Raw genomic sequence first — 68138 nt, forward strand, 5'->3', positions numbered from 1 at the left:
TTTTTCTTCTTTCAAATATAGTGCAACTCGGCTGTAGTGGCCTTCTCAACCCGTCTCAATCCCAACAGGTCCTAAACGAGTTTCGGGAGCCCAATTCCCATTACGAAACTACGTAAAAGGTTTGGTGCCGAGTGAAATTTACCTAATAGGTGAAATTAAGGTAAGTTAATAATCCAATTACATAATTACCATATATGCTTTAGAGTTACCTATCTAAAAACTCTATCAACTTTTTTACCCGAAAAGTCAATTACAATCCCAATGTTCTCTTACATCAACCATCATTTCAACTTTAACTTCTCATTTTATGATTATAGTTAGTTCTCCAGCTAATGTTAGCTGGCTTGTCAGCTAAAATTTGAGCCTCATTCCTCGCGTGATGTACTTTCCAAAAACTGATCACTTCCTCGGATGCCCGATTTGTTTTCCCTGGACTGATAGCTGGACGGCAGTAAACGAGATTGGATTTTGGGGCAAATTCTTGAATAGTCATTGCCACGAAATACTGACAATGTCAAGATCCCCATCCACAGAGCAGGCAATTTTTTAATCCTGTGAGTTCGAGAGAAGTGATGCTCGTGATGATGAGGTGATGTCACAAGACCTTGGTGGATGACTCATGGCCTTAAATTTTACCTTCTAAACACTGATTGAGAGAGTCTGTCGCAAATTAGACCTTGAAGAAAGAGTGGCCAAACTCATCTGGCTATATCCCAAAACTGACCCAGAAGGCAAGACATGCCATTGCAAACGATGTTTTGGAAAAACATACTGAGCTGGTTGATTCAACCAAATTCATCTGGATCCCACTCCGGTTCTTTGGCCGGTATTTTCTGGGTCAGTTCGATCTTGGCCGTTTCAACTCGATTTAACCATGTGCCGATTCAGCAGTCCAGGTCGGTGGCCTAGTCGCCGTTGCCAACTAAATGAACCAGTCACTGGAAGAGTTCTACCCTTGACATACTGCAATGATGTTTCTGATTGCTAACTAGTGTTGTACCAGCATTTTCATTTTGAGCTATATATGACTTGAAGAGTCTAATCTAGCGCAGAGTAGAAATGAAAACAAGACCGGTTTCCACGCGTACCAGCAAAATGATCTAATCTGCACGAGTCTATTTGCTTTCACTTCGTTCCAAGTATTCAGCTCTTCGGAAGCCCACAGGAGAAAGATGACTTTCCTTTTAGGCCTAAATCCATATGCAGCACTCCCATCAACAGCGACAGGAAATATACCTAAGATCACTATGCTAAGTTTGCACTTGAGCTGAAGAGCTGAACAATCATGGCTTTTGATTCCAGAAAAATCACCAGATCTATGATGACCCACGATGGCATAATTCTAAAGTCTCCGCAAATGAGTTTCAGAAATGAGAAGGCTTTCCTTTGCAAGCTTCTTACAACAACTTAAAAACCGGATGGCAGCAAGCAGATAGGCAGAGATAGCCATTGTATCAGCAACTCTAATGATGAGCACTTTAGACGTTTAAGAGCACGGGGGAAAACTTCTCACCTCAACCACAACAGTCGAAGGCTGAAGTGATTTGCAAAGCACAACTATGGAGCCCGAGGATTTGGCCCATATTTTCGTCAATGAATTCTGATCATCACCTAAACACAACAGATATGCAGGAGCTTTTTCCTAATGAAACAGCACGAAGCCATGTCTATACTTGCTTGACAAGAAGGAAGCACAGTGGAGAACAATTTAAAGAGAACAATATTACCCGGAAAGGGGAGGAGAAGCAATTCAGACGCCACTTTGTGAATTGACGAGCAGCTCAAAGGAAACGTTCCTAACAAAATGAGTCCACAAGTGCCTCCTCAATCAGAATTAATCAGCTAACAAGTCTTAGAACAGCCTTCTCAGGTCAGGTCCCAAAAGACGAACCAGAGGGCTACACACTGTGGGGAGCAGCCCCAACACGGGATACCAGGGTCACAATTAGTAACCACAATGATACAAACGATAGTGGGCACTTTCCTTGTGCCGATACGTTAAATGAATCAGCTTCATGTTCTTTAGTTATGCAGATCATACTTCACAAAATCTCAAGAAGGATGCAGACTTTGTATAAGACAAACAAGGTACAGACAGGCCAGCATGAAGAACTTGGAAGCCAAGGAACACAGATTTAACCATCAAGAAAGAATCAGTCTCGAGAATTAGCTTAAGCTCCTCCATCTCAAAATACTGCGGTCCCAAGAACTAGAACTGAAGATGTTGGCTCTATGAATGAAACAGAGGAATAGACACTAAAGAAAGCAGCAGAAATGTTCGGGATACAGATTGCTTCCTGTCTCTTGCCACACAATCTAGTATGAACGCAAATCGACAGGAAAGAAAGCAAATAATGCAGCACGAGTGAGGTACAACAGACAAAAAAGAAGGGTATCTCATGTGCATCAGCTTAAAAAACTTAAACTTTCACTGCAGTGCTGGATATCATTATAGACCTAATAAAAAGTTTGAATCACCAACAGAGCAAACAATCTTCTTTCTTAACAATATATGTATAGCATAGCATGTGCGTCGACTATACAGAAGAAAAAGGCGGAAATGGCTCGGATAGACCCAACGGAAATACCTAAAGGAGCGATTGTGCATCATCTGTATACGATGCAACTCCTTACAGGAAAAGAAGGGTGATTGCTACTTATTCCCCACGAGCGAACCATGAAGACGCAACCCGAATAACCAGAAAACATCTACCCAATTCAATAACCAAAAAGAACATTATTCTAAACCCATTTACAATAGACACTTCCCGGGAAATTGAAATGCTAAAAGCCAATTCATAGAAATCTCCAAAAAGAACAAAAATCCTGAAAACTGTAGATATATAATCACTCAGCCTATCGTCTTCCATGCCAGCCATAAGGCGCCTTGCGCTAATGTCGACGAATTCAAGCGCCAGAAGCTCCCTTGAAGGACTTCTTCAACTCCTCACCCACGTCCGCTTCCATTGATTTCCCAGAATAAGCACTTGAATCCATCGATGGTTTCTTACCATTGCCTCTACTATCCACTTTAGCACTGGAATGCCTGTTTCCATTCCTCTCAAATTCCCTGTACTTGCTCGAATCCGTCCCAACCACTGGCGAATTCGACTTCCTAGCCGAGAACTCCTGCCGGAGATCCTCTATCGCCTTCTTCAGGGACCCGTTCTCGGCTTGCAACACCTCCAGCTGATGCTTCATCGAGAAGCAAGCCTCTGCCACATCAACCCCGCCGGCAAATTTCGGCTCCGGGGCCACCTTAGCAGCCGCCTTCGAATTCGTACTCTCCACATGCTCAATCCCGATCTTATTCATCACCAGGAACGGAATCTTCGTCAGCTTAATACCCGACCCCCCCACGCCCTCCATTTCCACAGGAACCCTAACTCCCCAACGGAAGCTGACAGCGGCGTTCCTCCTCACCGGCACCGCAGTCCTGGCCGCCACCTCCATTCCAGACAGCATGCCCGATAGGATCCCCGCCGGGGAGTCCGGCGTCGGAGCCGTTATCCTCTTCCCGAAGAACGTGACGTTCTCCGGCAAGAACCCGCCATTCGTCGCGGCCGGCGCCTCCACGACCTCGATCGTGGGATCCTCCTCCGCGACGGCGACGGCGACGGCGCCGACGCCGTTCCCCCCGAACCCCGGCCTCGCGGCCTTCTCCGAGGAGGAGGACGACGACGACGACTGCAGCTTCTTGATGGAGAAGTCCCCGAAGGCGGGGCGGAAGTGGAGCATGAACCGGGGGCTCCCGCGGCGGACGAGGTCGAACTCGGCGGACATGGACACGGAGCCGGCGGCGGGGGAGCCGAGCGGGCCGGTGCCGGTCCTGACGGCGAGGGAGAAGGGGCTGGCGGAGTCGTTGGGGCGGTAGGAGAGGCGGAGGGAAGGGCCGGAGCCGAAGGAGGTGCCGAGGTGGAGGGCGAGCTCCCGGGGCTCGCCGGCGACGACGCCGGACTGGAAGGGGAGGCCGAGGATGCTGAGGGGGACCTTGGCGCGGATGAGGGGCTTCCGGTCCTCGCGGAACTTGAGGGAGGCCTTCATCCTCCGCAAGGGTTTCTGGGGAAGGAGGATGGAAAATGGGTGGGGTGGGGGTGGGGGGGATTTGGGGAGATGGGAATTCGATCTCGGGAGCGTCGAAAGGGGTTCGAGGTTTCGAAATTCGAATGGAGAAAAGATTTGATTTTTTTTTTTTGGTGGGGTGGTTTTGAATTCGGGATGAAGAAGAAGAAGAAGATGAAGAAGGAGAAGGAGAAAGGAGAGAGGGATTCGCGCAGAGGAGAATCCGCCAAGTTTCGGAAGCTGACTGACTGTGAGCGAAACTCAGCTCAGCTCACAGACAGCGGGGAGAGAGCTTACGTGGCTGCTCGTGGCCCCGTTGTCGGGTCGGGTGTTTGCTGTTTTGCTGCTGCTGCTGTTCGGCTTCGGCTGCGGTTTGTGTTCGGAGACGGAGGGGGGAGGAACGGCCGGATGAGGGGGGGGCGGGACACGTGGCGCGTTCTCATCCGTTTGAAATTTTTTTAGAAATTTTTTATGGAGGCCTCGTACGGTGGGATACGAGAGATTTTCTTTCCCTTCCCTTTTTTCTCTTCCTAAAAATGTAACTCTCGATCTTTGCATCTTTTTTTTTTTTTTTCAAAATGTGCTTTTGGTGCATTTGAATATCTAACAAGGAAACTCTCATTTGAAATCAATTTGTTTCGCTTTCGGAATATTTCGGGAAATTATCTAAAAAGTCATTACACTTTTGCGTATTTAGTCCTAAACCCTTTTTAATTTTACAAATTGAGCCGTAAACATTTTCGCATTTTGCTAATTGAGTCCATCCAGCCAAAATTGATCGGAAATTGCTGACGTGAACGCCGACCGTCTTATGTGACACGATCAGTGCTAACGTTGGGCCCTCATCTAGGCTGGGCGAGGGTCACTAACCCTCGTTTGTGGTTGGCGATGGTTGGTCGACGAGTTCGTCGACCATAGTTGGGAAAAAGAAAAATAAGTATAAAATTAATAAAAAATTAAAGTATTATTAAAAATTATTCACGTTAGCATCGACCGTGCCACATAGGACGGCCAGTGTCTATGTCGGCATTTTTTTACCAAAATAGGCCGGATGGACTCAATTGGGAAAACGTGAAACGATTTATGACTCAATTAGCACGATTAAAAGGTTTAAAACTGAATTGACAAAAGTGCAATGGATTTATGACTTTTTGAACTTTTCTCAAACATTTCAAAGGGTAAAAGCCACCAAAAATCCCAAACTATGCCCATTATGATACATTTACCTTAAACATTTTTCTGTGACACAAAAAATCTCAAATTTGTACTTGTGTGACACATTTACCCTCCATAAATGAGTACCGTTAAAATCTACATACATGAATGCCGAAATGCAAACGGTATTGACATGATACCCACGTGACTTAAGTGAGATAAAAACATTATTTTGGCTGAAAAATCATGTGATAGACCCTTAATGGAGGGAAAATGTGTCACATAGGTACAAGTTTGGAGTTTTTTGTGTCACAAGAAAATATTTAGGGTAAATATGTCGCAATGGGTATAATTTGTGATTTTTGATGTCACACAAAAAAAAGTTCATGGCAAAGCTCACAAATGTATGTACCCATCGTTTGCAACAACACATACTTAGTGCTCAAGAGACAATAGAAGTGGAAGTGGCGACTATAGTGTTCATGCGTATATGATCTTCACAAATCTACCTGATGGATAAAGAATCGATTTTTACATGCGTGAAGAACACTCATCATTGCATTCTCTAATTTCAGCTCACATTTGTTAGAAAAGTGTTAGTGAAATATTACTTGCCACAGCTGTTATCAATGCCCACCAGATCCAAGCACGACGAAGAAGCCATGGTTTTTCATACTGATCCTGTTCTTCTCATTGGAAGTGCATTACACTTCAAGCTCAAAATGTACTTACTTTCATGGTTGCATTAAAACTTAGAAGCACATGAAACCCTGCTTCCAAACCCTGTGTTCGAGCAGATGCTCCGACTAAACTTGACTGTCGAAATCATGATATCCGAGTAAGGTCTAGCAAAGCTTGACCCTACAAGCGTTTGCTACGAGCAATCAAGGACAATCAATGTAACATGCAGCAGTGTGGCTACCAGCACCACCTTGATGGTGGTGGTGCTAGTTTCCTCGTCCACATGCTTTGTTACGTGTTTCCCGTCTCACCCAGGACCACACTATTTTAACTGCTTGCCCACTAGAGCACGTAGTTGGCTTATACTTCCACGAAAGTAACAAATGCCCGATGACTACAGAGCAGTCTCGCTCAGACTGATCACAAGCGGCCCGTATCAACCAAAACTTGAACAGCAAACTATGAGACAAATGGATGACTCCATTCCAAAAGAAAGAGCCAAAGGTTGCAATGATACATGTCCGAAGAAAAGGGTCTTAAAACATTCTCTCTCAAATGATATTTTCTTGGTTTTAGCATGTTAAAACCAACCACAACAGAATGAACCAAGCGAAACAGGCAGATAATCCTGTTCTGGAGAACTGGTGCCAGAATTGGAGCCGCAGGAGGGGACAGCATGAAAGGAAAATGAACTAGAAGCACTTATTTTTGCTACTCCAAAATTTTCTGCAGAACCCACCAAACAATGCACGTTTCAAACACCGGCCTTACTTAGATCTTGGAATATCAAGATTCTCAAATATTGGGCTGTCAACTCCGACGCCCATTGCGTTGAGACCATTATCGACATATAGGACAGTGCCGGTGATGGCAGACGCCAAAGGCGATGCCAGGAATGCAGCAGCATTTCCAACCTCCTCTGTGTTCATTGAAAAGAAGCCGAGGAACAGGAATTAGAAATGGCAGTCGACTGGATTTCTAGACCACACTTGCACTTAACCAATTTTCATTACAAATGGCTAAAATGCTTGATTGCTTCATGAACATTGTTAAAACAAAAGGATAACAACTGCGGTAGCAGTGGATGACTCACCAGCTGATAGTTCTTTCTGCAAGGGTGCATTTTCCAGAGAGTAGTCGATCATCATGTCAATAAAGCCAATTGCTTTTGCAGCACGACTTCTCAATGGACCTGTTGATATTTCGCATCGCGACATCATTGAGATAACATTAAAAGGAACAAAGAAAGTGAGATCTGCTAGAAAAGCTCCAAACTGTACCTGCAGATATTGTGTTCACTCTTACTTTATGTTTTCTCCCGGCTTCAAATGCCAGCACCTGCAGTAATCAAGCAGGAAAAGAAGCAGGCATCAGGGTCATATGATAAGCTATTGATCTAAATCGGCAGATCCCAGTATAGATCCATTGAGGAGGGTGAGGAGAAGAAGCACGTCATGTGGGAAAAGGACAAAAGGAGAAGAAAAACCTACTCGTGTGTCACTCTCTAGAGCAGCTTTTGCTGAACTCATCCCTCCTCCATACCTGCAATATTAGATAAGTCAGCTAGAAATCTCATTTACAGGACTGCACCTAAATAAAGCAAATGAACAAATACCCAGGAATGATCCTCTCAGATGCAATGTATGTCAAAGAGATGGAAGCACCACCTGTAAGACAAACCTACCGTTAGCAAGACTGACTGGTGCATTTCTAGGACTTCTTGTCAAGATATGAACATAACAGCGCCGACTGATGGTCGTATCAGGAAAGCAGGCCCAAAATTTAAAGGAGTAAAACAGGACAAAAGAAAACAAGGTAAGAAAGTTGCCTGGATTCATAATTGGAACAAAGTGCTTGAGCAAAGATACAAAAGAATAGCTTGATGCAGAAATAGCAGCAAGATAACCATGTCTTGATGTTTCCAGCAGAGGTTTACTGACCTGCAACAGAGAACGTAGCATTTAACCAGTCATTAGTAAGCAGTAGCGTGGAATAGGGAAAAATGAGATTAAAAATGCTTAACCTCTGGCCCATTCGCAAGTGAGTGCACAAGGATGTCAATACTTCCAAAATCCTGCTTGACAGATTCAGCAACTTCCTGAAAGACCGTTACCAAATGAGTTGGAATGGGTAATGCCGGAATGCAACTCCATGGATCTGAGTTTAATAGGAAAGACGTTCCCTTTTGCTTGATAGGTGAACAGGAAAGATGTTCATAAGAGTACTAAAATCAAGATAAGCCTCCTATTAATTTCAAAACGAAGGTCCATAACCCTGAAAAATTAGATAAATCAATATATAGCTAGACGCTTAGAGATAAGCCTCAACATGGTCATCAGATGGGTTAATTGGGAAAAGTACCTGTTTACCTAGAAAGCCATTAACAGTTCAGTCTCCAAGAAGTTCCCCGCAAACGAATCACTCGATTTTTAAAATACTGATGAAACATGAGATAAAAATTAAGGGAGACATTCTACTCTTTAGGAGAGAAGAGAAGGTCAGAATCTAACTCGTTCCTGGAATTATCTCCGGACGCTGTTATCGGTTAGAGCAGTTCATTTCTTCCCTATCTCAAAGCACTAGAATTATTTTTTTCAAATAGCATGTCAACAAGCAGAAAAATACTTTACAGCTTTATGTTACAGATTCCAACAAGAACTGGAATTTGGACAAAGGATATACCTGGACAGTCCATTTTGCAGAACCTGCATAGCGCTTATTTGCCTTAATCTGGAGATCGCCACAAAAAAGAGCATAATTAATGGCACTATTTCACATATGGAGTAGTTTGTGGAAACTTCAAATAAGCAATTACATCTTCAGGAACATCCTCAGGATTGTCAAAAACAGCATCCAGTGGATAAACTTTGGTGATTTTCATTAAGGAACCATCTGGCAATCTGAAAAGTCACAATACAATACAATAAACTTAATCAGATACGACTGAAGACAAAATAATGCTGAAAGCACAAAAGGTTCGCTTACGCTCGTGATTCATCAAATTTCCCGCGCCTTAGGCTGCTCTCGAAAATATTTAGTGCCTGCAAATACACATCACTGAGTTCGGGTACTCTCAAGAGTTTGGAACAAAATAGGGACTGATGGCATGGAAACTTGATCTACGTATAAAATCCACATACCGGAACCCATGTACCAACAAGAATTTCGGCACCAGCAGCGGCAAGAGATTTCGCTATTGCCCAACCATATCCATTGTCATCGGCAACACCAGCAATAAAAGCTCTCTTGCCTGCAAATGTCATGATGCCATTAGGAAAGCCTCTTGTACCCTACACTCCTTTTTTTCATTTGTTTTTTGTGGCCAGAAGCCAAGCACTCGATGGTTGTCTCTTCATACTAAGCCAATAATTCAGCTGGTCTCACGCTTACTTTCACATAAGAACGAAAAAGAGCGGAGAAAAAGATGCAATACCTCTCAAGTCAACAGGCAACCCGGGCAAAGGGGTGCTTTCATTTGCACTGGACATAGCTCTAGTGACGACATTCCTGAAGGTTACCACCTTGGACGCGTGTTTCTGCGAGAACAAGTCCCTGGAGGAGATGTGAGAAGAGCTCGCGAGCTTCGCCCAACACGCTTCTCTCTGCTCCGCACCCAAAAAAGCTACGCACGGCCTGACTGCTGCTGATCTACGTAGAGCGACGCCCGGCTTCAGCGCAGCCATGTGCGTCCCAGGAGTCGCGGTCGCGGCCATATCCCCGGCAAATCAAACCCACGACAAATCGAGCAAAATTTCCTGCACATTTCCCGCGAGATTCATTAAAAACGACATCTTTTCAACCAGCTACCAGCGTCAAAAACGCAAGCACCTGGCATGCAGCGCGGAAATTCCAACACCCTCAAGACCAACACGAGACACGCGCACACCACACAACGCCCTAAGGCTCCCGACACGAAATGCCGCGCGATGACGACCGCATTTCGCCGGCACCGGCGCCGCGGCGGCGGGGATCAGACCCCCGGAAATGAGCGAACCGGCGAGAGTTCTCTTGATTGGGAGACACGGGGGGGGGGAGGACACTCACCTGTGGGATCGCCGAGGTTAGAGCCGGAGAGAACAATGTCCGAGAGAGAGAGAGATGGTGTATGGAGAAGGCGCCTGGGTCGGCCTGCGACGGGGGGAGTAAGAAATAGAGGAGGGGAGAGGGAAGAGGTTTTCGATGAAATCGAAGGTGGGTGCTTTGGCCCGTGGTGGTTCGTGTCTGTTGGGAAAACTTTGTAATCGCCGAAGGGCAATGAGAAAACCAGAGTCCTCTATTAAAAAAAAAAAAAAAACTGGTAAATTATTAAGTACCGAGCCTTGTTTGGTTGTCTGTTGGTTTGGGCATTCAATATACCACATAGAATTTACAATAAATTATACAGCGATTGACACGTGTTCATATCGGGCCCACCTGTCAGAAAATTGTCTCTCTCTCTCTCCTCTCTAAATCCTTCGCTCATCCCCGGTTCTCTCTCTCTAAAACCTTCGCTCATGCCCGACTCGCGACTAGCTCTGCTCTCTAGTCCAACGAGCCGCGCCACCGCCACCGCCACCGCCTCCGATCCATCTCCGGCGACAACTTCCGAGGTATTCAACCTCTGGGGACTCCGGAATCATGGGACTTATCGTACACGACGTAGAACCTGTCATCCTCGCCGACGACGCGAGAGTACCAATCGTCGACGCCGAAAGCCGGGGTCGAGCTCGTCTTCGGCTTGAAGACCAACCGCAGCAGCTTCTAGATCGACCGTGAGATTTGGGAGTGCTTCTTCGCCGTCGTCGAGGTCGCCGGTTGCGGCTGCTTAGGCGGAGGAGGAGGGGGAAGCCGCGGCGGTCATGGCAATGAGCATGGATAGGGTGCAGGCATAGATGGCGGAGTCGAGCTTGAAGGACTTGAGCTTGAAGAACTGTTTCGAGCGAAGGTTAGAGAGAAAGATGGGGGGTTGGGCTTGGGGCTGCAGAGAAGGAGAGCAAAGCGCATGAGAGAGATGGGAGAGAGAGACAATTTCCTGACGGGTGGGCCCGATATAGACACGTGTCGATCACTGTATGGTTTATTGCAAATCCTACGTGGTATATTGAATGCCCCTAATATTTTCTGGGTTTGGAGGGGAAAATAAAAGGAAAAGCAAAGAGGGTGAATTTTCAAAGTCTCGCTCACAGCTCGACCCGCCAAGTTTGGTAATTTGGTTAACCCCCCTCCCTCTTCATTGAGCCTAATGAGTCCACTCCTGTCTGTAGGTCATGTCGGCAGTGTGCAGCGAAATCCTAATACCTTCACCCAGGAGATCGCCAAGAGAGAGCCCATTGTTAGAATAATTAAATATTGCAATGGTCCCGCAAAATCTTATATGGAGCAGGAGGTCATGAGTTCAAATCTTTCCAGGCATCATTTGCCTCCCTAATTAAATATGTCAATGCTTAGTACTGGGCAAAAAGACCAGAATAAGCGTGAAACTCACACTGATCAACAAATTCAATTTGATCCACTTTCACTTAAAAGCTTAAGTCAATGAATTATGGGCCAACTTGATTATATTAACCGCTCCACATCGCATTAGTTTTCCGATGGGAGTGAGACTTCTCTCATACAACTCATACGTGCATTTCAACAGATCGAACCCGACAAACATGAACATAATGTTTAGCAGGAATTCGTAAAAATTTAGTCGAAGAAGAGGTTCGGAATCCGAGTCATCGAAATCGACTCGAGCCTCTCTCTTTCTTGATGGGGGGTTCTTCTTCCATAGATTGAGATGGCTTGTGAGAACGGATTTGTTCGCTGGCTCGACATTGCACTTTTGTTTAGATGTGCAGGTTGTTCGATGGATGCGGTTCGCTCTTCGGTTCAGCCCAACCAATTGGGCCTGGGCCTGGAGATTTGATAAGGCCTGATTTGAGCCCCTTAGGGCCCACTGGTGAGTCTACTTCGCAGCCCGTTTATACTTTCCTTGTAGATTCCGTATGCTTTGCAATGATCTGGATTCCCTTCATAATTTTATAGAGCGCAACGACATTTCTTCATCTTGTGATAGTTGGAGTAACTTTATCTTATTCTTTTCCTAGTGTCTAATGATCTGAGACTGAATAATTATGACCACGAGAATCGCATATTATGATGGGCTTCCTTCACCGATGCACGGCGATGATGCCCGATTTCTCCCGAGCTCTTCCGAGTCGGCTCGAGCCTTCCGGTGGACTGCGGCGAATTACGCGTTACAATAAAAGGAAGAGGCTGCCTTTTTGGGCTTGACTTCGGGAGGATTTTCCAATACTTAGGTCAATGAACAAGGGACGAGTGATCCAGGACAAAAAACTCGCATTCGCTTTTTCAGGATTTAGAGAAAGCAAGTGGATGCAAGTGGATTAAAGTGTTTGTCCAGAAAGCGATGCTATAACATGTCAAGCACCCAAGTAGTGCTTGCTTGACGAATAACCTTTGTTTTGGCTGTGTTTGATTTAGCTTTTGAAGAAAATCTTTGAGAAAATGCAAAGGACATTAGGTTAAAGGAGTTTTTTCGAAGTGCAAGTAGTATTTCATAAATTGTAATTTATAGGTGAATCGGAAAACGACTTTGATTTAAATGGTGTTTGAAAAATCACACTTTGTAAAGTACTTTTACTTTAAAAAAAAAACTCAAAACCAATGAAGGACTACAAGACTCCGGCGAGGCCAAATATGGTTGCCGGCGAGGCCAGATCTAGCGCCGTCAGCCTTGCTTGAGGTCGCCTGGAGTAGCACGACCTCAAGCGAGGCTGCTGACTTTAGGAACTAGCGCCGGTAGCCACATTTGGCCTTGTTGGAGTCTCGTCGGCAACCTGAACCCTCGCAGGTGATGTCGCTTGAGGTAGGGACATTTCTGGAATCATGAAAGTTTAGTGAGGGTAAAGTTAGAAGAAGAAAATATATTTGCATTCCGAAAATACTCAAAGTACCTTCAGACCTACCTTGAGTTAAAGGCATTTAGAGAACTTTGAAAATGCAATTGGATCTTCCTAAAGCTCTCCAAAAAAATTGTCAAACCATATTTGCCTTTGTCCAAAAGATTTTGGAGCCTAAAGCCTCTTAAGAAAGCAGTTCCCAAAGCTCCCTAGAAAAGTCGTTCCCAAAGGCCTTCATCCTTTAAGGGTTTTTCTCTGCACATAAGATGATTTTTACGAAACACCAGATTTGAGATTCTTGTTCCAAAGCATGATCGTTTCTATTCAAGCTTTATCCAGAAAGAACCTTGCTCCGCATGCTCTTTATATCCACAACTTTAGCCCGAACTGTTACTTCTCCTTTTGGGAGCTTTTTGTCCACTTTACATTTGATCTTCATGCTTTAAGATGAACGGCCAGTTCTGATCTGTTCAAGAGACAGATTCTCGAATCATAACAGGTTGTAACTCATTGTATTTTCGTACTTCGCAAGTAAAATACTGTAACACACCAAAACTAAAAGACCTTACAATCAACGAGTAAGATTTTTCGCTCGGACGGTTATCGAGGATTAGGAATCTGTTCTCCAAGATCCTTAGAAATGCACTAAGATTTTACCCACCCATGGATAGCTCAGTTGATTAGGGCGTACTTGGGATTGTGTGGTTAAGCGCACTGGTCCCAAGTTCGATTCCCCAGCTGAGCACTTGTGATTTAAGTGGGGGCCATGGGGGTGGGTTGCTGTGCAAGTCTCCCCCGATGAATAGTCGAGATGCGCGCAAGCTGGCCCGGACATCTCGGTTACAAAAAAAAAAAAAAAAAACCTTCCATAGAAGAGTGTATGATGCTATTTGTAGAGTAAATTCCTACGCGAGTACTTTCTTTGGCAACATAAAATGCTTTATAGGTGACACATATAATAATGTGTCAGAAGTTTAGTTTGAGCATAAATGAAGAAGAACAACTTACCTTCTTTCTATGGCGAGGAAAACCGTTTTAGGTAAGTATATTTCGGGCCCACGAAAGGCGGTGCTAGCTAACTTCATGTATTGGGTAATACTTGAGCCATAGTCCGTGTTAATAACAAGTTAAACATGAGATTGTTAGAACTTCAAAATAGCGAAAATCAGATATATGTTGTCCGCCTAATCGATACACGCATACATCATGCATGTGTTACCGGTCGATTGCTTGGGATCGGACCCGTATAGCGACTTAGACTTACTTGGATCATTGGAGCGCCTAAACCAAGCTTTTTCTCAATGGGTCAATCGCTCACTTGCTTAGCCAAATTGTAGAGAAAAGCTCCGGGAGAGAATGAAAAATGCTTTGATTCTTTGGATGATTCAAATGAGGCTGAGAACACCCTACTTATACAAAAACTCGACTGATTACATCCATTGATTGACTGTCGATGTAGCGGAGGAGATCGCATCTCCCCGTCCACCAACCATTGGCATTTATGTCGAGAATTCTCTAGAATATGGCACAATTACCGCATCGCTCATCCCTAGGAATGTTACAGAAGCTCTTGTATATTTGGTCCATTCTTTCTTGATCGTGTCACAGTTCTTGGCACATGGACACCTCGGGTCCGTGACACATGTATAGTAGGGAAACATGATAGGCATGCTCCGCCGAACCATGAAAATCCTCAATGTCAAATGTATTTTTTTTTTATTTCTTACTTGCATTGTTTACATATGTTCCATGATGCCGCCGTTCTGCATAACGCAAACTTTTGGACCTTTCCATAATCAGAATTGCCGCTTTGACCTCTCCTTAATTATTTGATGCTTGGGATATGCCTAAAACGTGGGATCCAAATTGTGAAAGGATTCGTCCTTCGAGATCTGTTTAAGATAAATCCAAACATAATGGCTAGAATAAAGAATTTTTCGTCTCCAGAAAATGGCGAAATCCCAAAATAATTCGTCAAATAATTGTTCTTTATTAAATAATATTGCCGTCTCGAGTTGTTAATACGAAACCGCTTGGCGTACGTAAAAATTTTACAAGATGATTTCCGAACCGTTCTTGAAAGTCTGAGCCGTGTGCAGCGAAGACGCGACTTAACATTTCTACGCTGTGACGCTCTCCCTCATTTGCATGTTAGGACTTGGTCTAAGACTAAAGCGCAAAAATTGACAATGAAAAGGGCAAATAAGGAACGCGGCAAGATCTAAACTCAAGACTTCTTACTCTAAAATGATATAAGATTTTAAGGGATTAACATCGTGCGATGGTTCTTCAAAGAGCTGCAACTTTTCAATGCAATGAAGAAACGAACGAACGAACGAACTTTTTTGACCAAAAAAAAATTGCAATAATGTGTGGTGGACTAAGTACGCTCCTCGTGGGCACCTATGTCAAAGATGACCATTAAATATATGGTCGACAACCACGCCGTACCTAGTTGCATAGGTCAGCTTGATTTGTCTTTTCAAGCCCGAATACGACCATTAATTTCTACGACCCATAAATGAAAAAAAGAAAAAAAAACTCCATTTAGTCGGGTCGAATTTTATATTTCCTTCATCAAATATTTCTTCATCGATTCTATTGAGCTACTAATAATTTATTGTACAAAATTTTCGCAGCCTCTTTTAAGACGGGAGATTTTGATTTTTGCCCCTCCAAGGAGTCACGATAAATTAATCAATAATGTTAGGCTGAAGAGGTCAGGGGGAACGCTAAGGAAAGTGGCGGACTTTCTATTCAATTACGTGACTCGACAGATTACGAGTTAATAATTTAATAATCATTATATATTATTTTTTACTTTTATTTTTTGCCTCGGGAAGTGATCGCAGGTTCCACGTGCTTTCAGAATGGCGGCGATTAATTCTTTGACCAGCTTGCGAGTAGCCGAGCGGAACTTGTCGTTCGATCGATATTATTGCACGAAATCATAGGCAAAAATTCAATCCCTGTCCCAATTGGAGTTATGTCCTCCTGTCCATTGGCTCTAATTCGCACCTAAACCGCGATTACCCGCGTGGTTACGCTAAGATTAATTGCACGCGAAGTTCAAGGGCGATGTAATCTCTATCCGCGTCGGCGTCGAATAAGAATCGTCTCGAATCGATCCGGAAGTCTTCGTGGCGCAATCAATTTATTAGGTGGTTTGAATTCGTGGCATGCCGGTGCACGACGGTTGTGCTGACAGTTGTACTCCGATTGGCCAATTCGACACGGCATGATCAAACTCTCGTTGCCCGAAAAAACGAGGGCGACCCGAAACAGTGGTTTGGTTTGGTTAGGTCCGTGTACATGCACGAACCAGCTTTTGACTCTTCGTTCATACCGTACAAAGCGTCTCGCCTTTGCGGAAATTAAGGGAAAACGCGTGCGAACATGACACAAGTCGGATCGATTGCTCTTTCCTTTTTCTTTACTTTGCTCTCGTGCCAAAAACGAGAGCTTGTAAAGCAAAAGAAAGCGCATGTCATGACCCCCCAACCCAATATGGTATATCCCCTTTTTGATGCTTTTAAAAGGATTTTGGATGCTAGGCATCTATCGTGGAATTATGGAAAATATAGTGTATTTTCCGTCGTTATCGATAACCATATATGCAATAAAAAAAAGGGTCTTCATTGGATGGAATTACGATAGCCAAAAGTTTGATTGTGCACGTCGTTTTCAAATTATTAGATCGCACGAGCGCATCAAAGGAGTGCATTCCCGTTTACATAAAAAAATGACCAATTTTTTGTAATTATCGACATGCGATAGACTTGGTCGATAAGAGCGAAGTTTGGTAATTTATTATATACAATGTGAAGAATCGACAACTTGATGAATCGACGGCTTGAAGGAATCGACAAAAAGTTGAGTCGACAATATGGGATGCAACCGTCAAAGAAATAACCGCCAACGTAGTGGAATAAAGCAACCGTCAACGTAGTAAAGTTGAAAAAACCATCAAGATAGTTGAGATAACATAACCGTTGATAATCGTTCTTTGTAACCTCTATTTGTAACCTTCCTTTGTAACCTCTATTTGTAACCTCCCTTTGTAACTTCCTCTTGCAACCTTTGTTTGTGATCGCTATTTGTATCATATATTGATAACCGTTGATTATAGGCTTTAAGTAGCCACATCGTACTCTTCGAAGACCCCTCAATAAATCAATGAAAATGTTATCTTTCAATTATCTTTACTTCTTGTATTGCATTTTTTCTTCCTTAGATGTAGCTTTCCAATTCGCATCGTCGATTGAATTCCAGTGTATATCTCTATCATAGGTGTCGCATCATCGATTAAATTCCGGCATTACATCTTTGCATGTTCACAAGTTTTGCCAGCATAGTTTGTGTACGTGTGTTCCTGTGGCTATATATTCACGCTTTGTCGTCGATTAAATTTTGGCACGATTTATATGTACAATTAAGTTCAAAGTAAAAAGTTTGCTAATTTTTTGTTTGCCTGGATTTTTCTTGTCCCCAACTTGCCACAAAACCTGTCTCCTCTCACTAAAAGCTGAAGAACGACTTATATTTCGTAGGAAGAGCAATTCCGACAAAACAATTCCTATATTTTGGATTCACGCGTTCAGGTATTGTTGAACATCAAGCTCAATTAAGTGCAAGAAAATATCGTATTCTTTTCGTTGCATTTGCTCAATTTACATCCAAACTTTACCTAACAAAAAGAAAGGAATATCCATGCGGTTAATTGCGTGATTTTGGAGTTTCTTGCTGAAATTTTTGAAAGTGAAATCCAAAAGTGTTGCGGGTTTGATAAAAGCTGAGGATCACTTCAAATTATTGGTTCACGTGAGCGCATCAAAAGAGTGCATTCCTATATTTTGGATTTACACATTCAGGTATCGTCAAACATCAAGCTCAATTAAGTTCAAGAAAATGTTGTATTCTTTGCGTTGCATTTGCACGTTTGACATGCAAACTTTACCCAACAAAAAGAAAGGACTCATGTTTATTATTAGACATTGCGATCCTGTTCACACAAAAAGCAATCGAGTCTGAGAAGCACATGCTTAGCACATGAGTATGGACAATCACGTAATTGACACGTGAACATTATTACGCATGTGATACTTTGTTGACAATGTCAGAGATTGACATTCATCAATGGACATCAATACGCATCCGTGGTACGTATTCGGTTGTTGATATACGACGACGAACATCTAGTAAGCATCGATATAGATGTTAGTGATGGGCGAACAACAGAATGTAGATTTTGTTCTTTGAAAAATGAAAGACACACGAGTATAGTCATCGGTTGAGACGAAGAAACCAGGATGATAGAGTCTCCAACAAAGATCTACTTGGAGAACATTGAAACACGACCACGAAGTTCAAAATCAGCAAAGTAGTTGAGCGCGAGAAAACGTCGTATTCTTTTTTCGTTGCATTTTCACGTTTGACATCCAAACTTCACCTAACAAAAAGAAACAACTCGTGCTTATTATTAGACATCGCGAATCCCTACAATAACCGCGGGAAGATGAGGCCAATCGCGTGGATTTGGAGTTCCTTGCCGAAATTTTCGAAAGCGAAATCCAAAAGCGTTGCGTGTTCAGGCAAAAGCCGAGGATGACTTCAAATTAATGGATCACGCGAGCTCACTGAAAGAGTGCATTCCTATATCTTGGATTCACGCGTTCAGGTACCGTCCAACATCAAAGCTCGGCTAAGCTCAGGAAAACGTCGCGTGCTTTTTCGTTCCATATGCACGCTCGACACATCCAAACTTTACCCAACAAGAAGAAAGAACCCGCGTTTTATTATTAGACAATTGCGATCCTTACAATAATCGTGGGAAGATGAAGTCAAATCGCGTGCATCCGGAGTTCCTTGCCGAAATTTTTGAAAGCGAAATCCTAAAAGCGTGGCGTGTTTAGGCAAGAGCCGAGGGAGGACGACTTCGATCAGGAAAAGATTCATTATGAAAAAAGTGCAACAAAAATATCTCAGCAGAGGCGCCCGTCCAAAGTTAAATTAAAAGTCCTCGTTTGACCAAAAAAAATGGAAAAGTTAATTTAAAGCCTTGGGATTAAATTAAATGTTTTTTTTTTTGCTGTGAATGGGAGTAGGCATCCGTTTCATACAATCACACCTACCAACCGCCTATATAAAAATCGCTCGTAACCCCTTCTCTAGATTGGTCAAAGTAGATGTGCTCGTGCGACCCCCTTGATCCGACACTGAACCGGTTCGGGGGCCGTCCTTGGACCGTGCGCATTGCCCCTGTTCGCGGTCCACCTACATTTTGGTCGCCCGTTGTCTACTGTTTTCGATCGTCATGCCTGTTATTATATTAGGAAGGCAAAAAATAATTTAGAAAGAGATAGATCGCGGCGTCTGACGGCATCGCACGGATGAACATGCGAACGGCGTACGCGATGCTTCAATCGCTTAGAGTCGGATCCTGTCTAGGACGGTTTTTTTTGTTTTTATTTTGTTTTTGAGCTCTCCAAACTTTCGGTTAAAATGTTTTTCTCGCTGTCGATTTCTTTTTTACGATAATGAAAAAAAAAATCTAAAATGCCTAAGATTCCATTTCCACTGGCATTGCGGCTACGAGCTGCAATTAGAGGTAAACGGTTCTAGGTTTCGCTCGGATTTCACTTGAAATCTGGTACCTATTCGTTAGAACAAATTTATCATTTTTTGGAACTTGAAACCTACCGTGCATACCTTGCAACCTACCTTGTCACAGGTTCTAAGGTTAATTTCAGGATCAATCCAGTATCTGCCTGTATTATTAATCGAACGATTACAGTGAATCATCATCTTTAATGACCACTGCTAATCACAAAATATATCTAGACACACGAAGAATATAAAACGTTAATAAGGTAAAAGTTTCACTCATAAAATAAAAGCTCAAACTAGTGATTTTAAATCATTGGACACCATGGAATTGACAGAAATCAAGAAAAACACAAAAACTTGTTTCAGATTTCACTTATCTAGAACCTCAAATCTATCCGTCGAAATAGATTTTTTAATTTTGAAATCTGAAATCTACCGTGCATGTTCTAAGACCAGGAGTCGGATAGGTTCTCGCTGGTCCGATATCCTGCACCGCTCACCCGCAGGCTACGGGCCGTGGCTGCAACCCAACCGCACAGCACACCATGCTTTGACCCGACCGTTGACAAACCTGGACCGGGTAGACCCGACCCACGCGAATCCCGCAAGGGGGGGCGTCTCTCCGTCCCTCGCGCCGCCCGAGGGCATTTGCGTCAGATCCAACCCGGAGCCTCCACTCACGTGTCGAGCGCCCGCGCGCGTGCGGGCCGGGGGGGTGACGGGGGCCCCAACGCAACAGCTCGGGGGCGCAGGCGATTGGCCAGCCAAGATCAGATGCGGTGTCCGCGCAACGGCCGCCCGCCACGTGTCGCGCATTCCCGACAAAAGTCGTTCTGCAGGCGTTCGGTGGGGCCCCGCGCGGAGCACCTTAGGCGGGACCCACCGAGAGGCCACCATAAATACGTGACGCAGCTGCAGTAGCCATTCCCTCCCCTCACAAGAACGAAGAGAAAAGAGAGAGAGAGAGAGAAAGGCCGGCTTTTTTGAGCGGCCCGTAGAGAGGGAGAGGGAGAGAGAGAGATCGTAGGCGCAGGCGCTTCGTTCCGTTGGCGTTCAGGTATACTTCGTCTCCCTCGCACCTCCGGATCGGCTCCGATCTCCCCTTTTCGTTACCGCCCTCTGCATCTCCGGTGTTGGTTTTTTTCTGGCGTGAATGCGCGTGCGGCTATGGCGCTTCCGCGCGTCGACGTCGTCGAGAGCTCGAATGGCGTTCGGTTTAGGGGGGCGAGATCTAGGTCGCATTGCGGCGTTCCTTCGGGGTCGATGATGCGGATTTCCCCTCCGGCTTTCCCCGCTCTGTGATTTCTGTGCGTGTGCGTTCGTGTTGACGTCGTCGATGCGCGATGTTTTTCCGGGGCCCGCGACCGCGCTCGGTCGCGGCGCCCCGCTTTTCGGGAATCGCGGCCGAGCTCTCGCGGAATGCACAGCTCTCGCTTGGCGATTCCTTTCGTTTCGGTTTTTTTTCTCGCGTGTTTTGTTTTGGAGTTCTTAGATCGTAGATGCCTAGCCGGATCTCATGCTCTTTTTACGATGAACAGCTTTAATTTCTTCAGGTCCCCTTTTCGTTTTCTTTCTTCTTCTTCTTCTTTCCTGTGTTCTCTCCCGTGACCTCATCGTCTCTTTTCCTGATGTGCACAGCACGCCACGCACCATGAGTCTATTCCTCCGAGTTGGTGGTTTTCCTCCTTTTTCCATCGTTTCCTTTTGATAGAGAAAAAGGTGGAGATATTTTGCGGGCCTCGGATGGCCTTTGTCGCCTCGGAGCGCACGCTCTTTGTCGGGGACTCTGCATCTTTATTCGTTTCTCGATCGGACCGATGCGTCAGGCGCGCCCATGTGACCGGTCGCTGTAGCAGACATTACATCGCATGTCTGCATCGTCTTGTCTGATAAAAATCAATAAACAAATCGAAGCAGTAGGCGCCGGGATCGTTGCCTTCGGCGGTCCTTCTCCCTGGTTTTTTTTTTTTTTTCCTCTTAAATTTCCTTCGTTTTCACTTGGTTCATTCTCTGCTTAGATTCAAGTTCAGCTGTACCCGATTCCATTTCGTTACATTTTTTATGCGGGCGTCGGGGTCTTTCGTTCGGCCTGTCCGTTCGCTCAAAAGAAAGGAAAAAAATGGGTCTCCCCCTTTTTTCCTTTAATCACATTCCAAGCAAGACAATCTTGAAACTTTGGAATGGGGGCGAAAGTCTGATTCGGCGGTTCGCAGTTTCCTGCGAGAAGACGCCAAACTTCTTGGCTGGCCTCTGGTGTTCACTCCGGATTTTATGGTCCACACAGATAATTTCTAATTTCCCCCGAAAAATGGGGTTAATCACCCACTAATTAATTTTTTATTCTTTTTCCTATTTATAGTCCTGCCTTCAATCATGGGGAAAGTTAGATCCTTCCCCACTCAACCTAGTATCTGTATGACCGAAAAAACCTAGTATTTTGGAAAAGGTCAAGCGTCTGATTTGGTTCTAATTTGTGGTGCTTAAGTGGGTAGGTGATCGTTACTGTTGCTGATGAGACGATGGTCAAGATTTTTGGCTCCTCTGGGTCGCAGCATGATTTGTTTTTTGTTTTTTTTTTTATTCTTATAATGTATTCATTCTTTTGAGGGGAAAGAGCGGTGTTTTCTTCTTAAAGAGGGTTAATCAATGTGCCCAAAAATCTCCGGGCCTCATTTTGTTGACCGATACTTTGAAATTGGTTCAGTTAGCCGAGGTGAGAGGACCTCGATTGTGACATGTCTGTGGTAGACATCTAGAGTCGACGCTTATTTTGCTGCTTAGGGTGTCCAACACGTACGGCTCGTTCCTGTTCCAACTGCCGTTCTTTAGAGGCGTGATAAACGTCGTTGCAGATTTTGTGGAGTTTTTGGTAGGGTCTTCATATTCTGTGATAGTGTCCAGCAGTAGACGGCACTTTGCATCTCCCACCTGTAGTGTTAGGCAACTGCTGCTTTCCCCAGTTGGCGGACGAGGAGAGCAGAACCTCTTGACAGGAAAATTTGGCAACCTGGATTTTCTATTATGTCGGAACTCGTTAGTTGCTTAGCACGAGTTTAACACCAGAAGGAAGCATGATCATCCCACCTTACAAAGAAATGAAACTAGTTGCTGCCATTCCAAAGCAAGGATTGGCTTCATTTCATGTCCTGAGCGTAACCCAAGTCCATTTTATAGGGTATACCTTTTCAATCATTGCCTTCTTTCTTTGAGGCTGGACGCATCACGGGTTAGCCGTGGTTGAGATTCTTTTTCTTTACGAACGGTTGGGTGGCGTGGGCATGCGAGTAACTCTACTGATGAAGTAATTCTAGCTTGAAAACTTGTGCCATGAAGTAATTCATGTTTTTGGTCCTCTTGGCAGAATGCTGCGACTAAAAGGTAAAAAGCATACAACTAGAGTTTTCCGTTTTGTTTTGCGTAGTGGTTAGGTGAGGTAAAGGTCTTGGATTCTATCTTTGTTAAAATGGTGCTTCGCCCCACATTGTTCTGGCATGGACGGCAAGAATGTGCTGCTAGGCAAATATATGATGGTTTAGCATGGAAACATTGTTTCATAGAAACTTAAGAGCTGCTTTGGTTTATCTCCTTCTCGATGTGAGAGCAGATGATAATGCATGAATCTTCTAGCACTAAGGCAAGGACTTGCTTAGCTGTTGGGCCTCTGCAAGCCTTTATATTAACAGTGCTTCTTTGTTTTATCTTGGTGGGAGGGAACAAGGAGAGGAACTGTGAGAAATAAAAATTTATTAGATGCTTACATTGATTGAGGCTGGAAATGGGTGCCTCTGGTATGATCACATACTTGTACTTTATTAAAGTAATCGTCTCGTAGATCCACTTTCAGTAGGAGAACTTTACTGTCGTTGCATTAAATTATTATATCTCGTTCGAGAAATTACAGCTGCATCTTTGCTCGATAGTGCATACAGGTAGCAATTTCTTTTGATTGGACTGTTTGTGGCTGTTAAACAGAAACTTCGGTAGAGTTGAAGACATTTATAGTGAGGTTTATTTACTCATTTCTTTTGTTTGGTACTTTTGTATGTGCAGGTCGTGGAACGATGGGTGCAGGTGGCAATATGTCAGTTCGCCCGGCGGTGAAGAAGTCAGAAACCAAGCTTCACAAACGAGTTCCTTCTTCAAAACCTCCATTCACGCTAAGTCAGCTCAAGAAAGCCATCCCGCCTCATTGTTTCCAGCGATCTGTTGTTCGCTCATTTTCCTACGTGGTCTATGATTTGACCATAGCCTACCTCTTGTACTACATTGCTACCACTTATTTCCATCTCCTTCCCTCCCCTCTTTCTTACCTAGCTTGGCCCATCTATGGGTTCGTGCAAGGCTGCATTCTGACCGGTGTCTGGGTCGTGGCCCACGAATGTGGCCACCACGCCTTCAGTGACTACCAATGGCTGGATGACCTGGTTGGCCTCGTTCTGCACTCGTGCCTCCTCGTTCCTTACTTTTCTTGGAAATATAGTCATCGTCGCCACCACTCCAATACAGGTTCCCTTGAGCGTGATGAAGTTTTCGTTCCGAAGCAAAAGTATCAGATCCCATGGTTCTCAAAGTACCTAAACAACCCACCAGGCCGAATGATCACACTCACCATCACACTCACCCTTGGTTGGCCCTTGTATTTGTTGTTCAACGTTTCTGGTAGGCATTATAGTCGATTTGCCTGTCACTATGATCCTTACGGGCCCATCTATTCCGACCGGGAGCGGCTGCAGATTTACATATCTGATGCTGGTGTTCTCGCGGTCACTTATGGGCTTTACCATCTTGCTGCAGCTAAAGGACTTGCATGGGTTATGTGCGTCTATGGAGGACCCTTGCTCGTTGTGAATGGGTATCTAGTGTTGATCACTTATTTGCAGCATACTCATGCATCGCTTCCTCATTACGATTCTTCCGAGTGGGATTGGCTCAGAGGAGCTCTAGCGACCGTGGATAGGGACTATGGCATCTTGAACAAGGTCTTCCACCATATAACAGATACTCACGTAGCGCATCATTTGTTTTCTACAATGCCTCACTACCATGCCATGGAGGCCACCAAGGCAATAAAGCCGATTTTGGGAGAATATTATCACTTTGACAAAACTCCAGTTTACAAGGCCGCGTGGAGAGAGGCTAAGGAGTGTATTTATGTCGAGCCCGATGAAGGCGACCAGAACAAAGGCATATTCTGGTACAGGAACCAGTTGTGATGACAATCAAGAGCTGGAGCTGTGTGTCAGGATCTGCGGTTCGGTAATGGGTTCCCTCCTCCACACTCTAGATTTGTATTCTGGTTATGTCAGATTGGTTGCAATTTGACTTTTAGTTCTGCTTCACTTCAATAATTTCGTTGACCCCCCAAAACCCCAATTCATTATAGAAGGAAATTGCATAAGCATTCAAGTTGAACTTTTACTGTCTTCCTAGTCTCTTCTTTTTGACAAAATTCTGAATGCCGTTGTGGTAGAATCACATTTAAATGATGATGGGGAACTAATTTTGTGTGCCAGTTCTATCCACTTCTCTGCATTTGCCAACAACCATTTATACCAACAATGATGCTGATGCCAATGAAACCAAAACATAACAAGTCCTCAACTGAGTACTAGTCTATGTTTCGGTGAATGTAGAAACATAATTTGACCAGCTGAATTTCCTGGGATCAGAGCTTCCGACATACAAACGGATCTGATATCAGCATTGAGACAACAATAATACTTTGTATTATAATGTGCAAATATCTTGATTAGCAAATTGACTGTTCTGATGAATCCTTCTCTATAGCTGCGTTAGTAAGTACAATCGATCTTTGACTGGTGACATAAAGTTTCTTTGATTTGCCTGGACGGTTTCCTAGGAAAACAAGAAAAAATAAGGGTGAGAAAGGACACAGTTCACCTTGGATTATGGGGAGTTCATTCACGAAGTTTAATTCCGAGAAGGTTAAGGCTAATTACAAAAGCTTTTCCAAAGTACACATGAAGCATGTTTGTCCACATATATCATTGTTTCGAATGTACAGATCGTATCGAAAGAAAATATCGAAACCGAGAGGGATCTTATTGAACAAGTTGTAACGCCTTTGTTAGGGTGTAAGCATTGCCGTTCGCCAATTCAGTAATCTAGTAACTCAAAAGGAAAGACGCGCTGAGCACGAGAGGGATTGGTGCTGTTGCCCTTCGCGACTGCTTGATACTTGGTGCAATTTGAATGAAATATATGCTTATATAAAATGTCTTTGGCGTATGACCATAACTATAGCTTGATTTACTCTTAGATTGAAAACAACCTAAACAGCTGCATATATTCGACCAAAAAGCCATGGTCTCGCTCTTTGCAAGCCCTATTCAAGCACTTTCCGAAGTTGTTGTACATGTACGTGTTCATTCCATGGATGACATGAGATCGGGATCGGAAATGCGCCGGTTAGGCTTTTTTCTGCCTTTCTTGGCATCTCGTTTTGACGCAATCTGGTGCATGGTCTCACTTTCATCTGATGTGGGTTTTGAGGACTCCTCATGCGAGCCATAGTGGTCTCTATCTAACCACGCTGAAACACAGAAATATTCGTCATGAGTGAACTAATTTTTCTTCAGTGACAACGTTACCTTTCCATTTTCAGTGACAATTTACCGTAGACAAGAACAGGGACGGGTCGACCCGCTCGGCCCATCCAAGCCCGCCTAAGCCCAAGGCACAATCTGGATGGGCCTGAACAATCGGATTTTTTTAATTGGGCCTGAACCTATTTAGGCCCATGAAGGCCCCGCTCTTTTTAATAAAAAAAAGTTACTTTATTTTACAAATCACTAAAATTTGTAAGTTGGAATATCTATGTGAGCCTCATCGAGGGATCGATTAACGTCATCCTGTCTCTCTCTTGTTCCTTTTTTCTTCCTTGACCTTGATGTCGAAAATTTGCCTGCCCATAATGTCGCATCGCTATTTTAGTTGTGTTGGAAAAGAACCGCATTCAGTAAACAAAGCGATTCAGGAAAATTAATAATATGAAAGGGAAATTGCGAAGAAATTGAAAATTTACAGAACCGAGGAAAAATGATTATGATTAACCCTACCAGATTAAAATCATCCTCTCCACTAATTATTTACCGTAAGTGCAATTTCAAAATCTTCTGCTAAAGATTTTTTTTTTTCGAGAAAATATCGATATCCCTACGCTTGACTACTACTTCATAAAAATGAAAAACAAAAGGGAAAATAACGCAAATGATCGTGAACTTTGACTCAAAATGCAACGTCGTCCTTAAACTTTTAATTTGTTCAATGCGGTCTCTGAACTTTAGCTCAAAATGCATTGTCGTCCTAAATATTTAGTTTTTTCGATGTGGTCTCTGAACTTTTGTTACATGTTTAATTTATTCCTTGGACAACATGAATTAATGCAAGGATAATATTAGAAATCTAAGGACCAGATTGTACACTTATCAAAAAATTCAGGAACCACATTAAATGTATCAAAAGTTCAAATACAACATATATTGGGTAAAGTTCGGGGACCACTTGTGTAATCTTCTCAAAACAAAACTTTTAGGGAAAGGGCAAAAAAGGGATAATGACATAAATGGTCCCAATGTGCATCGTGGTCCATGTACTTTTAATTCTTTCAATGTGACCCCTGAATTTTACCCCAATGTGCAATGTGGTCCTTCGACTTTTAATTTATTCAATGCGATCCCTAAACTTTTGGTACGTGTTTCAATTTAGTCCTCGAACTATACGAAAACGTTCGATGTTTTCCTTTCGTCAATTCAATTTCAAGGACGACATTGAACGTTTTCACACAGTTCAAAGTTTATGGACGATATCGAACAATTTAAAGTTTTAAGGACTATATTATATATTGGATTGAATTTCAGGGATGATATTAAATAAATTAAAAATTTAGAGACCGTATTACTTATTAAGTTAAATTTTATAGATTATTCGTGCTGTTTTTATTTAAGGAAAGAAAAGGGGGGAAGAGAAGGCAAGAAAAAGGAGGCCACGGGACGAGAATGCCGGAGGGATCCAGCTCATAATTGAGAAGTCGTGCACCCCCCAAAAGTCGTCCGACTCGGAACCACGTCAACGGCTCCAACCATCCCTCCCTCCATCCATCACTGCACACTGCACTTCTCCTCTTCGATGGTGGCGGTGGGCCCCCCCCCCCCCCCCCCCTTCCTTCCGTCAGGGGCTCGCACGTAGCCACGTGGCGGTTACAAGGGCCCCCCCTCCCCACATAAAACGACAGGAGGAGGAACCCCCCACGATGTGGGACCGGCACGAGCCTCGTGTGACCTCCAATTGATGACGACGCCAAATCGCACTATATGCGCCCCACCCTAAGGATGTTTGTTGGGTCCCCTCCTAGACAAGGCTCGCTTTTTAACCTTTGGCTCCAGCTCGTTTCACTTTTGCTGCGCTGCTTAGCCGCTGCGTATCTCGCGCGACGAGGCTTGTCAACTGCTAGCGTCTCAATGGAATCGCGGCGAACAGCCCGCCGAACTCCAAATCTCCTATTCATTGGAGGGTATAAAACATTCTCACGGCTCGAACCGAACTTTTTACGACGGACGGATGTGATGTGAACAGCCTATTCAAAGCATAATGTTGCTAAGAAAGACGACGTGTACAAGAAGGTATGTTCTTGTGGCGTTCGAATGTATATGGCGTCCATTCCCCCTGCTCTCGCTCGCCGATAAAAATGGCCGCGTCCGCACCCAACTTACAACGAGAGAGGAAGGATATTTTCTAAGGTCCAATCGCGCCTTAGACCGATCCCGTTCCTATAGATCCTCAAACAGACGACGAAGAGCTAGTCGTCTCCGGTTGCTCGGTGCTCGGTGCAATTTGTCGCCAATACATAAACTATTGCTATTTACGATGAAATTTTAATCTGAAGATGCAAACTTTCTTTTCTTTTTTTGAATCTCATTTGAATATATAATCAAATCTCCACATCGAATGAGGAGATTATAAGCTTCTTTGAACTTACAGGTTTTTGCAGCGTCCTGTCCGGCCTCCAGAAATCATGCGGCACGGAATCTCCACAGCACCGTGCACTTTGCAGAGACGTGATCGCGGCGCAGCAGATGATCCCGACGTTCACGTGCGGATCAGACGGTTACGGTTTCGTCTCGGGACCCCGCCACGTGCGCTCGTACGCGTCGATGTGGTACACAGGTTGTACCGAAGTCAATACTCCCCTCGCCGGCCGGCCATGATCCTCCGCTCTCTTTTGCTCTTTTTGAATTTCGGAACATTTTTTTTTTGTTGCATTTCTCCATTCATTGCAGCTCAATTTGGATTTCTTGTAATTTTTGGAACATAGTTCGAGAGCGTGAAGGCGTGGATTTCGGGTTTTGGAGACTCGACCGCTCTCTTTATTTTTCTTGTTATTTCTCGTGTCATTGCCGGTCGGTGATGAAAGAAAATTCAATGATCGAGTGCTCGTGGTCATGGAAAATGTGCATCGAGGGATGGTGCTATTTCAAAGCTGAATTTGATCCCATGCTACTACTATGTTATGTCAACATGGGAGGTGACTTCTTCTAAGTGAGAGTGACTGATTGAGGAGGTGGTTTGATTTAGGTGGGAAAAAAAAGGAAGTTTCCTGCTAAAAGGAAGAGGTATTTTTGGTACGTGTCGGAGACAAATTCATGGTCCACTCTTTCTTGGACGGATTATTAGCAAACAACAAAATAAAAATTGAACGATTGATTAGGTCCTGATATTTAGTTAGGTTACTATCACAAAAAAAATCCAAAACTCTGTTCACCGGGACATAAATACCGCGAACTTTTTTTGTGTCACCAAAAATCCTAAACTTGTGCATTGTGACATAAATACCGAAAACTTTTTTTTTCGTCTCATAAAATACCCTGAATTTATACTGGTATGACAAATATGGATAGAATTGAAATGGATAGTATGTCTGTCATACTTGTATGAGTTTGAATATTTTGGTGACATAAAAAAATTGTGAGTATTTGTGTTACAGTAGTCAAGTTTAGGGTTTATGGCGACACAAAAAAAGAAGTTTGGGGTATTTTTGTTCGTATAGTTTGGAGTTTTTTGTGGTAATTGCCTTAATTATTACTTGGACAAAGATCATGTGTGTGCATATATATCCTAAATAGATAGGGATTACAAGGTTGAGGAGTTCAACGTAAGAAATGATGACACACGACACATGGTTCCACAACCACTACGCGGATTCATATGTAAGGAGAGTCGAGGATCTTTAGTCGTACGTACGTACCCCCACACGAGCCTAGTATGACTCACTTTTTGCCAACCCTATAACACAGCCGAAGCTGGTGGAAGCGGGGCGTGCCGCGTCGAGACTCGACTGATCTGGAGGTTCGTGGAATACCGTGCAAGTCCCGTAAACCGATTAAGTTCGAATGTTGGGTGTTGGGTCTGTATCGGCGGCCCCGACCTAGAGTAGTTTGCATGCGATTTGTGGGATTCGAACGATTATCTATGATCATTACAAGATTTCAAAAGGTCCCTTTTTCTATACAAACAAGAAAAAAGGCGAGGATAGCACAATTGTTCGACACTACATAAGGTCCTACATGTTCTTTACAGAATATCGAGTCTGAGTCATGACTAGTTTGGACCGTCATCCGCGGATCCGAGGGCTCGTCGTGTTGAAGGCCGTCTAGGATCGACCAGCATAAAGCTATGCATACAAGCACACTACTTTTTTAACATAGACTTTATATATATATATATATATAGATTCATAATACGAGTGACGCGACGTCCAAAAATCAGATATACGAGCAGGAAATTGTCCGGAAATTTGTAGTTTTCATTGAAAAATAATGTACAGATATTTAGTAAGATACCAAGTCATCTGATTGCATCTGTCCATGCTAATCACCGATTTAGCTTTTAATTAATTCCCAACATTGAAGCCGTCCAAAGTTCTATAAGGTGATTAAACAATAAAAACCGTTAGCAAGTCAATGTGTATTACTAGATCTTACTCTAGAAGGTTAACCTACAAGTGAAAATATAATAGGGGATTTGGTAAGAAAAGGTCTTGATTTCCAAGAGAAGAGGGTCGATTTGGTCAAGTGATCATCAACAAAGAGAAGGCATGAAGTTCTTTCTCAATTTTGACTACCATGTCATGTTATATAGTCTTGCACGTTTCTTGCATTTGCTCATTTTATTCATTCTTGTTTTTATTTTTTTGCTATTGGCTTGATAATTAATTAAGAAAATCCCGATATCCAGGGGCAAGTAAAGGCCTCTACAAACCCTTAGGTCGAGCACAGACTGTAAATAAGAATTCGAGCGGATGAATTTTATTCGAGTAACTATAATGGTCGCCACCGCACATATCCGGTCCAGTGTTGAGAAAGTTCGGGATGGGGGTCACGGGATCGATTTCCATGAATCGTCAAAGGATAGAAGAAAGCCGTATCGTTTTGTAAATCTAATTTACGGGCCTTTTTTTTATATATCGCGGGATTATTTTATGATGAATCAATAGTCTGAGGGCGTTCTTTCATTTGGTGAATGAAGAGGGGACCAAGGTCTGGTCTGGTTCCATTTGTCAAACTTCTTTGCATTTCAAGAGACAAAGGATCAAACGATTTCCTGTTTTAAGGACAGGTTGTTTCTGCTTTAAAAATGTTGTATCATTCATCCTCCAATTGTTTTTTTTTTTTTACCTTAAAAAAATCTCTATGCCGTGCTCGACCATGTACATAAGCAGACTCTTTCTTCCTCGCAAACAAATCCACACCTCTCTCTCTCTCTCTCTCTCTCTCTCTCTCTCTCTCTCTCTCTCTCTCTCTCTCTCTCTCTAGCTGAGCCATGGAAGAGATGATCTTCAGGAAAGAAGCATGCATCCCAAACCCTAGCCCTTCGCCACTCGCCATGCGCAAGCGCTCGCGCACCATCTCCAAGGCGAACGGCAAGCCCAAGATACGCATCATCCACATCTTCGCGCCGGAGATCATAAAGACCGACGCGGAGAACTTCCGCGAGCTCGTCCAGCGGCTCACCGGGAAGCCCTCCGAGAGAGACGGCACAAAGGGCAAGGCGAGAAGGATGGCCGAGAGGGTCGACCCGAGAATGATGATGACGGAGAAGTACTCGCCGCCGATCGCCACTGGAGTCAGCTGGGACGCACAGGATCAAGAAGAGGAAGCGGAGGGTCGCAACGGCGATTCGGGGTGCAGTGAGAGGATGAAGATGGAAGAGGAAATGCGGAGAGCTGAGAGCTATGGTGGTGGTGGTGAACTGTTTGGTCGTCCGTACGAGGAATTGGGTAGCTATGAAGAAGAGTTTCCTTTGTTAGCCGTGGATCTTTCTCACATGCACGCCTTTGAAGCTGCTCAACTTGCCTGACCAGTTTAAGTCGTAATTTGCAGAATTAATCACGTAGTTTCTAGGTATATCCTCGAACTGATCTTAATGATTCCCCTCTTCAGAATTTTTGGTCTCCAGGAGCACGAGAATTGTCTCTATCGATTTTCATTATTGCTTACTGTAAATACAGCACTTCTGCCGCGGACCGTGTTTCTGTTTTCTCCTTCCCCCATTTGGAACTTTTATGCTGCTCATGTCATTTCGCGGAGATATTTGTGTAGTTTTAGAATGATTTGGTTTGCCTCATCTTGATGAAGAACTGGTTCTTGTCCCTTCTATGTTTGGGCCGCTCTCTCTCTCTCTCTCTCTCTCTCTCTCTCTCTCTCTCTCTCTCTCTCTCTCTCTCTTTCTCTCTTTCTGAGCTAAACCATTGTTTATGAGTGAACAGTGCTGTGCAAGACTGTCGATGAAATTTGATTGATGAACTACTTTGCTTGCAAGGCTCGATATATATTTTATCAAATGCGTAATTTTCTATATAACCGAATAGTTCTCGACCATCATTCGCTTGTATAAAGTCTGTGTTAGAAAAGACATAACTAGGGTTAATTTAACGTATATATTATTATGTCCATCTTCATCCCCATCCATTCAAATGAACTTTATTTTATTTTCCAAAAGCATACGCCACGTCCTGCAAATCTTCTAATTAGAGTCTCCATGGATCTTCCATTCTCACAAGTCCCACGAGAACAGCAATTATCATACCTCAACTAAGGAATTCTTCCTGTTACGGCCTTAGGCGGTAATAATTTGGACCCTCGGTACACACTTTTTCGCATCATCACAAGTTTATTCGCATACCACCTTGCGCGTGGATGTACACGATCGAGCGCACATGTCTCTGACCGTCTCGGGCTCGATCCTGATTAGCGAGAGAGGTTGTTGGCATGAGGATAGACACGGTTTTTGGGATGACATGCATCGACAACGAAGGGAAATGTAGATAAAAGGTGCTTTGGCGAACCAGAGAGGACAGCTATGGAGGATGAAGGCTGTTTTAGGATTATCATATTCTTCTGCTGCATATGATAATCCGTATGGAGGGTTGGTGTTATAATCGTTTCTTTGACTTGTGATCCAAAGTCAACTTCATGGTAAACTCCATATATGTATGTATGTGCAAATTGCAATAGAATTTTGGAGGACTAACGTGTGGATGTGACCGAGTTTAATCATTCATTATTACAAAATTCAAGATGACAGTGAGACAGGACCCGACCCATGAAGCCATGATTTGACTGTGGCCTTCAACTTGCTGGGTATTTCTGTAGTTTGATTGGATCGTACACCTAATTTTGTGGAGTTATATTTGTCTGGCATAAGGGGCGTAAAAAGAGGTTCCATCCAATTCTTTTTTATTGACTTTGACCCGTTTGGTTCAGCTTTAGGAAGGAGTTTTTAACCTCGAAAATCCCTTTCCAAAACGCACTTTCCGAGTTTGAAAAGCCGAAAGTTAGCATTTGGAATGCTGAAGCCTTTTTTTCTCTTCCCAAATTGCCCTCACTCAAATTTCAATATTCCGATTTTGCCCATGTTACTGTTCATCTTCTTCACCCGAGGGTGGCCCCTGAGAGTGGCCGATGAAGGGCCGGCGAGGGCGGATCTAGCCAGCAAAGGGCCGGCGAGGGGCCGGCGAGGTCGCGCGACCCAGGCGAAGGCCACCTAGGGTCGGGCGACCGCCCAGGCGCCATCGCCTGGGTCGCGCGACCTCAGGCGACGTCGGCCTAGGTCGCTACCTCAAATCCACCCTTGCTGGTCACATTTTGGTAAGAAGATGAACAGTAACAAGGGCAAAACAGGAATATTTAAAATAAAAATTGCCAAAATCCTTTGCAAAAAAAAAATTGCCAAACACTACTTAGGCCAAAATAGCTTCACAATTTTTTTTTACGAAACGCCACTTGCATTTTCCCAAGTGGCTTTCACCTAAAGGTATTTGCATTCCCCCAAATAGCATTTGAAAAGTCGAACCAAACGGGCCCAATTTGCAGTTTATAATAGAACTGTTAAAAGGGGGAGCTAAGCTGGTAAGCAACCCGAAGGAAGGAAAAATTATGCTATCGGTCATAAATTCATTGTATATATGTTAATTCAATTATAAAATTTTCAATCTTATAAATTTAGTTCTAAACGTTTATGCGAAATTTCAATACAATTCTTTTGATCAATTTCATCGGATATTGATGACGATAGCGATTTAGTCATCGTCGGTCATCCTACGTGGCACACTGTTACGTCAGCAATTTCCGATAAAAATTAACCGGAAGGACTATATTTGCGCAAATATTTATGACTAAATTGGAAAATTTGAAATATTTATAATTGAATTGACATTGTATATTTATGATTGATTGGATAATTTTCCTTTCGAAGGAACCATAACTTCATCCCCTGGAGAATATTTGAAATTTTTTCCAGAGTGAAAACTAGTATTCTTTTGAGTTCTGAGAGAAGAAATCAATTGATTTTCCATAACGATTATCTCATATATTCACAAAGAGACATTTGTTTCTATTCTTTTGAAAGCAATAATGACTTTATACGAGACTTAAACCTTGTGGTTTCCACTTTCCAGTGATCTATAATTGATTGTGTATATTAGGACTTTGGCGGTTGGTATTCAACTTTTATTTGATATTGAACACTTCAAATGGATAAAACATATCAGTAATGACTTAAAAAAAGGTCATAATTAGTATTTTATTACATATAATTTATGAAAATTAAAATAATTATAATAACTTTATCAGGCACCCAGTGATTTTTATGATCGTGGACAAGCTGTACTTCTTTTGGACTTCTTCTTTCCTTTGATCTGTGGGTAAGTTGAATCTCGAAGAGCACGTGGGGGCAATCTTTTCTCAAGATGACAAAAGATTGTAATCATTTGAGTTACGAAATTCTAAGTAATTCCGCAATGTTTTAACTTTCTAAGCTGTTTCGCAATGTTGATTAGATGTTAGAAACGTCGTCAAATTAGTAGGACGCTTCTAGAGCATTTGATTCGTTAAACGAGTTCGAATTTCTCGACAAATTCGTAAAGTATCAAAAGTCGCGTTCTCATGTCATGTCAATAACCACCATCCGTAAAAAGTTGTAAGCGACTTCTAAACCCGAAAGTTTGGCCATGTACAAGTTGCATGGACGGTGGGAAGACCCTTATGCTTCCATTAATCAATCCAAGCTTCGTTACTAGTCGAGAAATCACGAGATTATATAAATGACTTGGACAGGCATCCCCAGACAAAATACCAGCGAGCTGAGATTTTTAGGATAAGAAGAGCAACGTTGTCTCTTCGTCCAAAGAGAAGAAAGAACAACAAAGGAAAAGAGCGATTTTGTCTCCGCGTGTGACGCAAAGGCAAAGATTTGGTAGCCTATAATCAGCAAAACGACGTCAAATTGCAGTCGTTTTCTTAATTATCTTTGCCAACCCAAAAGAGGAGACAATATGTTAGTCAATCAACGTGGGTTGCGTTCCTTTGTCCCGGTGGGGCTCATACTTCCCACCAACTCCCAATGATCAACTCTTTGCATCCCTTTCTACCAGCAAAAAAATAATCAGAATGCCTTATCATCGACGACTGAAATATGGTAAAATATTATCTAGTTGCAAAGCACGTTTTATCGCTACAGCACGAAAGCACACCAGAAACAAGATGGTTGACCTCTGGCAAGACCTTGCAAGAGATTCATCGCTTTTGCTAATTATGACGGTGAATCGACTAATGTTTTTTACCCGGACACGGGACTCAGTGAGTGAATTCTTTGTGACCGAGAGGTCTCTTCCCTCTGCGTGGAATGCGACTGAGCAGAAAGAAGCCGAACCGCGGACGAAAGAAATGAAGTAGCAGATCAGTGAAAGAGGAAAACCGTGAAACTTCTGCGCGGTGACTGTGCTTCGAAATATAGTTTATCGTTGTCAATGTCAATGACATACTTTCTAGCTCTCATACTCCACGACTGGCTCTACCATCGTAGGAGGCACCTCCAATCTTGTGAGGACTTCAGGTAGTCCATCGGTACTCCTTATTATCTGCAACAAAATTCAAAACTCTAATGACTGCAAATGCTCTTGGAGCAATTCCATGTCAAATCCAAAAAGGAACCTTCATAGGATTGGTCCCCAAGTTTTCAGTCCATTTATGGCTAAACATAGATGAATGTGTTAAACCTTTCTTGGAACAGACATTCAATTAGGTGACTGATTAAAAAATCACGTTCAGACTCAATAGCTTGATAAAGGCAGTAGGAAGATAACAAAGAACCATATTTTTCTATAATATTTTAGCTTATAAAAAGGGCAGGGAGGGCAACCATCGTGACTCTAGGTGTCAGCACGGGAGTCCAACACCCTCTTTGATTCTTATTCGTATGTCACTTTAGGAAAATTATGCACGTAAAAACTCACTAGTATCTCTTCGTCAAGGTAAGATATCATGAAAAGCCTCTGGAAAGTCCCACCTGAAGAGCATTAGAAGAAAGAATTTAGAGCACGAATAAGGACACATGAAGTCGTAGAATGCAAATATTCATAAAAGCACCAGGACAACTTTTTTCTTCTTTTGGCATAAGTAAACAAGTTCAGCAACGAGCAAGCACCAAGTGGGTGCATGACATTGCCATCCAAAAGCAGGAGAACCTTCAGCATTTGTTTACTCTCGGAGTTGTCATCATTACACTTATCAAATTAACTGGGCAATGACAAGAAATAGTAGGTGTCACTCGAAAGAGATTTCCAACAATGAAACAAAAAAATTCTCCCTAAAAAGTCATAACATGTCATCTAAGCTGAATACCACTACTTCTACTGCCACATCCTGCTTATTATCTTCCCATCTTGTAAATTATGTTAACCATAAACATCTTCCCTTTCTTTTAGCTTGATCAATCTCACCCATGATTTTCTGTGAGCCCTGTATGGTTTGACATCGTACTTTTTGACTAATGAAAGGTCAGAACAGTTTTGGTAGCATAAGCCAGGAACAACAATTTATTTTTAAAGGTGTTGACGTTATCTTTTTGATGCTTGAAATCGGAGTTGAAGTCTCAGCCAACAGAAATAATTGAATAGGCAACAGTACTTTTGTGGTTCAATCGTGCCCAAGAACAAAAGGAACGCTAGGTAAAGTAAGAAGGTTAAAGTTAAGATAAAAGAAATTCTAAGTAAATAAAATGGTTAATTTCACCGGATTGCTTACTTAGAGGTACTGTTAATCCGCTGGTGATGGCATCTCTAATTGGAACAGGAAGTTGCTGCACTGTGCTAACTGCCTGGCCAAGTGCACCTTTTAGCTGGTCCGGTACAGTTTCTTCAATTACAGTTGGTGTTTCAAGCGTCCCTTCTACATATTCCTCCTTCATCCGAAGTGGGCCCTCCACAGATAACTTGGTGGACAAGATGAATTTGCTTTCTAGCTTCATTAAAGAAAATTTCTTGCTATCAAAACCCTCAAACATGATGGTCCAGCCTTAGACATATCAAAATGGAAATCAACAATGAAAGTAACCACATTGTTATAGCCAAATAACCTATTTATTTGTCTATCACCTATGAAGACACAAATTACAAATAGAATTTCCACAATTTATTTGAAATAGTCCATAAGTCTACATTCATGTAGAAGGAAACCCAATGTCATGATTTCATCCCCTGGAGGAGGGAAGAGTGCCTATCAAAGAAGTGATAATTAATTTTACTCCAGTAGAATGAAAAATGGATCTTGAAAGATTGTAGTTTGTTTTAGAATTGTGAATTTTACAAAGAACAAAGATCCCGCTCAAAAAAGACACATAAAATAGGAAGAAGACAGAGTAGAAGATGACAACTAAAAACTCGTCTTAATGTGAACACATCGACATGGGAACATGTCCAAAGTACTCCTATTACAATTTTTCGCCTTCCACTATTACCAGGCCGGACATCCAAGGAATGAAGAGAAGAATAATAGTCCTGTCAACCACAGAATGAAATCTTACTAGATGATTTAAAATGATATTGAGATGCACAGGAACAGAAAAGGAGCTTCTCTGAGGTGGTTTGAACATGCGAGACAAAGGTCTTCAGATGCTCAAGTGAGGAAATGTGGTTTTGGGAGACTGGGGTTAAAAGGGGCACAAAAGACCTAAAAGACACAAGGGAGGAGACGACAAGCAAATATATGGAATGCTCGGATCTTACAGAAGAATGTTTTGCTTAGACTTGACTTACAGAAGACTTGACATAAAATTCAGCACAGTGCTTGAGATGAATACATAGCAGACCCACTTAATGAGAAGATTTTCAGCTGTTTGTTGTTCTTGTTGCTGTTGTTATTGTTGTTGCTCTTGTCATTGAGATATGAAGGGGATTGATCGGAGATTTATGAGCACGAAATTGTTCAGCTCTACAGCCACCAAGCATATGCATATCCATAATTCGCATGAAAGGATCGAAGGCAATGGACGAGATCAAAAGACACATGAAGTGAAGGGGCACCTTGCTAGCAATAGCATTCAATATAGGGGAACCAAGTTAACAAATTCCATTTCAATGTGAACAGTAGCTCTGATTTATATCTCTCTTTCAAAGCAAGAAGGGAAAGGGAATGGTGCTATTGAGAGCATGTATACAATTTCAACCCCGTCTACACTCATCTTGCGTGTATGGATGTAATAATAAGGATCAATAACTAAGAACTCAATCCTCTATTCCAGATTAAGAATTTTCACCATAATATTAAATTAGATATTTAAATAAACATAAACATATCATAAAAGAATTTTAGCCCGCATGCAATCTCACAGTCCATCATAACCAAGAAATTCATGCAAAGTTGAGCAGTGAACAAGTGCCCGCTGGCTTTCTAGAAAGACTAACTTTGCAAAGATGAGAAGTCGACAAGCATCTTTACTTCAGTTAGAGTAACACGGACAAATGTATGAAGCAAAAAGCCTGGAATTACCGAGTTCAGTAACTTCAGATTAGCTGTAATTCTAGCATACCCATCTTTAATCATGATATCCATTTTTGACAGATTGGCCAAAGTTGCCGGAAATCTCCTGCCATTAAGAGATTAGATTATCAAAATTAGAAGCCATGTATGGAGACTGATTTTGAAATTCAGCAGGGAAAGCTTACACATATCAAGTGAAAAGCAACTGATGAATATAGTGATTGCTCCACAGAGAGAGAGAGAGAGAGAGAGAGAGAGAGAGAGAGAGAGAGAGAGAGAGAGAGAGAGAAGTGAAAACTCAAAACTTACTCGAATATCACTCTAGCAGCAGTCAGCCCAGGGCTTCCAGAGCCAAACCATTCAAAGTTCCATCGACCTTCTAAAAAGGGAGACCTGGGTTGCTGAACAAACGAAGTAAGATTCACAAGAAACAGGCGATACTTAAAACGTTTGAATGAAGCACCTACGTTGTCGGCCTAGGTGTCGGATTAAGTCGCTCAAGACCAATTATCCTCTCATTCACATCAATTTGTTGCATATCAGTCATCTTCCCACTGATCAATGCCTCAAAGCCTCCAGAATCTTTGAACTGAAAATACGGTAGCAAAGTGAGTATACAGGAAAAGTTTGTGCTGCAGGATTGGAGCTGTGAAGTCCCAACTAGCTACTATCTAAAAAGCACACATCATGACATCCATTTTCAGCTCATAACATGAGTGATTAAGGCTAATATCCAAACTATAACTAGATTTATGAGAATGAGGGTTCTAGAGATGAGGAAGCATTTGATGTGTAGTAGGAATCTATGCCTCCACTCAACACGATACTAGAACCACATTATGCTATCAGCAGAAATGGGAGACACAAGGGAAGGTTTCACTAAACAGTGCACATGCACTTCTCATGCTGCATGCAATCTCACAGATTCCTGCAAACATGGAATGATGATGGAAAATTTTGAGCAAAGAGCAGGGCCGGCAACCTAATTTTCCAAATTTTCATCGTGGACAGATAGATTTCCATAGGTTCTGCACATGGATCAGCATATTCCGATTAAGGAAGCAAAAGTAATGGCATGCTTGGACGGGCAGGCTAGAAGTAAGCACATCTTAAACAAAATAGAATTATGGATACCCAATAATTTCAAACAAGTCTGCCGGAATCAATCAGACAAAAAGAAACTCCGAAGGCCGTAATCATGTCGACGTACTCCACAGTCCCGGGAATCGCCGGTGGTGCGACTTCCCCATCAAATGCATTCCAAAAAGAGCGCAGAACAATATCATTTGACAGTAAAGATACACCGCGAATGATATCCGAAATTACGCATTGTGTGAGCCTCCACAGACAGATAGAGGAGGAATGAAGACGGTGTGAGCTTGAAGCTAAGTGGACAGTGAAGCTGGAAGCTAGCAATCAACTCAAACTCCTCAACCCAAAAAAATTAATAAAAAATAACACTTGACGAGCACATAAGCTTACAAATCACATCACAGAGAACACAACAAACGGAACGAAAGACGAGAAATCAACTCGATTCACCGACTCGAAGCGGCTCCTGATCTAAGAAATACAATTCCGGCAATCGACATCTTATCCAATCCAATCGCAGCGAGCCGCAATCAGCTCCAGCGCCCGTTAACTTACAGCGAGGAGGAGTGATTCCTTGGCGGAGAGCCTCTCCATCTCCTTGGCGTACGTCGCCGGGGCCCCCTGCACGGCCTGCTGCACCATCGCCACGCGCGGCGTCCCGCCGGAGATCCCCCGGCGGCGGCCGGGCATCCTCCGTCCGGCGGCGGCGGCGGCGGCGGAGGGCTTCGGCGGGCGCGGAGGGAGGGAGGGAGAGCGGGAGCGGAGGGAGACGGCCGAAGGAAGAACGGCTTGAATGGCAGTCATTGCTAGAGATAGAGAGAGAGAGAGAGATGGAGCTTGAGAAGACGGAGACTGTGAAGAGCCGGTGACCGGGAAAGACGCAGGGGGGTCAGGGCGAGGCTGGTTTTTGTCCGGGTCCGGCGACAGGGGTAGTTTCGTCCGAGACCGTGGATAAGTTTGGTGATGAGTCACCTGCTTTTTGATTGGCTGTTAATAACCGTTTTGCTCAACCTCTCCGGAATTCGAAATTATTTGCGAATTTTAATTTAGCCTGCTGTGAAATCGAGATGACGAAAGATTTCATTGACATATCCAGCGAATATTTTCAATTTTAAACCTTATCTTGACTATGGTAAATTATGAGGTTATGACCTGATTCAATGTAGCCATGAACATTTTTGGGTTCTATGCGATGGCAATTGTAACTTGACGAGGGGTACTTTCATACTCTTTTTCTTCCCTCAACTCCAAAATGCAATAGGTTCTTCAATTCTCTAGAAAAAAAAGAAAAAGCACAAATTTATGATTTAGAATTTTCCGAACCGGTCGATCCTGGGCGGTTTACGGGGACACCGGTCCGGTTTCCGGTTCCTGGTGTGGAACCGCTCACCCGAACTTGATTGATTTTTTTTTTAATTTTTTAATTTCTTAAAATTTTGTAAAAATAAATCCTAATCTATCTTCCATGTTACAAAAGATTGCTCTAAAAAGATTCGAGTGAGTGCGTTTACTTACACGCGTGAGTAAGATGACGAGAACAAATCAGTACACAACAGTAATTGCTCATTCCAATCAAATTTCGCCACAAATTGGAAAAATCTCTGTGAAACCTATAATGTTACACGCAACTCACTGATTTTAAAACGACTTGATTATCAAGAACATCTTCTTCATCTTAAACAATAACGACAAGTAAAAAAAAAAATACTGAATATGCCATCGGCTCCATTGGCCCACCCAGGAATTAGACCGAACGAACCGGTCGGTCTAGGGGGCATCGGTCCCTTTGGTCTAGTTTCCAAATCTTAGGCGGGAACCGGATCGCTCGGAAACTGATTGCCCCTAATTGTTTTCATCGCAAATACAGTATATAAAGGAAAAAAAATCTCCACGAGCAGCCGTCATTGCTGTTGATGAATTAATGAAGGGAATGGTTGATAGTTACCAATCAGACACATCGACGAGACTTCCTATGATCCACCATGCACCGGTCGTGGTCACGTAAATTTCGTCGTAGTACACGAAAAAAAACAGAGTTTGCGGACGAACTTTGATGGCGTACGGACTGATTTTTCATCTTCTCCTTTCAAGTTTCAGGGCCACGCACGCCCAAACGTACGGTCCGGCCGCAAAAGCTGCACGTGATTCAACCGAAGGGCCTTGTACCCTTGCATGGCAAAGGTCCGCGCAGATGTGTACGTGCATTTAAACTCTTGCCGGCATTGTTTCCCGTCAAGGTAGCTAGAAAACTTTAGCTGCAAGACAGCTGGTAGAGACAAAGGCACATGGCATGACGCACGAGCTAGATGATGATATGGTGAGGTCGTCCCATTTAAGGACTTGAGGCCCAAGAATGTACGTGAGGAAACTCTCTGTCAAAGGTAGCGCCTTGGGCTTTGGATGGTGGGTTCCTGAAAGAAGCTGCTCAGGAAGTGGCAAAGTTGGGGCAGAGAGTTGGCTCCGATCAGTAGCTGAAGCCCGACATCGAGGAGGCGGAGGGGAGCCTGCTGTTCCCGAATACCGTGAAGGCGGTCGCGAGGAATCGGAAGAGGGTAACGACGTCGTAAAGAGTTTAACTATCAAACTATGGATCCGTGTTGCCAAAAACGTGGAGCCGGCGCGGGACTTGAAGGAGGAGGTGGTCGGAGAAAACATTTCTTCAACATTCGAACGTTCGGTTCTGTTAGGGGTCGGATTTAGAAATGGCTTGGAGACGTGTAGCAACAGCAGTCACGATAGGATCCATTGGCACATCAAGACGGGTCTGGGCCGAGCATCTTGAAACTTCTCGGCCTAACGGTCCAGGAAAACCTTGCCCAAACTTCTCCACGAAATTGTTCATGTAGATCTCAAACCTTGATTGATCTTCCTCAAGTTGGATCTTTTAAGTTAGGTCATTTGCCTAAACTTCATCCAAGTCGTGTTAATATATCTTTGAATCGGGCGTAGGCAGGGCGATAATTTCACGCGAAGCCCACCCAAAAAGGTAGGCATGGCTCTCGAGCCATTAGCAATCAAGTTCATGATGAGGTCTATTTGATTATATAATGATCTTACAATGATTCGCGTCAAATATCATGTTGGCATGAATATTTATCCTCACTGGATTGCAAAAGCAAACCTTTAAATTCAATTACCCAAAAGAGTTGCGGAGTTATGTACATACTTATATCTACATATCGAGAGTTGACTGCTGTCCTCTAAATTTAATCCACACTTAGGATTTTCCGGAATTTCGAAATATGGTTAACCGAACTAAACTCGGTTAAACATCCGTTTTGGAATTCGTCTCACCATTCTCGATCGGATCGATTTCTTTAGAATCGAGTTTAGTATCTCCGGATCCAATTATCGATAATCGGAGTATGACTGCTGGTCTGGTTTAGCTCGCAAATGGTGGGGCGGCGTCAGGCGAGGGACCGTCGTCCCTCGGAAATCTGGAAAACGGTCGTTGAAAGGGCTGGTCGGAACAGCAGATTCACCGCCACAGCCCATGTGGTGGTGCGGGGTCGGTCGCCACTGTTCTGCCGATCTAATTTTTTTCGTTCTTTGATCTTCAACGGCTATATTTCCGCCCCAAAATGCCGCAATTGCCCATCCCGATTCCCAACGGTACTTTTCCCTCCACAATTATAACGCAAACATTGTTCCCTGAACTTTCCCACCCGGTTCTCTCTCTCTCTCTCTCTCTCTCTCTCTGAATCGATCATCGGCTCTCTCTCTCTCTTCGCCATGGAGGAACCCAGCTCCGATGCCCCCGCCGCCGTCCAGCACGTCGACAGGAAGCGCTCCGACCAGCTCCTCAGCAAGTTCGCCGACGAGACGAAAGATCCGAGGGCGCCCAAGCGCCGGAGGAGGGACCGCCGCAGCCCGCTGTCGCCGGGGGGCGGCGCCGACCTGAGCGAATCGCAGGCGTCGGGAGAGAGGCGGTCGCTGCTCGCGCCGCCCCCGGCGGCGAAGCGGAGGTCGGCCTTGCTCCGGAGGCTCGTGTTGGTCAAGCGGCCGCAGCTGGGGACGAGGGACATCAGGAACAGGTCGCTGTTGGGAGCTATCGAGAAGGTAACTGTCGCGCAACCGATCGCATTCGACTTTTTCTCGATTCACGTGTAATCGGCGCACTGCAAAAACCTTTATCGAGCGCTCGGAACTGTGAGATTGACGGGTGCTATAATGTTTGAGTTGCAGACATGGAGGAGGACGGTGGAGGGCGCGTCGCGAGTGTTCATGGAGAAGCATTACCATCGTCACAAGCGCTTGATTAGCGACGCCGTTTAAGCTCCTTAATCGTGATTAATTATGTGGGGCCCGGATTTGGCAGGTGGAGACAATCATGGTTGTAAACTGTAAAGTTTTCAACGTTTTTTTTTTCTGTTTAATTCGTTGAGGGTTTTCAGATTGTTTTTGGTTTTCTCAATTTTTTTTTTTAAATTTTTTTTAACAAGTTGTCCAATGATGAGGAATAATTCGGCATAGAATCCTTACTATGCTTATTTAGCAAGTTTTATTTTTCTCAGTTTCGTTCTTCTAATTTGTTTCGGTGTAGTGTAATAGACCAACCATTTGCTATGAATTTCGTCTTACTTGGCGTTATTTACGTGTAAGACATGCGGACGGTGATGATCGATCGGTTACGCCACGTCATCACTGTCACGTGATGTAACCGTTACATAATATATCTTCTCAAATTAGAGGTGGCATTCGAGATTAGAAAAAAGAGCATCAATTCGTGTCCATGCCTACGCAACCCATTTTTAGGAATCCAATGACATAACGTAGATGCAAAGAAGAAGTCAGATAGTAAAATTAGGCAATCAAGCGATGTACTAATCCGTCAAGCTGCTTCGTTTTCGCAACTTCTACATCGTTTTTACGAACAAGCTTTGGCAAATCGATTTTCTCATTAGAAATTTATTTAGATGTCCACACAAAAAAACGCCTGACAATTCCAAAACATTATTTTTCTCTTGTTACGTACAATCAAAGTACACCAAAAATGAAAATCTTTCAGTTAATTAGTGCTACAAAACGCTGGTTCACAAGGACTATTTCTTATTAGTAGCCATAATCATTGGATCGATCATGTTTATGTAAAGGGACATTATTTCGGACGAGTGTTCGGTTAAGAGTTGAAACCTCGTCACAGAAGATGAGTTGAAACTCTCACAGGGGCTTCCGTGGCTTATCTGCTTGATATACAGTGACGGCGGATTCCATGGACGCGTTCTTTATTTTATCGTGCCGGTGCCTGCACGTCCCGTGCCCCTAATTTTTCATGTATATTTGTCTTCTCTATAGAGGGGGAACACTCTCTTGCTAGAAGTTTTATATTTCAGTGATCCCGTGAGGATCGAGATTGAACCTTTTAAGGATATGCTCGGGTCCGAAATTAAAATGTAAAATATGAAGTGGATAACGGATCGGATCATGTTCATGCGGCTAAAGCTTTGAATGAAAAAGTTTTGGGTGGTTCTTTTTCACGCGTCCCATGGGTGTTAGCAGCTCATCTTCTCCCCACTCGGAAAGCAACGTTGCCCCGATGATCCTTCCGGAACACATCCCAAAAAAAGTTCACGACTTAGGTGAAAGAAAAAGACCATTCCTCACGCGCTAAAGGCATCGCACTTTTGACCAAAGTCGAAGAAATTTCTGCACTTTTGCACACTTTAGTCCACCTAAAAGGAGGTCTTGGACTTTCGAGGCCTCCTCGAGCCAAATCGCTTCATCACCTTGCAAGAAAATCAAACCAACTCATCACCCCACTAGTAAAAACAATGGGCAAGAGTGATGCCGGTGTAGATTCCGCACTCAATCGCAGAAAATTACGAACTCGGTCGATCGAGTGTGATAAATGGCTAGTGAGTCTGCCTCAAATCGACGCCATGATGCACTACATCTATTGCTGTCGTCTAGCATTTGTGAATTTATTATGTTAAAACTAATCAGATCTTGGTATGGTAAGAGATGTTATTTTCCGGCTTCTATCGGTTCTGGACACATTGGTCGCTTTGTAGAGAATAATTGTGTGATTTCGAGATCCTAAAGAAAAAATTTCTGCCCCCGAGAAATTCATGATCTGGGGCCAATGTGGGAAAGAATGAAACTTTGGGAGGTAGATTGAGATAATCTCCAAATTCCAAGGGAGGACTGTAATTAATTCTACTTCTTTCTGCTTTTCCCCGTGTATTAAGGAGTGAAATTGCACATGCCCGTTTCGATGCAGTGATCTAGCGTAAAATATACAAAATTTCGGTGTCCTTTGACTTCAAAAAGTCAACCGAACCTTTTGTGTGTTTCTTCGAACGGATCTGTGAGGTTGCGGGTCCAATGGTTCCTCTTGATTTGAACTTGCTGCTCGAGTAACTCACGAGGTAATCAATTTGTATTTGTGGACTAGTTTGAAATTAAAGTGGATCAATTCACAATTCCAATGCCCCTTAAGGAAGCCTAAGGGGCCCCCCTTATTACTTCTCTTGGTTCCATTGTAATATTAACCTTAGCCTAGTGTCAAGGGACGCGCGTACATGAAGTCGGGCGGTTGTCTAAGCGACTAAAATGGATAATTCACGCGTAAGGAAGCGGTCGAAATGAAAAGGTATAAAGAGACGTACCGATTGTATCTTTTTTTTCGTCTTTTTATTATATAATATTCTAGTTGTTATCGGGGCCAATGTCGGTTGAAATGAAAACGTGAGATAAAGAGTGATTTTAGCTCTTTCTTTTTGGCTTAATATATAGGAGATTAGAAGAAAGGTTGGTGGAAACCACCGAAGAAAGAAAATACTTAAGGCCTATTTGATAACCCAATTAAGTGCTGAAAATAAAAAAATTTCGGCACTCGATGGAGTGAAGCTTGTTTGATAAATTTTATATAGATTGACTTAAATTATTCAATCGAGTAAAAAATCTACTTAATCTGATAAGGCGATAAGTGAGGGAGGGGTTACTTCATTCGTTCGATATGCAAATAGTTATTAGCAATCTTGATGGTTAACTAAATAATAAAGAAACTAGTTGCATTTATGGGGCGCGGATTTTTTAATTTACGCAAAATCCGAATATGTCCTTTAATATAAATTGTTCGTTAGATTGTATCCATAGATTCTATTCTATCAAACAAGATATAAACAAATTTTTTAGTTGGTGTTATACATTAATGCAAATTATAAGCTCAATAGAAAATTTCTAATTGTCGTTGTTTTATGACATAAGACACTCGATTAGTACAATTATATTTAGGGATAGTGACATAAATAGTTATGAACTTTGACCCAATGTGCAATATAGTTTCTAAGTTTTTAACTTGTTCAATGTAGCTCATGAACTCAAGTTCAATGTGGAATGGGATCCAAGAACTTTTAATTTGTTCAATGTGATCTCCAAACTTTTGCTACATATTCAAGTTTGTTCCCAAAGCATATGAAAATGTTCAATGTCATCATTTCGTTATGTTCAGGAATATTATTGAGCATTTTCATATAATCTATGAACTAGATTGAACATGTATAAAAAGTTCAGGAATCGCATTGAACAAATTGAAAGTTCACGGACGACATTGCACATCGGACTAAAATTTAGGGACTGCATCCAATAAATTAAAAGTTCAGGAATCAAATTATACATCGAGTCAAAGTGTATGAATCATTTGCGTCGGTGCGTCGGAGCCCTGCAAATTATATTTTCACTTTGAATTCACCTGGTGAAGAAATAAATTAAATTCATCTATGTATTTTTTTTTTGGTCGAAAAATTCATATATATTATACATAAGTATTAAGTAAAGCAAAAGCCCGGACGGGGACTGGACTGGGACTCGTCCAAAAATTCAACGCCCTGCCCACCTCAGATCTGCACGCGTGACGTCATCCCCCCGGCATCGATGGCACTCCCGTAATTCCGCTCCCCCGAAAGAGGAAAAGCAAAAAAAAAAGAAAAGGAAAGAAAGAAAAAGAGGAAGAAAGCGAGCAGCGCTCACGCGCTTCGTCAACTTTCCTTTCCCCTTCCCACCGCTTCCCCTCCTTCCCCTCCCTCTCTCTCTCTCTACCTGCGCCATTTGCAAACTCTCTCTCTCTCTCTCTCTCTCTCTCTCTCTCTACTGAGACTTCCGCAGCCAACTCCGGTGTTTCTCTCTCTAGACTCTCTGCAGAGCACCGCCCCCCTCTCTCTCTCTCTCTCTCTCCCCGTCCCCGTTTCCTTCCCTTCTTCTTCTCCTTGGCCGCCTTCGCCTCCTCCGCCGTACTTCACCAACCGTCGATTCGCTCTCCGATGCGTCGGTCCCGGAGTCAACTCTCGCCTCTCTAACCGTCTCCGGCGGCTTCCCCTCTCTCTCTCTCTCTCTATCTCTTCCTTCTCCGGAACGTCGCTCCGGCTCGACTTCCCGGACCCTTTCTCCGGCTCCTCCCTCCGACGGGTTGATTCCCTCCGCTCCGGTTCGGATCCGGGCCGCGGAAAGTTTCCTCCCGCCTTCCCCCGTCTGCCGCGCGCGTTCTCCGAGGTTCATTTAGGGTTTTGAGAGGGAAATGAGGGATGTTGTCGTGGCTGGGAAGGATAGCGTCTGCCTGCTGGAGACCGGTCAGTCGATATGTCCGTATGAGCAAGGATGATTGCGGCGGCGATGACGAGAAGGCCGACCCCACGCTCCAGGACTCTTTGGTCTGGTGCAAGGACCTGGAGAAGCACTCCTGCGGGGAGTTCTCCTTCGCGGTCGTCCAGGCCAATGAGGTGCTCGAGGACCAGAGCCAGGTGGAGACTGGTCGCCACGCCACTTTCGTGGGGGTCTACGACGGGCATGGTGGCCCCGACGCCTCTCGCTTCATCTGCGATCATCTCTTTCTCCACCTGATGAGTGAGTGTTTGATTTCCTTCTTTTTCGGTTTCTTGGTTGTGTGGCAAGGGGATTGAGTCTGCGCTTTTGACGAATTTGAGGTCCTTTTTAAGGAAAAAAAGATCAACCAATTACCTTCCGAGGACTTGTGGTGATTCGTTAGTTTTTAGGAATCAGTGCTTCGCAATATGCTGGTAATCTTGGAAGCTATTGGTTAGCTTCTTTTCGTTTTGACAATTTTGGGTAGCAGCGGCTTTTCTATGGCGTTGTTTTCATATTTCCTGTTTATATCTGGCTTGCTAGTGTGTTTCTTTTTATCAATCTATGTGATAGATATAGAAATCTTGGCAAGTCAAGCTGGTAGTAAGACGATGCAGTTTCACCAGCTCGCAAATCCTCAAGTGTGTGTTTTGAGGGTAGGAATGGGAAGCCTGTTCTCTAGGTTGGAGGAAAACCTGTTGTCATTGAAATCACTGGATTGTATGGGCTGATTCATTAGGTAGTCCAAAACCTAGATGGAGGTTAGTTTAGCCTTTTTTTATCACTAGCCTTCTTCTGGTTTAAAGTCGAATTCCATTTTTTTTTTCCGTTTAAAATGCGCTGTGGTGAAAATGACACCCATGTTGGACACAAGTGGAATTTAAACTGGATATTTACGATGAATTGAGTCCATTCACCTTCATCTTGACTCTAGCATGACTGCACGATGTTCTGTTGATTGGAGTCTTGACTCTTTCCTTGGACAAATAGCTCCTGAAAAATTTTATTTGCATTCTAGTTTTTCTCGATTTATGATTGGAGTACCTAACAATTAAAAGCGGAGTTTCAAGCTAGAAATTGACTTTGATCACGAATCCCAGGGTCGGGTATAAGTTTCTTGTAGGTTAGGGTCACTTTTTGGGATGAAAGTTGATAGCAATCGTGACACCAAAAGAGTTCAAAGAATAGCTATTCACTGGCTTAATATATTGGGCATTGAATTTCATTAGGCTAATGACCGTATTCTAGTGATTATGAGTCTATGCTAGCATCACATTGCATTCCACTTACTTACAGGACTTGCTCGTGAACGTGGATCCATGTCTGAAGATATGATTAGAAGTGCCTTTTCTGCCACTGAAGAAGGATTTCTTACTCTAGTGCGCAGGACATGTGGAATAAAACCTTTAATTGCAGCAACTGGGTCGTGCTGTCTTGTTGGAGTCATATGGCAGGGGACGTTATATGTTGCTAATGTCGGTGATTCTCGTGCAGTATTGGGTTCCTTGGTAAGGTCAAATAAGATAGTGGCTGAGCAATTGACTAAAGACCATAATGCTAGTATGGAGGAAGTTAGACAAGAACTCAGATCCTTGCATCCAGATGATTCCCACATTGTAGTCATGAAGCATGGGGTATGGCGTATCAAAGGCATTATTCAGGTTTGCTTCTTGTGTTCTATAATAGTATATCATGCAAAGTAATATCTAGAGAGCTGTGTGTGATGATACAAAATTATTGGGGGAAGGAATTAGCAATCTCATATTTTTGGAAGGACATGTTCTTATTAAGTATGAGAAAGATTTGAATTTTAACTTAGCAGTTTTTTGATTGACACGGGATCATTCCGCATGCATGTTGTTGTGGGCCGTCGTGTACCTTTTTTGTTCGTTCACGAGGCTTGAATGGATGAATTGAAGTAGCAGCATTCGATTGTATATCATGGTGGGCAACCTAACTAGTTGAAGAGCACAAGAAGATAATTGCTGTGGTCTATAGGGATGAGAGAGTAACCCAATGATTTTAAGGATAGATAAATTTGGAATTTAGAACTTACATGACAATGATCTTGATGTTATTGTCCTTTTCTCGTCTTTGTGGTGATAATCTTCAGGTGTATTGTCAAGGGTAACGATGTTTTGTACTTTAAAATTCTTACTTATCAGAATAGAGAAAAACATTCTTTGGCTGTTTCAACTGAAATAGTGGATATTCTCTCCTGAGGCATTTCTTTTGTGAGCGTGATTAATGTGATGTATAGTGATGGGGGAAGTACAGTGGGGGAAACTTGTGGTTTGTTTTTCTGAAGTGGTGGCAGATTGACAAAAATGATCGTGTTCATTTGCGGTTATTGGTTCGCATCGCATGGTAGCTGTGGTTTGGAATGGCATAGCAACTAACGTACAAGACAAAGATTTGGCAATTGCATGAATGACTGTGATTCATTTGAAAAGAGTGATTGGCGTGAGATTAGCAATTTATGTTCACCGTTGCCTGATGGCATTAAATATTTGGCTGCAAGATGTGATGAAGTATGCGTTGGTGATTGCGGAAGATAGGTTTATCTGCAAGACAAGTTTCTCTTTGGAATTTCTTGTTATACATTGAACATTTTCTCTCGAGGAGTTTTTATAGGAAGAGGGCATTACAATACCATTTTTTTATGATTTTCCCCCTTTGGCTAGAGAAACAGAGAGTTTGGTTGCATTCCTCAGTTTACTTATTCACTTCTTTTTAATGTGTTGCTGAACTTGGTAGCAAAGGGCTAAGTGGAGGTTTGCAAATGAAGACAAATTTGACCTTTTCATATTTTAATATTGAAATCCCAACAAAGTTTCGAGTCTGAAACTGGATTAAACTTCTTAGCGAGTAGCCAGCCTAAAACAGCTTCAGAAAAGCTTTAATGATGCAGAAATTGCTCAGTAGCTTCCTTCTCACCATATTTGTTGCTTGGCTGCCATAAAGTATTTTAATGATGATAATTATCCTCATCTATCAAGTGTAATTCTTGCTAGAAATATGTGGATTTGTGTTCTGCATATTGTTTTAAAAAAAAAAACTCACAATAGAAATATGAATAATGGCTGTCTTTGACTTAGTTAAATGAATTTTTGTCGATGTCCTCATGCTGCTGCTTTATCTTCTGGTAATGATGGAGTCTTGGGCTAAACTTTCTATAATAGAGACAATCCAAAGGTTCGCCTGGTAAATTCATCATTGCTTCTAAAATAGGTTTTCTTAATTCTTTTTTATTTTTTTAAGCTCATAATAGATTTATATAAATGAAATAGCATGGGTGTCCGTTTAGTCTTGTTCAAATAGACATACCATCTCTTTTTTGTTTTTTTTTTTCACCCCTCTCTCTTCCTCAGCACAACGGGCGAACTTTCTTGCAGTGGCATCTCGCTCGATGTTTTGTCTTTTTTTTTACCAAAGGAATTCTGTTTATAGTATGCTCATTATGTATATGCACTTAATTAAGTGCTGATCATCACTTTGTTTTAAGAGTTCACATCTCTTATTTTCTGTGAAATTTTGTCAGGTATCCAGATCTATAGGAGATGCGTACTTGAAGAGGCCAGAGTTCTCTCTCGATCCTTCATTTCCACGGTTTCACCTTGCTGAGCCCCTTCGTAGGCCCGTGCTTACAGCAGAGCCGACCTTATGTTTGAGAACTCTAAGACCTAGTGACAAATTTCTCATATTTGCATCTGATGGTCTCTGGGAGCACCTTTCCAATCAGGAAGCTGTTGAGATTGTGCATAATAACCCTAGAGCAGTATGTTGATTATCTATTATGGTTCTTCATTTTAAGATTTACACCCATATCGATATCGTCATCTTCCTTTACTCTTCTTGTGTGATAGGGAATTGCTCGAAGACTTTTAAAAGCCGCTTTAAATGAAGCAGCCAGGAAGAGGGAGATGAGATATGTTGATCTTAAGAAGGTTGAAAAGGGAATCAGACGCTTTTTTCACGATGACATTACTGTTGTTGTCATCTTCGTGGATCATGAGATGCTAGGGCAAAAGATATCGGTCCCAGAGCTGTCGGTCAGGGGCTTTCTCGACACTGTCGGACCATCAAATTTCAATATCCTTCAAGGGATTGATGCAAATGCGAGGTCCATTATCTGAAGGTTTTATAAGTTAACTTGCATGGTCAAGCTGGTTGAAGGAATGTTCAGCTGCTTCATTTTGAATAAAATCCCATGTTCTTTCAACAATGAGACTGCTCTCTCTGTTTTACTCTTCCTTTTGAGCTTCCTTGAGCTGGATTCGGTCACTATGCATGTATGGGATGATGTTGATACTTGTGAACAAGCTGCTTCTAAGTCCATTTTCATAAATTGATCTTTACATAACTGAAGTTCTTCAGTCTATATAGATTTAAATTGTCCTTTTCTTGTTATTGAAATCATACAAAAGTTGCATGTGATCACTATCAGTTCGTTCTCTCATATCTCATTTCAAGTTCTCTGCGGGCAATTTATCTTTCCCAGTTTTAATATTAGGTAGCCAAATGATCGCGCCTTGGGGTTTGACGACTCAGTCGTCTCATCCTATCCGCCAGTCAGTACTTGAAGTTTTTCTTTTTGTTTTTGGGTTAGAAAACAGTACTTAAAGTTAAGTTACGTTGCTTTTGCCTTTCTCTCGTCAAGTTAGAGCCGAGTTCTCATTCTGATTCCCAGATCACGTGTTTGCTTATATGCCATGCCTTGGTCGGCAATGCCCTGCTTACTCTGTGCAAGGTCACTAAGCAAGTGGCCAGATTGGTCAGCACTGCAGCTAAGTTTGTGAATATCTCGATTGATTGAATACGTCTTCTAGTAATAGGTGGCGACACCGGCTCTGATAATTTTCTTCCAACTTTTTCGGGTTTTGTCTGGTGGGTTGTTTCGTGAAGGATCGATGACACTGTTAGCTGCATCTAAGGGGCTTGACTCGGACTTTTATACTTCAGCCACCCTTGGATCCATCCTCATATTGCAGCAAGCATGCCTTTTGGTAATCTGGTTTGTGCCTGTATTACCATGCCAATGGCTAAAGACGGTTCGAATTCCAGCAATTAGGATTGTGACTTTGTGCTTTGAGTTTGGGAGCTGGGTTCTGATGTGCATGGTAAAACTGATGTGATTCAACATGCGGACACTATGAAACTGACAACTTGTCGAGGTTGAATTAGGATGCGTTTGTTTCGCTCGCAAAAAGTGAATGATTTGAAAAAAAAATTTCTTTAAAAATGATCACTTATAACAACTCTTATAAAAATAAATATATAAATAATATTTTTATTAGTCATGAAAATATTCAAATATAAATTATTATCGATAATGAAAATATTTTTTATCGACTAATTATTTAAAGAGACATTGGTGATCATTTTTATGAAAATGAAGAAAGCCAATCCTAATTTCTCCAATTTTTACCCAAATTAAAAATCCAGTAATATATCGTTTTGGTTGACATGGAAATTCATTTCCAAAAGATATTTTCTTGGATATAAAATTTAGATAAAAACTAGAGCAATGGCGTGGAAATGCCCAGTAAGATCACTAAGGGCGATTTAAGATAGAGGGTTAAAATTTAGGGCACAATTTGGAACTAGACCTAAAGTTGAAAGTTTTTTTATAAGATAAAAAAAATTTAAAGTAGAATTAGGATTTCTTTTTTAGGGTATTAGGCCCCACGTAAAAACGGAAGTTGTATTGTATGCTGTCAAAGATAACCATCCAATTCTACGGGAAAAATCAGTTCTTTTCCGGGAAAAAAGAAGAGACAAAAAAAATTACCAAAGGGAGAAACGAAACCAAAACGACGGAAAAAAAACAGGAGAGAGCGAGGGAGGGGGCGAGCTGAGCAGAGCAGGGCAGGGCAGAGACCGGCGTTTACTTTGACTCGGAGTCCAATCGTCCCTTCCGCCGAGCATAGCATAACTCCCGCGCACCGCCGAACAGCTCCAGGGCATCGCTTCTACGCTCGGGGGGAGGGCTCTCAGGTGTTTTCTTCCGGCGCCTATGAAATCCGAACGCCTTTGAAAAGTCCGGGGAGGGGAATCGGGAATCCGCCGGTCCTCGGGGACGGCCCGATCTCTCGGGGGCTTTTCTTCGGACCCGTCGGAAAAGCTCCCCCCCGGCCCGCGCCCCCCGGCCCGGCGACGCTTCCGCCGGATATGGAGGGAGGCAGGCGCGGGAGCCAGCGGGACGGCGAGTTCGGATTGGGCGCGAGCGATCGCAGGCTCGCCTACTCGTTCCGCCAGCCCTGGGAGCCCCGCACCCCGATCGCCGTCCATCACGACGGTCCGGCGCAGCCCTTGCTGTCGCGGAGCACCTCGAGCGTCGATATACCCGCGGGGTTTCGTCCGTTGGGCTTGGGCGTGGGCGAGGGCGCGGGCGAGGTCGGAGGAGAGGGGAAGGGGTCGAGTCGGCGGGCGAGCCCGTGGCTTCTGGTGGCGTCCTTCTTCACCGTCGCGAGGTCTGGGAATAGGTACATGAAGAGGCTGTTTTGGTTGATTTCGCTCAACGTGGCGTATTCGACAGCCGAATTGGTTATCGGACTCTTCACGGGCCGCGTAGGTAATGACATCGTCTCTTGTTGTTTGCCGTCAGGCTTTGTGTGTATACCGAAAAAATCGAGTGACTTGGCGATCGATGTGTTTGCGTTACTTTGATTGATGCTTAGAAATGATTTGGTCATTTTGCTTACTGCTTTCTTCTTTTTTATCACTTGTCTTTTAACTGTCTAGCCATGTTCTTAGTTTGATCGATTCGAGTTTTGGTTCTTTGATTGAAGCGTCGCGCAAGGTATTAAGACTTTATGTTTCAGTGTCTTTCCGTGTAAGCGTTGTATGTTTAGAACACCAATTTGATGGTTTAGGGAGCTAATTTTTGAGTATAGATTTTGCTTCTTCAATTGTGTGTTCGATATTTTCTCAGGTTTGGTTTCCGATGCATTTCATCTGACGTTTGGCTGTGGACTCTTAACCTTTTCGTTGTTTGCAATGGATGTATCTCGCAAGAAGCCCGACAGATATTACACTTACGGGTGAGTAATGTTGGACTTTGCTCTCGCCGACTAGACGTATCTAAAACCCCTCAGAGCTAGCTGAATTCATGCCGCCTTTGTTATTAGTGAGCAGGCTGAGTTCACTTACCATTGTGAAGGTTACTTTGATGTAATTCTGGATGAGTTGATGAAATGAATTTTTACAAAAAGTTCTTGAGTGGGAGACCCTTTGGTTTCTTTCTCGGCCTCGTCTTCTTCTCCCTGATTGGGCAATCAATCAGATAAACCTTTCATGTTTTTGAAACGATGCCGTGCTTGACTGATCATTGTTTTGCTTCTTGCAGGTACAAGAGGCTAGAAGTTTTGTCTGCATTTACCAATGCCGTAAGTTTGTCCCCATTTCCTTACTAAAGTGCATGTTGTGTAGCTAGTTTAGCCCTTCTTCTGGGAACCTATTTTGAGCTGAAGTTGCCAGCCACCCTTCTCCCCTTCAATGAAGGAGAGAAGATATCCGACACCATAACTTTGCTATCTGAACAGCCAGTTTTAGGGAACATGTGAGGGGGCGTATTTCCTGTTAACCGCCCTTAGGTGTAACCACTTGTCTATACTAGAAAATGCGGTCTTGTTCCGGTTTGCCCTTTTATGTGGTTGTTCCTCCCTTTCTTTCCCTGGTTTTACTGCACTGGTCTTCTATCACATTCATCTACCATTTCCTGGAGTTGATTATGTTAGAATAACTAACATGTGATTTCTGCTGCTTGTTTAGACAGCTCTTTCTTTTGTTCATGTCATTTTCCCTTGCTGTGGAAGCCCTTCATGCCTTCATCCAAGATGAATCTGAGCACAAGTGAGTTATCTATCTTTCTTTTTTTTTGGGGAAAATCTGATAGCTCTATTGAACAGAACCTTCTTGTTGCAATTGCTGGATATTTAAATTAAAAAAATACAAAGGAAGAGAAGACAAAAAGAGGTCGTTTGAGTTTGATTTGGTGCTCGAGTGGCTTAACATGAGCAGTCAATGCTAGAAGGGACAACTGCTTAGCGAAGCCTCTTGCCTGTGCATGTGTTCTATAAAGATACTAGTACTAGAAAATAAGCGACAGGTTTTTGAAGAACTCTAGCTTGGCAGTTGGCTTACTTCTCATAGAAAAAAGCATCCGACGCCCTGCCTTACTAATAGGTGTAACATCGTGTCAAATCCAGTCAGTGTCAGTTTTCAGTTAACCAGGACCATCTGACTTAGATGTTTTTGATATTAACGATGGATAATGTTTCATTGTTTTCCGAAGTTAGCAGTTGGGGCATTGAGTTGCGCCTGCCTTGATGGGCATGATGAATGGCTTTCGTAGAAATTTCAGTGTGAAACTTAAATTGCTTAATTATGTCTGAGGTTTCTGGTGAAATCTCCCTCATTCAAGTATTAACTAAGATATATGGAGAAAGGCTGAAAGGTCATTTAGGTTCTATTTACCAATTGTGCTCAGTTTGTCTGTCTTGTGGGTGCATTACTGAAATTTGATTGCCTGGATTGGGTTCAGCTTTTCCCTTGTTATATATCATGGTGGTATATATCATATGTGCATACATCCTTTTGTGATCTCTTCATGCTGTCTAAAGTGCAACTGAGATTATGATGCTATGCATACTCTTTTCTAATGGCATCATCTGTCTTCTGTCTTCCTTGTGGTTGTAGGCACTACTTGATAGTTTCAGCGGTTACCAACTTATCGGTGAATCTTATTGGCGTTTGGTTTTTCAGGAACTATGCTCGTATTAATATAGGTGAGTCTGCTTAGTCGCCATACTGGTTTTTTTCCCTTTTCCTTTTGTAATTTGAATGGAAATGCATGATTATGCATCCACCTTACGCCATTATTGTTAAAACTAAATCTCACAAGGCAATTGAACTAATTGACTGTGTAGTGGCTAAATAACAATGTTGTCCAGTTGTCTCTATACTATTTTCGGAAATTCATAATTGTCCCTGAACTTTTTTTTTTGGTTCAAGATGGTCCTTGTACTTTTTAAAAAAAGTCACTGTGCATCCTTGACTGATTTGGTGACGGATTTTCTGATGTGGACTTAACAGTGTTAATTTTTTGCTGAAATGGACTAACTCTGTCATTTGAAAACATGATCCCCCCTCTCTGACTTGAAAACAAGAACCTCCATGCTGTGGTCATGGCTGCTGAGCTCAAGCAACAGTGGTTGCCATCGCTTGTAAGCCTCAGACAACGGCGGCTACCACGTGATGGTTGTCGTCTTCTCTCTCTCTCTCTCTCTCTCTCTCTCTCTCTCTCCAGCCCAATCTTGGATCTGGTCATCAGCAATAGGGAGGAATTTTCAGGCGGCTTAGGTGGATCTTTCACCAGCCCAAGAGTGTACTCCACTTTTTGACTGGTTTGCTTACACTCCTTGTTGGACTTGATGTTCGATTCAGTTCTCTGGACTTCATTCTAGCTCAACAAGTATCATCTTAAGACTGAACTGATTGGAATCTAATTAATTATCTCATTCAGTAATTTCTGCAAACACTTCATCTTCATTCTCTTCCTCTAGTCTCTTGTTGCATGATTCTCACCAAACAAACTTCTCTGACCAGATCACAAGGTCAATCATTCAAGTATATAGAGAGGGAGAGACTCTCATAAATTGAATCAACATTGCATCTCATTCAACTAAAGCGAGAGAGAACACCCCAGAAAACTGCTCATGTTAGCTTGAGGCGACGAAGGCCACCGCATGGTGGTCTCTCTCTTTTCTCCCCAAATACTAGATCTAGAAAAACACAAATAGCAGGAAGTGCTACTTGTGGCAGCCTAAGAGACGGTGGCCATAATGTGGTGGTCAGCATCTCAGGCCATGGTGATTACCGCGAGGCGGTTGACAATCTCAGCAGTCTCACGCTTTCTCTATCTGTTGTTTTTTCGATTTTTTTAAATTCTGATGTGGTATCTTGTAAGCTGTTTGATCAATCGTATTGTGATGCATGTATTCTGGCATCCACCTCAGCACTCTGGCTAACCAAGTTAACAGAGGGACTAATGGTGACTCCCTTAAAAAAATACGAGAAATATTTTGAATAAGAAAAGTATAGGGACGATTTTGAATTGCCGACCGTAATACAGGTACTACGGGTGACATTATTCAAGAAAAAATGGCTGATTGTCATGTGCACTACACCCGTACTATATGAAAAAGACCGTCAATCACAAGTATGATCCTTTACACCTGTAAAGTGTAAAATAGGAAAATGCATCTACTGCTCATTTTTTCGTCTTCCTTGTATGGAAATTTATGAAATGAAAACTGGAGCTGTTATGTCCGGTTTGAAGTCCATGGACATTGAAGCAAATTCAAGTAAGCTTAGGTCCCTTCATCATTCATATATCCTTTTTGTTCAACAAAATGAATTTTAAAATTGTAGACTTGAGCCTGTTTGACGTTGCAGCAACTAACACCATGTTTGTTAGGAGGGATTAGGAGGTATTGTGTTTGGATGATAGGAAAGAGATGGAAGGATTAGAAGGGATTAGTAGGAGATTAGATGAGAGTGGTTCGGTCAATTTTAAGGGTCAATTTTATGTACATTTTAAATTCCTCTGAATCCCTCTAAATATGGCGGGATTCAGAGAAATTGAGAGCAATTTGTGTATTAATAAAACAATTTATTCTTCTTTCTCACTTATATCTTGATGCTACATCTATATATTATACCACAATGCATTCTTTTCCTTTTTTCTTCTCTCAATAGTATTTTGATAATATGATAACTCCATCCCTTCAAATCCTCTATATTTTTCTCTCATAATTGTGTAAAAGAAAATTCCTTCTTTTCTTTTCTAATCACTCCATCCAAATTCAGTGTAAGGTTACCTGGAAGTCCTTGAGAATGGACGATTTTAGTTCCTCATTCGTTAAACACTTATCTCTGCTTTTTTTTTTGATAAGTAGATCAAGAAAATGTGCAAAAGGAAAGAGAGAGGGACACTGATTTTATTCTTTCAATGGTGAAAACTTTCTTAGATAGAGCCTTTACCTGCTTTTTAACCATAGACAGGCATGGGATTTTGAAATTAATATTACAGTGCATTTATGCTTGTTTGTCGCATTACATCTAGGTTCTTCTTTATTGCCTTGGTTTGGGGATATTTAATCAGGGCACTTTTTTTGAGGAATTGCAGTGCTACCAAGTACCTGACTTGGCAATCCTTCAATGAAATTAGCTTTTACTTAGATTAAAAAAATGAGGAGAATTTGGCATATATAATTTGCTCTTCGGTTTTGGGCTCGAGAATATTGTGAAGCAGCTTGCAGAGTTCCACAATCTTCTGTTACAGATGGAGTTTGTATTCATGATCCTCCCTATCCTCTCACTTCACATTCTAGGGAAGTCTAAGCAATAGGAAAATTTTGAAGAAGGGAGCTGATCAAATCTTTGGACTTGTGAAAATGTTCATTGATGTTCAAAGCATCTTACTTAGCATACCTTATTTGCTACTTATCTCTTGTTCTGTTTGCTTGCAGTGTATAGAAAAGCTGAAGACATGAATTACCACTCAGTTTGCCTGCATGTTCTTGCAGATTCCATTCGCAGGTATAAAACCACTCTTGCATCCTCTTTGGCCTTCTATGCATTTGTAATATAGGAATCCATCTTAAGCTTGTGCTTATTTGTTTCTCAGTGCAGGTTTGATACTTGCATCCTGGTTACTGTCCATTGGGTAAGTACTAATTTCATTCTTGATTTATTTTGGCAAGGAAGATTACCTGCTAGTTTTGCTTGCTTTTTTCTTTCTCTAGTTTGCGCGAGATGACTTTAATCCTTTTGCTCTGCAGGGTTCAGAATGCAGAGGTTCTTTGTTTGGGATTAGTTTCAGTGGCAGTCTTTATGCTTGTTATGCCACTCTTTAAAGCGAGTGGGGGTATATTGCTCCAAATGGCTCCACCTAGTATGCCAACTTCAGCATTGAGCAAATGCTGCAGACAGGTGATTATGTATTTCCTTATATTTTGCTCACGTAAATTTTTCAATTTATTAATGGTTACTGAAGTTTTGATACTGTGTGCAGATTACTGCTCGAGAAGATGTAAAAGAGATATCTCAGGCTCGTTTCTGGGAATTGGTTCCTGGTCATGTCATTGGCTCACTTTCGGTACAGGTAAGTTTGATATGTGTCATTTAATAGGCGTTGTCCTCCTTTCCTCGACACTTGATTCTTGTTCTCTTCTGATTTGATTTCTGGTAGCTTACTTTATTATGGTCTAATAATGATTAAGAAGCTTCGGGTGTTGTCTCATGGTAACAGGTGAAGAATGGCATGAGTGATCAATCATTAATCCAGTTTGTCCATGGTTTGTATCATGATTTGGGTATTCAAGACTTGACAGTGCAAGTAGATGATGTCTGAGCTGATCTTTTTGTTGCTTAATTCAACGGTTAGTATTTGAGACTGTCAATGTGTCTGCATTACATGGATCTGCTTTCGCGCTTGTCATCAATGACAGCTGGATAGTTGTATTATTACAGTGGCATTTAATTGTTTCCCGTTTAAGAGTGGCCCCTCCAGTCATCCGGGTCAAGTCTTTTATGCCCGATCCTTAGGCAATGAACTTATTGGGGGGAGTATTGCGAGAAACTTGCTCTTCTTTACTTGTGTTCTCTCGTTGCATGTGATGATTTGTGTAAGATGCAAATGTTTTCCTTGACGAGGTAGCAAATCCCTGGTCTGAGGTTTTTGATACGGGCTACAATGGACCGATATATTTTGAGAACAATATTGGACATATTTAGACAAGTCCGGTAAATTTGTTTACTAAGCAATGCGGCACATTCCTGTGGGCTGTCTAAATGAGCCTACTAACTTGAATAACAACACGCAGAAAGCGACATCACTTTTTATTACTATTTTAGTGGACAGTCTTATTATCTCTGCATTGTTCTTCTTGGTGAGTCCTATTCAAGATTTGGAGTAAGAGTTATAAGTGTGTTAAGCCGATGGTGGTGCAACTGCTAGGATTTAAGCATTCCAGGTCTTGAGCATGAAACCTGACTACTTGAATTCAGTTTGATTGTTCCGAGAAGATAGGGAATGCTAGCTACCCTTGCTTGAGGTAGCTCGGTATATGTGAATATACTGCACAAACGGGCGAGTTATTCAAGCAGTTTTCCAGACTGAGTGAAGAGACCTTTCAGGTTGTCTGATTTAACCCAAATTTTAGGAGGCCAACCTTCGGCTTACGAATTGCATTCGCATTTTCATGGAAGAAGCGTAAGCATTTTCGTGGAAGAAGTAGCGAATATCTTTTCGTCCCTTAAAATTTCTGATAGAAAATGAAAGTAATGACTGTAGAAAGACAGAGGTTGGACATTCTCCTCTTGACTTGGCTAATTTAATGGCAGATTAGTAGCTCGTGTGATGCTCAGGACCGAAGGGATTTGTTTCGAAGCGATAAGCCAGTTGACACCAACATACTGCCTGATGATTACGCGACAAGCAAGAGCTTTAACAATTCCATCTATTACTTGCTTCGTTTCTCGAGGTCCAAAATATATTATTTTCGCGTTAGTGTAACGATGGGAATGGAAAATGGAAAGGAAGGCTGAGCTGAGACTTTGACACCATTGAAAGAAGCTATGTTGTCATTCGTGTTAGTAAATCAGTAGGAAGATGCACTGATACAAACAATAAGATTAAAACATACATATGATAATGATCTGAACATAAACAATAGATTCACACGGAACTCGCCGGGCAGGACAATCAACCGCGTGGGAACTTAAGCACCGAGTAGGACGATATTTCCAGGAATCCTCCTGTTATTTTTCTTTGCCTGTCTCACATCGACATTGTCCCAACATCCTAAGTTCCCTACACTATAAATTGATGACAGATTCTAGTAACGTTCACTGCATCAAACAGACACTCATACACACCCATAGAGGGAAAAAAGAGAGCAAAGAAACATGAACTCTCTCAACAATGAGGCAATGCCAGTTTTCCGGCACTTCAGCCACGAGCACCCTTTGGAACTCACTAACTTCAGTGGGGCTGGCACTGCAGTATGCTCGGCCTGCAACATTCAGATAATAGCTGGCAGGGATTACTACACTTGCCGAGCTTGTCCCTTCTCTCTTCACCGTCCTTGCTTCAACATGCCTGAGCGGGTCCAGCATCCGGCCGATCCCAGCCATGACTTGAACCTCCTCATCACTCCGTGCTTTCACTGCAGAGCTTGTGGACACCAAGGCGCCGGCTTCTCTTATCACTGCCACTTGTGCCAAGTCCAGTACCACCCCTTGTGCTTGCTCATGCCGCTCGCAAAGCGGAGTCATTGCCATCCCCATGAGTTGCATCTGAAGTTCTCTCCTCCTTATGGTGATTCCCAGGGCTTCCGCTGCGACATCTGCGGCAACCCGGGTTCCAACCACTGGCTGTACAGATGCGAGGCCTGCGAGCTTGACGTCCACCTCAGTTGCTCCTCTGCTGCTTCAGCACCAAACCCTCCCCTCCAACCTCCGGCAGTCCCTGCAAACAATCAGAATCCGCGTGTCGTCAATCACCAGCGCTCAGTTTAAATGATCATCGAATGAGTTATTGGAATGTAATTGTGGTGTCTTATCAGATTGTCTTTCATCTGACTATTTAGTTTCACTACTTATGGGTAGAGCGTACTCAATAAGTGGGAGCAATGGAAGTAATCCAAGGCAGAACATCCTGCTTCGTCGGGCTCCTTTTCCCTGAGCGAGGCATGATATCTAGTGATCTGATCTCTTCCTTTCGTGCCTTTGGACCCTGAATGTTCACATCTAGTACTTGATATCTCTTGCGCTTATCATCATTAAAGAAATTGGATTTCTTCTCATCAAATCAGAACAACTTCGGAGGTGCTGGAATGGGTGGTTTAGTAGTACCCGGGGCTCTGAGCGGCATCGGAGGGAATAGGAGAAGAGTTACCCAGTGTGTCATCCATGGATTGGGTAAATGTCACACACATTACGCACGGTCTTGTAATGCTTAAAGGAGATGACAGTTTCTCTTCGACAATAGACAAACCTTTGTGTGAACAAAGTGGCCACGAGCTCTCCATCTTCTAGCCGTCTTTCTAATTTTCTCGTACACTTTGTGCTCGAGTTGTTTGCGTTTTTTTAGGCAAATGTTCATTGACAACGATGAACCACTCTCCATTACCCAAATGGAAGAAAGCTGGCTTTAGAAAGTTCACAAGCCGCTCAGGAATTAGCAGAATTATGTTATTCTCAACAATGAAGGTAAGAGCCTCTTACTACACGGTTCCAATTCTTCCTAATGCCGGCCACATTAGATGCCGTAGATGTAGGAACTGCGAGAACCTCAAAGCGTGGTCTGCCAATTTCCAAATGTACCAAAAGGAAAGTTTTCAAGATTGTCGACGCATGTCATTTGTCTCCTGGTAAAAGCTTCCCTGCACTTCTCTTGTTTTGTTTGGCTTCTAGGATGAAGCTCCACATCTTGGGCTGAGCAGAGAATGAAAAGATATCCCCAATTTTTATGCGAGACTTTGGAAGATTGCGGGTACCCCAACACAGGCCGGCCATTACAGTATTGTCAACTTCGTCATCTTCAAGTTGGGATTTGGGGAGATGACAAAGTGCAACTTTGTAATCAAGAAAGACCGAGGCCGGCACAATTCTCCCACTATTCTATATTCCACATGGACTCAAGTCCATAATTTAGTTAAAATGGTATGACCTTCATTTGCACAGCTCAAAGCATTGCACGTTGTTATCTTTCTTTTTCAGTCGCCGTCTTTTCTTTTGTACTTACTTAAAAACCGAATAGCCGGGACTCGTGGAACAGCCGCTAAATAGGTTTTCTGTGGAAAAAGATAGACTCCAAGAGGAGCGAGCAGCGATGGAAGTGCCGAGAAGAGAAGCTGTTTTTCATCACTTGAGCCATGACCATCCACTGGGACTCACAAACTCGCCTCCTCCACAAAATGCTCGGTGTTTCGGATGCAAACTATGTCTTCTCCCAGGAACGGACTACTACCACTGCAAGAGCTGCCCTTTTTTCCTGCACCGGCTCTGCTTCAACATGCCTAGGAAGCTGCGACTTCCCGCCCATCCGGATCACTGCTTGACCCTTCTTGCAACGTCCTCATCCTCCCAAGGCAACTCCACTTGCAAGGCCTGCGAACAGCTGGTTGACGGTTCTTTTTGCTACAGCTGCGCCTCGTGTAGCGTTTCTTATCACGCGTTATGCTCGGCCCTGCCTCCTTCAATTGCAATCACTTCTCATCCTCATGTGCTCAAGTTGGTATTCTCACTCCCATATGAATTCAGGTGTGATCTGTGCAATAAACCCAGCTACAGAGGGTGGGTATACAGATGCAGACTCTGCGAGTTCGATATTCACCTCAACTGTGCTATATCTTGCCATCGAGCAGACCTAAATAGGGAAGAAGATGCGAACAAAGAAATAATGCAACTACTAGCTCAAAAAATTACCAGGAGTGAAGTGGCAAAATGGGTCGAGACACCTAGCTCTCTAAGAGAGAACATCAACATCAGGAGTGGCTGGACGGAAAGCCTAGATTTGAGTAGAGGAAAACTTGACACAGTTTCAACTCCGCCGACTGCAGAACAGACTCGTCCAGAGTATCAATCACCTCTGCTTTCTGAAGGCCACGCGACTCCAAGTTATCAGTTCAGCGATGCGTACTTCTCGATCGATTTGGCAAAGTCTTACTCGAGCTATCTCGAGAAAAATCAGCCGGGAAAGGGAGCTGCTGATCAAGATGCTACATATGTTTCTGGAGCAAAAGAGAAGATGAATTCCGGTGGTAACACGGTGCCGGGCAAGAATGTGGGAGTGTCCAATCAAGAAAAGCAGCAATTGAATCATTGGAACATAGTTGGACACGGCTTGGCGTCACATCATAAGGTGCCAGATGCTAGGACGAACCAAGCATTTGTAACACGGGATGGGGCATATCCCGTGCAGCACTTCAGACTTCAAATGGAAAACAGATATGTCGATGGATCCATCAGCAAATCACAGAGTGACGATAAGAGCGCCGGCTCAGCTGCAGTGAGTACACTATTACGGATAAGAACTCCTATTTGCCTTGCTTGTAGTGAACAGTGGACAGAAACACTATAATGTTTGCCAGAAATGCTTCCTAAAACTTTCTGTATCGAATATTGATATATGTCTATGCATGCAGGGAAGGTGTCCAAATTGGAGGAAACTATTTTTCTGGTGCTGTCATTCTGGCTAAAAAAAAAAGAAAAAAAGTTGGACAAGGCGACTCGGGAAGTTCCATAAAAGAGTTCTGCGATGTATTTAACGAAAGTTTTGCGAATTCGGGATTTTAACTTGCTTTCTAAGCTGCATAACTGGCAAGAATGGGTGAGGCTGGCCAACTCAAGCATGATATGGCCGAAAGCATGTACACAGTACATATAGCAGCTGGCATATGCTCATAACAGCTGATTTTTAAGTTTGCAAGTTCATGTATTCTGATGGATCCATAATTTCCTAGATGCATTCTGCTATGTTGACCAAGATCCTATCTTCCTTCTGCACATTTTTGGGATTTTGAGACATGAACAGGCCGTAAAGTTAGAAGAGGAATGCGCTATGTTGACACGGATCTTGTCATGCACCTCTTACATGATTTAATTGTCCCTAATATCCGTGTCAGATGTGCGCATGGGGAAAGGATTGTTATAATCGAAAATCGCGAGAAAAGCATGGTTTTGCAACGGGATCGAAAAATTGTAGTTGATTGTTCAGCATCCACTAGGAAACTTAAGAAGGATTTAGCATGGTGCTCTTGACTTAGGAAACTCGATAATTCTGAAGTGGGAATGCGGTGAGTATTTAAAACATAAACTAGTTATACTATAACAAACTACTCTCATTTCAAGAAATAAAGACGATCACAGAAGACACAATAAGAAATAACTTCCGACACATTTTTCATATTGTGATTGATTTTGTCCATCACATCATCCTTAAAATGAGTTTACACAATCATTTTCATATCACCAACTGACCAGTATCTTGAGATCGTTTCTTACTACCTTGTGTGCTTCCAAAAGTTACAATGGATGGACACCGAATTGCTTGATAATACGACACCTTGTTGTTCTCCCCCACAAAGCAAATAAGCACAAAAAACCCGAATGCTTCTTCGAAGGAATATAAACAGAGATGTCCTACAAAAGTGGCACTTCATCTATCTCCATCAGTCTCCACCCAATGACCATCGTTTAATAAGAAAGACGAAAGTCCATACATATATAAATATACATGGAACACGACATGTGAACTATTCAATACATGTACAAATAGTTCAATTCTGAGAATCGCCGGCTTCCCAAACAAACTTTTTTTTTTATGAGGAAGCTGTTATATATTATATATAATATATACAGGTTAGAATAATATAATATACTGCAATTAAATTACTTGTGCTGTGTGCTAATAATCTAAGTTAATACCAAGTTCAACTTTACGGTCAGCTGGGTGATTATTAAAACCCTCGAAACCGGTAAGCACAGACGAGGAGCCAGATTGGTGACAAAGGAAAATGGGAGGGTGGTGTCCATCAACATCACCATACTAAATTCTAATAATGCTTCTGCTGTCCAACCAGCCTGGCTTGTCGTCACCTTTTTTCCGCTCCCCTCCCTTTCCTTTTCTCCTCAGTTTTTTCATTTTTCCAATTAATCTTCCAATAGATCCCGCACAGCGCACACACAACACATCCTTGTACACCTCATCCTTAATGAAGAGACAGAGAGAGACAGAGAGAGACAGAGAGAGAGAATATTTTTCTTTGCTGTGGTGGGGTATGGTAGGAGATGAAATGTACACACAAGACGTCCCTATTTTCAACTTTGGAGCCCAGCCAGTTCATCTTTTGCGAAGAAATAAGTGCACAGAAGAAGAAGTAAGAAGACGTCGGGAAGAGGTCATTGCATAAGCTCGGTTTAGTAAAACTATGTCCATCCATCGCACGTAAGAAATAGCGAGACCTATATTTTAATAGGTTAATATTACGAAAAATTCCAAACTGATATATCTGTGATAATTTTATCCTGAACTAATTTTTTTTACTATTAAAAATCCCAAACTGGTACATCTACATCTGTAACAAATTTACCCCAAACTAATTTTTTGACCATTAAAAACCCTACACCGGTACACTTGTGATAATTTTACTCCAAACTAATTTTTTAACCACAAAAAACTCCGAACAGATACACCTGTGACAATTTTACCTAAAACTAATTTTTTGACCACTAAAAATCCTAAACTGGTATATTTGTGATAAATGTATCCTCCGTTAGTGTCCGTTAAATTGGATTAATATCACGAAAAATTACAAATTGGTAAACTTGTGACAAACAGATGGATAAAACCCCAAACTAGTACATCCGTCAACTACCACGTGTTATCAAACTTAACAATTTGACTGAAAAATTTAACGGAAATTAACAGAGGGTAAATTTGTCAGAGATGTACCAGTTTGGGATTTTTGGTGGTCAAAAAATTAGTTCGGGTAAAATTATCACAGGTGTACCAGTTTGGGGTTTTTTGTAATCAAAAAAATAATTTGGGATAAATTTATCACAGGTGTACCAGTTTAGGGTTTTTCATAGTATTAACCCTATTTTAATCCCATTGAAAAGAATAAATATTTGTATTGCTTCCGATTTAGCCCATCTCGTCATTAAAAGATAA

General features: G+C 42.7%; 10 protein-coding genes across 14 annotated transcripts; 7 read left to right on the top strand and 3 right to left on the bottom strand.

Moving 5' to 3' along the window:
* Positions 1 to 2585: 2585 nt before the first annotated feature.
* Positions 2586 to 4271, bottom strand: LOC115674829 (uncharacterized). The gene has a single exon (XM_030597341.2). It carries the CDS (start codon positions 4042 to 4044, stop codon positions 2908 to 2910), a length of 1137 nt encoding a protein of 378 aa, XP_030453201.1. The 5' UTR covers positions 4045 to 4271; the 3' UTR covers positions 2586 to 2907.
* Positions 4272 to 6360: 2089 nt separating this feature from the next.
* Positions 6361 to 10181, bottom strand: LOC115674854 (enoyl-[acyl-carrier-protein] reductase [NADH], chloroplastic-like). 2 transcript variants are annotated; one of them, XM_030597370.2, is made up of 13 exons: positions 9943 to 10181; positions 9332 to 9653; positions 9039 to 9148; positions 8884 to 8939; positions 8714 to 8798; positions 8581 to 8628; positions 7922 to 7996; positions 7727 to 7838; positions 7514 to 7565; positions 7389 to 7440; positions 7179 to 7236; positions 6992 to 7090; positions 6361 to 6817 (listed from the first exon to the last, which is right to left on the bottom strand). In XM_030597370.2, exons 2-13 carry the CDS (start codon positions 9609 to 9611, stop codon positions 6666 to 6668), a joined length of 1179 nt encoding a protein of 392 aa, XP_030453230.1. In that variant the 5' UTR covers positions 9612 to 9653; positions 9943 to 10181; the 3' UTR covers positions 6361 to 6665. The 2 variants fall into 2 exon arrangements, with proteins under 2 accessions (XP_030453230.1, XP_056158736.1); XM_056302761.1 differs by lacking the exon at positions 9943 to 10181 and adding an exon at positions 9727 to 9874.
* Positions 10182 to 20319: 10138 nt separating this feature from the next.
* LOC115674690 (delta(12)-fatty-acid desaturase FAD2-like) lies at positions 20320 to 24900 on the top strand. Of its 2 annotated transcripts, none has more exons than XM_030597165.2 (2): positions 20320 to 20445; positions 23439 to 24900. In XM_030597165.2, exon 2 carries the CDS (start codon positions 23450 to 23452, stop codon positions 24599 to 24601), a length of 1152 nt encoding a protein of 383 aa, XP_030453025.1. In that variant the 5' UTR covers positions 20320 to 20445; positions 23439 to 23449; the 3' UTR covers positions 24602 to 24900. The 2 variants fall into 2 exon arrangements, with proteins under 2 accessions (XP_030453025.1, XP_056158737.1); XM_056302762.1 differs by lacking the exon at positions 20320 to 20445 and adding an exon at positions 21759 to 22563.
* Positions 24901 to 31145: 6245 nt separating this feature from the next.
* On the top strand, positions 31146 to 32062 carry LOC115674753 (VQ motif-containing protein 25-like). The gene has a single exon (XM_030597252.2). It carries the CDS (start codon positions 31227 to 31229, stop codon positions 31761 to 31763), a length of 537 nt encoding a protein of 178 aa, XP_030453112.1. The 5' UTR covers positions 31146 to 31226; the 3' UTR covers positions 31764 to 32062.
* Positions 32063 to 35364: 3302 nt separating this feature from the next.
* LOC115674751 (probable plastid-lipid-associated protein 13, chloroplastic) lies at positions 35365 to 40716 on the bottom strand. 2 transcript variants are annotated; one of them, XR_008814460.1, is made up of 8 exons: positions 40370 to 40716; positions 39190 to 39311; positions 39032 to 39115; positions 38732 to 38828; positions 36989 to 37205; positions 36406 to 36481; positions 36199 to 36251; positions 35643 to 35823 (listed from the first exon to the last, which is right to left on the bottom strand). XR_008814460.1 is itself a non-coding variant. In XM_056302987.1 (7 exons), exons 1-7 carry the CDS (start codon positions 40616 to 40618, stop codon positions 35731 to 35733), a joined length of 915 nt encoding a protein of 304 aa, XP_056158962.1. In that variant the 5' UTR covers positions 40619 to 40713; the 3' UTR covers positions 35365 to 35730. The 2 variants fall into 2 exon arrangements, 1 of the variants encoding a protein (XP_056158962.1); XM_056302987.1 differs by lacking the exon at positions 36406 to 36481 and having other exon boundaries at positions 35365 to 35823; positions 40370 to 40713.
* A 2761-nt stretch (positions 40717 to 43477) lies between these two features.
* Positions 43478 to 44404, top strand: LOC115674754 (uncharacterized). The gene is made up of 2 exons (XM_030597253.2): positions 43478 to 43873; positions 44000 to 44404. The coding sequence occupies exons 1-2, from the start codon at positions 43547 to 43549 to the stop codon at positions 44087 to 44089; spliced, it is 417 nt and encodes a 138-aa protein (XP_030453113.1). The 5' UTR covers positions 43478 to 43546; the 3' UTR covers positions 44090 to 44404.
* A 3399-nt stretch (positions 44405 to 47803) lies between these two features.
* Positions 47804 to 52779, top strand: LOC115674723 (probable protein phosphatase 2C 25). Of its 2 annotated transcripts, none has more exons than XM_056302801.1 (4): positions 47804 to 48655; positions 49889 to 50055; positions 51936 to 52172; positions 52261 to 52779. In XM_056302801.1, the coding sequence occupies exons 1-4, from the start codon at positions 48337 to 48339 to the stop codon at positions 52528 to 52530; spliced, it is 993 nt and encodes a 330-aa protein (XP_056158776.1). In that variant the 5' UTR covers positions 47804 to 48336; the 3' UTR covers positions 52531 to 52779. The 2 variants fall into 2 exon arrangements, with proteins under 2 accessions (XP_056158776.1, XP_030453070.1); XM_030597210.2 differs by having other exon boundaries at positions 47805 to 48655; positions 49691 to 50055.
* A 1455-nt stretch (positions 52780 to 54234) lies between these two features.
* On the top strand, positions 54235 to 61040 carry LOC115674839 (metal tolerance protein C2). The gene is made up of 10 exons (XM_056302797.1): positions 54235 to 54968; positions 55329 to 55437; positions 55743 to 55782; positions 56172 to 56248; positions 57095 to 57183; positions 59929 to 59998; positions 60087 to 60125; positions 60241 to 60391; positions 60474 to 60563; positions 60711 to 61040. The coding sequence occupies exons 1-10, from the start codon at positions 54566 to 54568 to the stop codon at positions 60810 to 60812; spliced, it is 1170 nt and encodes a 389-aa protein (XP_056158772.1). The 5' UTR covers positions 54235 to 54565; the 3' UTR covers positions 60813 to 61040.
* Positions 61041 to 62305: 1265 nt separating this feature from the next.
* On the top strand, positions 62306 to 63163 carry LOC115674840 (protein VACUOLELESS GAMETOPHYTES-like). Its single transcript, XM_030597352.2, has one exon. It carries the CDS (start codon positions 62369 to 62371, stop codon positions 62978 to 62980), a length of 612 nt encoding a protein of 203 aa, XP_030453212.1. The 5' UTR covers positions 62306 to 62368; the 3' UTR covers positions 62981 to 63163.
* A 154-nt stretch (positions 63164 to 63317) lies between these two features.
* LOC115674865 (uncharacterized) lies at positions 63318 to 65941 on the top strand. The gene is made up of 3 exons (XM_030597381.2): positions 63318 to 63673; positions 63878 to 65474; positions 65611 to 65941. The coding sequence occupies exons 2-3, from the start codon at positions 64296 to 64298 to the stop codon at positions 65662 to 65664; spliced, it is 1233 nt and encodes a 410-aa protein (XP_030453241.1). The 5' UTR covers positions 63318 to 63673; positions 63878 to 64295; the 3' UTR covers positions 65665 to 65941.
* The last annotated feature ends 2197 nt before the right edge of the window (positions 65942 to 68138 follow it).

This window comes from Syzygium oleosum, unplaced genomic scaffold (assembly GCF_021117445.2).
Source record: "Syzygium oleosum isolate NSW1041296 unplaced genomic scaffold, Sole_v2.1 Sole_v2.25, whole genome shotgun sequence".
Classification (NCBI taxonomy): Eukaryota; Viridiplantae; Streptophyta; class Magnoliopsida; order Myrtales; family Myrtaceae; genus Syzygium; species Syzygium oleosum.

Excerpts from the sequence above, each read along its gene's own strand:
- LOC115674751 (XM_056302987.1), bottom strand. The coding sequence starts at position 40,618 with ATGACTGCCATTCAAGCCGTTCTTCCTTCGGCCGTCTCCCTCCGCTCC. Across the intron at positions 37,206-38,731 it reads ATCTGAAGTTACTGAACTCG|CTAGAAAGCAAATTCATCTT; the intron begins GTAATTCCAGGC and ends TCTTTAATGAAG. Across the intron at positions 36,252-36,988 it reads CGGATTAACAGTACCTCTAA|GTGGGACTTTCCAGAGGCTT; the intron begins GTAAGCAATCCG and ends AATGCTCTTCAG.
- LOC115674840 (XM_030597352.2), top strand. The coding sequence starts at position 62,369 with ATGAACTCTCTCAACAATGAGGCAATGCCAGTTTTCCGGCACTTCAGC.
- LOC115674690 (XM_030597165.2), top strand. The coding sequence starts at position 23,450 with ATGGGTGCAGGTGGCAATATGTCAGTTCGCCCGGCGGTGAAGAAGTCA.
- LOC115674723 (XM_030597210.2), top strand. The coding sequence starts at position 48,337 with ATGTTGTCGTGGCTGGGAAGGATAGCGTCTGCCTGCTGGAGACCGGTC. Across the intron at positions 48,656-49,690 it reads TCTCTTTCTCCACCTGATGA|GACTTGCTCGTGAACGTGGA; the intron begins GTGAGTGTTTGA and ends ACTTACTTACAG. Across the intron at positions 50,056-51,935 it reads GTATCAAAGGCATTATTCAG|GTATCCAGATCTATAGGAGA; the intron begins GTTTGCTTCTTG and ends AAATTTTGTCAG.
- LOC115674754 (XM_030597253.2), top strand. The coding sequence starts at position 43,547 with ATGGAGGAACCCAGCTCCGATGCCCCCGCCGCCGTCCAGCACGTCGAC. Across the intron at positions 43,874-43,999 it reads TGTTGGGAGCTATCGAGAAG|ACATGGAGGAGGACGGTGGA; the intron begins GTAACTGTCGCG and ends TTTGAGTTGCAG.
- LOC115674753 (XM_030597252.2), top strand. The coding sequence starts at position 31,227 with ATGGAAGAGATGATCTTCAGGAAAGAAGCATGCATCCCAAACCCTAGC.
- LOC115674839 (XM_056302797.1), top strand. The coding sequence starts at position 54,566 with ATGGAGGGAGGCAGGCGCGGGAGCCAGCGGGACGGCGAGTTCGGATTG. Across the intron at positions 55,783-56,171 it reads TGTCTGCATTTACCAATGCC|CTCTTTCTTTTGTTCATGTC; the intron begins GTAAGTTTGTCC and ends TTGTTTAGACAG. Across the intron at positions 60,392-60,473 it reads TGAGCAAATGCTGCAGACAG|ATTACTGCTCGAGAAGATGT; the intron begins GTGATTATGTAT and ends TACTGTGTGCAG.
- LOC115674865 (XM_030597381.2), top strand. The coding sequence starts at position 64,296 with ATGGAAGTGCCGAGAAGAGAAGCTGTTTTTCATCACTTGAGCCATGAC. Across the intron at positions 65,475-65,610 it reads AGAGCGCCGGCTCAGCTGCA|GGAAGGTGTCCAAATTGGAG; the intron begins GTGAGTACACTA and ends CTATGCATGCAG.
- LOC115674829 (XM_030597341.2), bottom strand. The coding sequence starts at position 4,044 with ATGAAGGCCTCCCTCAAGTTCCGCGAGGACCGGAAGCCCCTCATCCGC.
- LOC115674854 (XM_030597370.2), bottom strand. The coding sequence starts at position 9,611 with ATGGCCGCGACCGCGACTCCTGGGACGCACATGGCTGCGCTGAAGCCG. Across the intron at positions 9,149-9,331 it reads GTTGCCTGTTGACTTGAGAG|GCAAGAGAGCTTTTATTGCT; the intron begins GTATTGCATCTT and ends TGACATTTGCAG. Across the intron at positions 7,091-7,178 it reads AGTGAACACAATATCTGCAG|GTCCATTGAGAAGTCGTGCT; the intron begins GTACAGTTTGGA and ends AAATATCAACAG.